The 70,282-nt window shown below is 53.8% G+C and overlaps 1 protein-coding gene across 1 annotated transcript; it reads right to left on the bottom strand.

Annotated features, from left to right (window-relative positions):
* Window positions 1-45,990: 45,990 nt before the first annotated feature.
* RTL1 (retrotransposon-like 1) lies at window positions 45,991-50,153 on the bottom strand. The gene has a single exon (XM_012647071.1). It carries the CDS (start codon window positions 50,099-50,101, stop codon window positions 46,040-46,042), a length of 4,062 nt encoding a protein of 1,353 aa, XP_012502525.1. The 5' UTR covers window positions 50,102-50,153; the 3' UTR covers window positions 45,991-46,039.
* Between the last annotated feature and the right edge of the window lie 20,129 nt (window positions 50,154-70,282).

The following is a 70,282-nucleotide window of genomic DNA, read 5'->3' as shown; positions in this document are numbered from 1 at the left end:
AGAGCACTTTCTCTGTGACATGAATATGTTATTGCCATGTAATATTTGTATGTAAATGAGGCAGCCTCATTTCCAGATGAGGATGACTTTGGTACTGATTTTCACAATTTAAGAAGGTGAGTGGGAAAGAGGACCTGTGAGACGTGAGTGCCCTGTCCCCTGGGATAGGACTTATTTACCTTTACAGTAAGGAAACTGTCTCTGGGGGGATGTGAGTGTTTTGTCACATTGCTGGCAAGAGAGGGGCCAGGGTTAGGCCCTGGATGTCATTGTAGCTTCCCCTAACCCCCTGTCACCCCCAGCCCAGAGTTATACTAAGAGCCCTTTTAGTTTAAATCTAACATTTGACAGTGGGACAGTCTGTTTGAAATCTCAGCTGCCCAGGGTGGTCTTGGGGATCTGGGTGGCCCCAGTGCTGGTACCATGTGCTGGCTTCGCCTCTTAATAACGGTGGGACCTTAAACAAGTCGCTTAACTTCTCAAAGTTTCAGTTCCTTTCATGGTCTAAATGGGGATTAAAAAAAAAACACCCACGTTTATCTACCCCACAGGGTGCTTTTGGAGACCAAAAGATGTAACTACTATGAAAGTGCTCTGTAAATTGCTGCGGAAATTGCAAGATACTTAAATACCCGAGGTTGCCCCTCATTGTTCACATGTCCAGCTCTATTCTCCCTCAGTAATAGCAGTTAGCACCCAGTGGGTGCTATGTTCGAGTGTGCTCAATAAATAAATTGCAGAAGAAATAAAAACCAATTAATTCAACAAACATTTTCTGGAGCACCGACAATGTGCCCAGGGCACCAGGCTAGGTATGTGATACCAAGATAATGAAAACAGTCTCTTGGAAGCTAATTGGGGTCCTCATTGACCAGCACTTTCTTTCGTCCCCTTTCAAGCCAACCAGTTTTGTCCGGACAAGACAAAAACAACTGAGGCCTCTTTAGAGAAGCCCAGCTTGGTGTAGACAATAGCCGCCCAGCATCTGAAAAGGGCTGATTGGATTATGTGGCAAATGGAGGTGCTGGGATGACTTGGAAGGTGACAAATGAAGTGGGCGGAGACCTGCTTTGAGTTAATCCAGGCTATTAGGAGGAGACCTTTTGTCTTCCAGAGACTGACAGGAGCTTTTACCACTGGTTTTTACATCCTTAATGTTAAGGAGGAATAATTTATGGTCAGTAAAAATCCAGGCCCCAGTGAGATTCCTGCTACCAGTGAGTAATGGCAGCGAATGGTTATGTCACCCTTTGCAGTCTGCAGAGCACTTTTTTGCAATCAGCCATTCATTTGATCCTCACAACTCCCTGTCCTGATGCAGGACCGGCCTGCCACCTCCCAGGGAAGCAGAGGTTGTCCAGCGGCTCTGCAGGTCGGGCCCCACCGTCCCGTCCCGTTGCACCCCATTGCGTCTTAAGTTTTAGAAGTGTGCCCATCTCAGTCCCCGGCCTCCCTCTGTGTTTCTGACTTTGCCGTCTCCGCAGCCTGGGGCCCCCGGGTCCTGATGCCATCCTTTGTAGCCACCACAGTCTCTGTCTTTCCTTTCTAGCCCAGCTTCTTGAAAGTCTTCTCTACACTTGCTGTCTTCCTTCCTCACCTCCAATTTCCTCTTCAACCCACTGCCTCCTGACTCGCTCTGCTCCGTGGAAGGGCTCTCACTAAGGTAAAGACTTTTCTCTAGCTTAACTCTTGACGTGTTTCCAGCTCACGGACACACAGACACACAGACGCATTTCCATTCCTTCTCTCTCATGGCCTCGTGGCTCCAGTTCACTTCTGTTTACATGCACTCCCCCAGGCGTGACGGGGACACCTGCTGCTCATTCCTTCTTTCCTGGCACCCCCCAGGAACTCGCATACCCGGGTCTTCCGACCTCTGGAACCTGCCTCTTGCCATCTTGCCACGTTGCCTTAAGTGCTCAGAAGTTGGTTGACCTGGGTTGGAGTCCTGGTTAAACTACCGAGTGCTGAGACCTTGGGGTAGGTCAGCTTTCCCAAGCCACCTTTATCTCAGTTGCAAATTAGGGTTAATAATCTTTACTTGGCAGGTCAGGTGAGATCTCCCACAGGTAAGCACCAGATGCTATTTGAAGGACTTGAAATAAAGTCAATAAAGTAGCCATGAGAAAATGCAACCGGAGTCACTGCTAGATGTTCTTACACGTCCAGTTCCCACGGGAGGACCAAACAGAGAGAAAGAAGTGGAGGGGGAGGGGGACATAGGACCGGAGAAAAGAATAATTTAAAAAAAGGCATTAAAGGTGAGCACAAAAGTGGGAAAGGGAGACTTAGAAAATATTAAAATACACCAAAAACGCATCCAGACAAAAGGTTTCCCCTTACGTTAGGTTGGACTAAAAGACAGCAAACAGGAAGAAGGTTTTAAATTGATTATCCCAATGACAAATCCCAGGAAGCTTTCAAATCAAATCGCCCCATTTTGGGTTTTTAACCGCTTCCATCAAGTTTAACCTGGTAAGCTCTGCCCCCGCCCCGCGCCCCCCTCGCTGGTGATTAAATCCCGAAGGTGCACGAAGTATTTCAGTGAATGAATGGCCAGCAGAAAAGAGCCTCCCCTCCCCCCAGCTGTGTTTTTCAGTTTTATTCCACTTTCCGCCCTTTCCCCTTAATGAACAGAGGGCTAATCTCGGGCCCTGTCGAAGGAAGAGGCTGCAGAGGAGGCCGCGGACGCTAATGAGGTAGCTGCTGGGCTCCAGTGTTCCTCTGCAAGGAGCCTCCTTTGTGTGCGAAGGAAAAACACCCTGATTATCATAACGAGGAGAACTGGCCACCGCGGGGCAGGGGCTCACGGGTGCTTAAGCCACACTTCCAATTTTGGTGTCGAGCTGACGTCCTTTTGCTCCTCGTCTCAGTCTCTGCGTGTCTCCGTGCGGAGTCCATTGAGCGGGGTTGGAAGTTGAAGGCGGCTTTGGGACGTGAGGCGGCAGCCAGGGTTGCATTGTAGGAAGTTTCTTTGTTCGACCCTCCACGCAGATGCAACCGGCCGGGGCATTCATTCTCTCTCTCCAAGGGCCGAGGGCCGGGGGGTCCACTGGTGACCAGTTCCCAGCCCTCGCCCTTCCAGCTGTCTTGTTTCAGGGCCCCCTGAGACCACCCGTAGCCATGGTGAATAGGTCACAGGTGTGGAGCCCGTGGTGGGAATACCTGAGGAGTGTCCCGCCCAGGTCGAGAAGTGGGTGGATGTTGACTCCCCAGCGGTCCCCATGCAAAGGCACGGTTTGGGGTTCATCTGTGGCTCCAGCATACTAATGGGATTGGGACTCGGGGCAGTGACTTGTCAGGATCAATCAGCCAAGAGGGAGATTAAAACTTACATCGGGCATCAGGGCTTGCAGTTCCTCTCTCGGCCCCTTAATTCTGCCTCACCCTCACCCACGTGTCCTGCACCCTGCCTGAATTCTGATCCCTTTGTGTTTTTCTCCTGATCCTTGAACTCCCTGGAGCCCGGTAATGTCTTTAGAGCAGGTGTGCCCTAGTCTGAAACTTGCCCTTATTTCGTCCAAGAGCTGGACGTCTCTCACCCCGAGGCAGATCAATCACGATTAGATCACTCCAATTAAACTTTAGGCTCTAGCCAGACCTTTAGCCAAATGGAAGAAAACTAGGGGAGAAGGGAGGTATTTGGAACAAGAAAATGTTATTAGTTAAAACCTTAAGGGGTCTCCCTCCCTGATGAATCTGCTGGCTAAAGGTTCTCTGGAATCTGGAATCAGAATTGGATGTTCTTTCTGAGTTAGTGAAACCAACTCTACCCCATCCCCTCCATAAAGAGTGCCAGAGGATGTCCCCTGGCATGGAGCTGAGACCGCCAAGGACAGAGATGTCCCACGCCGTCTTGGAGGGTGTTGGGATTAGGGCATGAGAGGACTTCTTTTCGTTAGTAAAGAATGATGCATGGGACCCTCCTCATCCTCAAACACATGTCGATAATTAAAATGCAGGCCCCAAAGCCATGATTAATATTCTAGTAGCCCCTGTGGACATTCGGGAACCTGGGGAGGGTGTGGATGACCTTAGTCAGCCAGGATCTTCCAGGGTCTTTGGGGTTTTGTGCCCAAGGCTCCTGGAACCCTGATGGAGGCTCCCAGTCCCCCCCACCCCCACACCTGCTTGGGTTTCTTAAACTTTTCTAAGGCCACCAGCATAGGGCTGGGAGCCCAGTGCTCCCTTGAGTGCAGGGGTGAGGGACATAGCGGTCCCTGTGCTCAGGGCTCCCTTCCCCCACCTCTGTTTTTCCATCCAGGGTCCTGGCTGCTCCCTTAGTTTGCCCTCTGACCCTCAGAGCCCGCTGGTCTCTTAAACATCCGTCAGGTAGACCCTGGGGGCGCAGGAGAGAATAGGACACAGCATAACCAGATGGGGGAGGATTGCGGCCAGGAAATGTCCCTACCACCCAGTTCTTCCAAGAGTTACTATTCCTTCTGCACTTACTGGCCTCTCCCTGCACCGCTCTGTCCTCTCTCCTCCTCTCCCTCTGTCTCTCCTTTCTTCCCCCCTTCCCAGTTGGGCCCTCTTAGGGTGCCCTAGGTCAGCCCTGCCCCTCCTCTGGGTGTCCCAGTGCCAGCCTGGCACAGAGTGGGGCTCAGTAAGAGTATGTGGGATGTATGTTTGGACAGGTGAGCGAATTGCAGGGACTCGACTGCCACTCCTGAGCAGCCAGGTGGGCAGCGTGGGAGCTCTAGGTTAGGGGTTGGAGGGTGGTTTCGTTCCACTCAAGAAGTGCGTGGGCAGCTTCCCCCAGCCACGTTTGTGTGTGGGCCTTGCGGTTGCGTCCCTGCATTCACCCGCGCGTCCATTCCGTCATCCAACAGTTGATCCTCACTGAGTGTCCCCATCGCCCTGGCTCCGGCCTGGGCACCTGCCACGCTAGCCTGCCCCTTGATGGCCTCTGCTTCCCCAGGGGGGCGGGCCGGGGGGTTGCTTCAGCCAGGGGCAGCCTCCGGTTGTCCCAGGTGCCAGAGCAGGGGACTCCTGCTCTGTAGAGGGCAGGCCAGAGGGTGCGAAGGGCGGGCCTCCCTCTGGGACCTTTTACTCAAACCCTGGAGGAACTAGGGTCCTTGGGGCTCTGCCTCTGGTCGGAGCCAGCCGCTCCTCCCCTCGGCACCTCCCACCCCATTCCCGTAGCTGAGCTGTCCTGGCCCCCTGGCCCTGAAGCTCTCAGGACTGAGGTGGGTGCAGGGGAACAGCAGTGCTATGTGTCCCGAGCTTTGGCCACACGGGTCTCCCTCTTGAGGTGGGGTCTGTGACTCAGACCTTTCCCTCCTGTAATACCTTCCTCCCCCTAGGGCTAAATCCAGCTCCTTTGCCCTTTGGTCACTGGCTGGGGTCTGTCCCATGCAAAGACAGAGGCTGGGAACCTCCAGGGAGCACGTGCAGGCTTTCCCTCTGCCCGGCTGCCTCTCTGCTCCGGTCTGCCTGGTGGCTGGGCCAGTTACCCACCGGGACTCTGCTTGCTTCCTCTCTGCAGTCCTGGCCTGGCCCACCCCCTTCTCTGCTGGGAGCCCTGGGCTCCTGACCCTCTGGGGTCACCTGTCCGGCCCTCTGCCTAGCAGGCGGGTCTTCCTTGCTCAGCTCACACCTGTGTTTCCTGGCCCTGTCTGCTGCCTTCTGCCCTGCCACCGGTCCGAGCTCCCCTCCCAGCCCCAGTAGCCACTCTGCTCAGTGCCCAGTTTCCAACAGGTTCCCCAGGTCCATGGGACGAGCCCTGCTGGTGTCTCTGTCTCCCGCCAACCGTCCTCAAATCCTCCTCCCCATGGCTGTAGCCAGATGAACATCCCGCCCCCCTTGCCCAGGGTGGGTGTTGCCCCCAGCCTGCCCGTACTGCTGCCATGTTCCTGAGAGTCCGGGGCTCTCCCTGGCCAGGTGCCCTGCTGCCTCCTCGGTGTTGGGTTTGGCGCTGCCGCCTGGGCCTGTCGCCCCTCTTGCACCTTTTCCTGTCATTGCACATCCCACGTGAGCCACCCACTCCACCGAAAAGCAGACTGCCGGTGAGACCATGCGCCGTGTCCTTTTTGGGCGTTTGTGACCTTTCCGTGGTGCTTGCCTTGCCGTGATTCTAACTCTGTGGTCCTCCCCAAGGCTGGCTTCGTCCTCCGCACGTGGGCCCTGATCCGGCCGGGTCGGCTGAAGACCTGCGGTTGAAGGTGGCAGAAGAGCCCGGCTGCGAGGACCCCCACCCTGGACCCAGCCCTTCTTCCTGCTGTGCCTCTCGCTCTTTCCTGGTTTGGGGTAAGTTTCTTGCTTTCTTGTGACACCACGATTTCATTAGGGGCAGCTCACGTCTCCTCTCTGTGCAAGAGCATAAACACATTTAGTTTGAGAGGGAGCAGCCTACCAAGGTGACTCCTCTTCCACATCAACCTGGGGGTCTGGGGGCCCGGAAGCGGCCTGGAGTGGAAGCCTTTGCGGCACTGAGCCAGCGTGTGGGGGCCACGGGCCCATGACGGTAAGTGGGGAGCCTCCTGGAACAGCCAGGCACAGAGTAGGCCCTCGGGAGAGCTTTGCCGAACGTGCTAAAAGAAGGGACCCAGGGTGCGTTTGCGCTGCCCACCTGCGCGGAGTGAGCAAGTGGGAACGCTTGTCTGCTCCGCAGCTAGGAAACCACTGCTCCCCGCCAGCCATGGCACGGCGCTCCCTGCGAGAAAAGCGGTTTCTCACACATGCGGCTTTGATAATGTCCTTTAATCAAATAGCGATTTTTGAGTGAGTTCTTCTCTTGGCCTCTTTTCCTCACTCCTGAAATTGCGATGAGATGGGGATGTTTTTGTTTGTTTAAATAAAATAAGTAATGGTAGACAAGAAAGCAGAGGATCGGAGCCACACGATTCACTCGAGGACTCGTCATTTGTTTATTTGTGGGTTTATTTGTGGTTTACTTATTCAGGATGCGCTCACGGAGCCGTCCGGCGCTCAGGGTTGGGGCCGCTCTGGGGTGCCTAACACCAGGCTTTGCATTAAGGATCAGAGGGTCCAGCTGGGTGCCCTGGGACGTTCCGAGCAGCAGTGTGACTTGTACGTTGGCCAGGCCAGCTGGTGCGGAAGGCAGGGGCCCTCCAGTTCTGCCTGGCCCCAGGGGTGACGGCTGGGAGAGCAGGAAGAGACGGGGCTCAGCTGTGGACACCTTCCTTTCTGGGGTCCAGGGGCTAAGCCCATGACTCACGCAGGGGCAATGGGGTGTTTTCAGAGCCACTGGCCCTGTGAGGCCGGGTGCTGGCATTCCTCATATCTGACACTCCGGGGTAGCCATTAGGGTGGATGAGTTAAACTGCCCAGGGGCACAGGTGGGAGATGGGAAAGGCCTGAGAGGTGGGGGGAAGCTGATTCAATCCCCCCAGCCATTTAGGGAGCCTTGAGGGGGCCCCAGCACTGTCCTTGGCCCCAATGCCAACACTGCCCCCTTGACGCCCACACACAGGGTTTCTGGGAGAGGAAAGTTGGTGAACAGAGCTGCATGCCAGGGCCGGACCCCTGCCCTCCCCTCGGAGTCTCTGGTTTCCAGCACAGCCTCCATAATGCTCTTTAATCAAACAGAGGATTTGGAGACAGCTCTTCTGCAGCCCTGCCCTTCTCCCCTGAAATTGAAATGGGATGGGGATATTATTTTTAAACACAATCTGTCAGTGCAGGCAGAGGGGCAGAGGGATCCACACTGGGGGCTGTTGTCTGCTTGTTCTGGCTCTCTGGAGAGCCCGACAGCCTGAGAGAGGTGGGGAGTGTGTGCCCAGGGCTAGCTCCAGGGAGGGGCCCTGGAAGGCTCTGTGCTGTGACATTTACTCCATGCTAGCATTTACTGAGCCACCTGCAAACACAGTGACGTGGAGAAGAGGCCCGGGAGGGGCTTTACACAGGGCAGGATGCTGGACCCCCAGGGGGTATCAGATCCGGAGCTTATGGGAAAGCGTCTGCGTAGCTGGTCTGCCCCAGACGCCCTCGGCTGCTAGACTCCTTCCTCGGGGACGTATGGGCTCTCATAAGGTGGGCTCAGCCCAGGGGCAATGTCAAGGTGAAGGCGAGGTCCAATAGGTGGAGTCCAGGAAGCCACTCTGTCCAGCCACCCCAGACAGCACCAGGCCTTGGCAGCCCCCCACCGTCCCAGGAGTCTGGAATGGGACTGTCAGGTGCTCGTGAGCGCTGGGTCTCAGGCAAACATGGAAGGCAGCCATGCTCACCATTCTACACCAACGCTCAGGCAAACACGTATTTGGGGTTTTGTGTGTCATTAGGTAGAAAGTAGATAAAAACATGACGAGTTCTCCATTAAAGAAGTTAAAACATAACAAGATACATTAGCCTTGCAGATGATCATCTCAGGAATTGCAGAAAGGCCATTATTAAGTGTTGGAAGAAATTACCATTTTCAGGAAAATTCTTTTTTGATGGATTGGCCAATTCCTGAGTGATAAGGGGTGGAAATGAGGCCCTGACTGGCCAGGCAGTGGGGCACAGAGGACCCTGTCACCCCAGTGGCAGGGAAGGGGTCTCTGGACATTTGTCATTGTGCTAAGCAGTTCCCCGGGGGGCTGCCTCTAGCTGGACGCTTCCGGGTGGGCACAGATGTCAGGGGAGGGCGGATGGGCATGTCTGAAAGCCTCTCCTCTCCCATCTGGGTGGGTGGGAGTGGGGACCGAGAGTGTAGGTCAGGCTCTACTCTTGGAGGGGAACAAAGTGGCTCCTCGCTCACCCCTGTGTTCTCCCACCTGCAAGTTCCTCGTTGCAGCTCTCGGGGCCCCTGACCTCTTGCCCTCCTGAGTTGTGATTCAAACCCCAAATGTATTTCCAAGTACATTTCTCCAAATAATGTCAAAACCTGGCGAGACTTAAGGGCAACAGGATGCATGTGTTTCTTATTCATTCATTTACATGAAGTAACTTAAATGTGTTTTTTATGAGCAATCTGACTTCCAGAAAGAATGAAAAAAAAAAATCTTACCCGTCTTTAATGAGCTCGCTAATGAATTTTTCCTTGAAAAGAGGAAGGCAGCTTTACACAGAAGGGGTGCAGAGGGAGACAAATTAAGGTCCCAATGGGTTAAAGGGCGGTGAACAATGTAGAAACCAGCATCGTCGGCTGCACCGGGAAAGCCCTGGTCGCTGGGAGCATTTTCTTTTTAGGAGACGGGAATTTAACGAGTTGTGAATAAGTCCCAAGGACTCGTCCCCCTCCACTCTGCTGCTCGGAGTCCTGTCCCCTCTCCTAAAGGAGGCATAAGGACGTCCAGCCTGGTCTCCCATTCTGGATTTGAGCAGATGGAAAATTCTGGAAAAGAGTTGTACCTTTCCAAATGAGGCCATCTCAAGAGTGGGGTTTCCAGTTTAAAAAGGAGAGGGACATGTGTAGGGTAGGGAGGGGTCTTCCTGTGGTGCCTGGTCCAAACGGGGCAGTCCCCAGCCTTGGCCGCCTGTGGGCTCTGCGGGGAGACTGCGGGAAGGGGTGCTGCAGAGGCAGGCTTGCCTCCCTGGCGCGGCATGGGGCAGTGCTTCGGAGCCAGGAAAGGTGGGAGAGGAGGGAGGCCTTGAAGACCCAAGGGGAGCAAGGAGAATGCCCCGATGACGGCCCTCCCGGGCACCCTGTGGGCACCGCTACGGGACAGGACAGCGCCAGGAGAGGGGTCCCGAGGTTGGCTGGCTCTGGCCGCATGGAGAGACTATTTATCTGTGCCAAGGTGAGCTTCTTGGCACCCAAGGGGCCCATCTTTGGGGTGCCCATAGACCCCAGAAGTTCTAGTGCCCTCTGGATTTGCATTGGGTCCTGAGGCCAGGGCCTGGGCCCAGTCCTCACTGGACAGCTGGGTCACTCTGCCCAGGGGTCTCAGAACTAATGTCGTGAGGTCTCCAGACATTTCTCTATTTGTCTTCCCAGCTCCCTTCCCCACCAGGTCCCTGGTGGTTCGTGGGGGGCCGTGCAGAGCAGGGCTGAGTAACCGAGGCGGGGGTGGGTCTCCCAACATGCAGGGCTTGTGTGTGAGAGACCAATTAATTAGGGGAGAGGACGGTGGTGGAGGGTAGGCATGACTTTCTTAATTGCTCTCCAATTTCTTTGGCTTAAAAAAAAATTCAGATGGAGAGTTCTTAACTGCCCTAGCCTGGGAGAGAGGAGGGCCGCACCTCTTGCTGGCCTTCTCTTTGCGCAGTGAATAGGGCCTTTGGCAGGGGCTTAAGGAGGAGACTCTTAGCCTGGGAGCTCCCAGGGCCATTTCAGATGGAAACAAAGGCGCAGGCAGAAAGGAATGTGGGGAGCCCCCCATGGGGAACAGCCACCTGGGGATAATTGGGAGGGCCGAGTGCAGATGAGTTTTCCCAGGTTCTGTGAATGCAGGCTTTCAATGGAAGGTGCCTTTTCTTCAGATGAAAAGAAGAAAACCTCAATTACCTTCCCCTGAAATGGAGTGTGTGTGTGTTCCCTGCCGGGGCTGCGGCGGGGCCCCTTGCCCTGTGTGTGTGGGGAGCTCCGAGGCCCTGCGGCGGAGGCTGCACAATGACGCGCTTACCCAGCCGCCCTGCTCGCGTGACCCTGGAGGTGCTCACGCTCGTAGGTTCTAGGGCTTGAGTGTGGAAAGTGTCGTAGGAAAGAAGAAGCGGAGTGGCTGTGCCTGTAAACAAAAATCTGATCAACCTGGGCCTCGTGCCCGCAGTTCAGGCAGAGAGTCAGAATGGGGCCGAGGAGACAGAGCTCCAGGACAGAAAGCTGGGGAAGAGGACAGCTAGGGGCCCAAGAGTGACCGCACGCCTGTGATGGCCACCTGGGGCGGTGGCTGGGCCACCCCCTCTGCCCCTCTGGGCCTCACTCTGGGCTGTCCTGCGGATGGACATGCAGTCATCCCCTCCAGGTGGAGAAATTGGGGCCGGGGGCTTGGGAAGCCGTGGGGCTGGTGTTTGCGGCTAGGGAGGATGAGAGGAGGGAGTCAGCATGGTCCCCAGGGTCATGGGCAGCCCCGAGGGAGGGGCCCCGTGTGCTGGAGGGAAGCTGTTGGCACCATCACTGCCCCAAACTGCCGAGGGTCAGGTTCTCTAGGGGAGCTGGCGGAAAGTCCCTGCCATGAGAGGAGGGAGTCCCAGGTCTCGTACTTTGTTACTGCTGGCTTCTGGGCCTCAGTTTCCCCATTTGTAAAATGAGGCAGTAGCCCATCAGTTCTGCGCATTCTTAAGTCAGAAGAAGACTGGGACGTCGGTGCTGGAAAGGCAAGGCCCCTGTTTCACCCCAGCGTCCAGTTCACCCTGTGCCACCTGGAGCTCGTCAGGTGGTCGGAGGAGAGGGTTCTAAATGGTTGCTCTGGGCGTAGGTCTGGCAGGAGCCCTGGAGTGGCCTTCCAGAGACCTGGCAACAGCCCACACTCAGCCCTGCCTATGGGCGTGCCCTCGCCCCTGACGCCACACCCCGGGGCCTCATCCACGAAACGGCCGTCCGGGTGCCTGTGGAGCTGTGCCAGCCTCTGGGTTTCTTCAGGTCTCCTCGGTGGGTCATCTGTAGTTTGCTTGCTTGCTGGGTCTTTAAAGTGGCTGGGACCTTGGAGACCACTGGCCCACTGTCCCCTCTGCGTCAGAGATGAAGAAACCAGAGACGGCAGAGGCCCAGAGCCCCGCCCAGCTCGCACGGTGAGCTGGTGCAGGCCCCAGAGTGAAGCGCACGGCCGCTTGCCAGCTCCTGCTCGGCTGGTGCGCTCAGTGGGGCCACGGTCAGTGGGGTCAGGGTCATTGGTCATCAGTGTGGGTCGGCTCTGGCTCGAAGGAAGCTGCGAGGGCTGCCCCAGGTGCCAGGATGCAGGGACTGTGTTTGATGGAGCATTATTCAAAGCAGGTGGGCCACGCGCCATGTCTGGAGAACCTCTGGGCTGTAGAGCCACTCGTGTGTAATGAGACGGGACCTGTGGCTGTCGTCCAGGAGGGTGTGTCCAGGAGCCCCGCCCCCGGCTCACCATGTGCCTTTTGGTCATGAGACCCTCAGCCACACCTCCACTGGTACCCTGGCACACTCAGCTGAGAACTTGCTGAAAAAGCCGTCAGGATGGCAACTTCTGGAAAGTGATCAGCCGACGCCTGTGCTGGCCGTCCGTCTCAGACCCGGCTTTGAAAACATCTTGTGCCATCTCTTTGTGCTTCGGGGCGCCGTAATAAATAGCTCACAAAGCCCTCAGTCGGGCCTGCGGCCGGTTATTGCCGTGGTGGGCTGGCGCTTTTGTTTTGTGACCTTGGTTGCTACAATACCTGCGAGCTGAAATGAGGAATCGGGAGATTGCCAGCTTCAATTATGCCGGCAGACGGCCTTCCCCAAGGCTGCCTCGGCCACTCTCCCCATTAACGGTGAACATGCGCCAAATAGGCCTTAATTCTCTCTAATTGCCCACTCCTGCAGCGAAAGAGGTGCAATTCCAGGGAGAGGCATATGTAAACATCCTCTGTAACCTGACCAAGGGGAATTAGACGGCCGATGGGGCCTGCGTGAGAGGGGACAGGATTTCAAAAGATGTCCCAATTACCTCTCCCATTTTCATAAATGGGCCCGTAATGTCCAGGGCCTGGCCTCACAAAGGGACAGGAAATTAGCTCTGCAAAGAGCTTGCATTTGTCGGGGAAGTTGTAAGAGGGTGGTATTCACTCAACAGGTAGGAAGTATGAGATCTGAGGCAAGACTGATTATTTGTGTAACTACCGGCTCTATTTCTTGACAACTAGATTTTAAGAAAAATTATCCTTTTATGTCTTTCTCTGTTCAAAACATCCACAAGTCATTTGTACCAAAGACATGCCAGCTCAATTAGGTCCTGTTTGCCTCCAGAAAAGAGTAACTTTTTAAATCTCAGGATGCAGAGCTAGAATTTTCTAATCCTATTAAGCTGTGGAGGATGTTTTCGGTGTGTTCACCAACGCTTTCTACGTGGGTCATGAGCTCAGTGCACCCACTTATGAGGTCTTTGATCAAATGCTTGTGGCAATTGTTCCTCTGGACTCTATAAGGAGGCCTCGTGTTTTCCTTTGGTTCCAGACAGTGACTCATCTCTGCAGCTTTTCTGACATTTGTTAAGATTCCAGCCCAGTGCTGCGTTATTAATACATCATGGCAAAGCCAGGGCTGGTACACGCAGCTTTTAAACCAGAGCACGATTTGCCAGGGCTGTATCTTAGCGCAGCAGCCTGGGGTCTGCACGCAGAGTTAATTAAGGACAGTCAGGGACTCTGAGGGTTCCTGGGGTCCCTGGAGCAGAAGCAGGAAAAAGCCCAGATGCCCTGTGTTGCTTCTGATTTCCATGCTCCTATTAAAAACACAAAAAAGAACAAAACAAAAACAACAAACCAAAGCATCCGAGCTTACTCCTGCGGAAATGGCAGTGCCTTTGGTCTTGCTGTGTGTTCCCGGTCTGCAGCCTCCTTGTCACCCAGGACCATGGGGATGAGGAGGGGCCTCCACAACCACGCTCAGGCGCCCGGGGTGGGGATGGGGGGCAGGAAAGGGTCTCGAGTGGCGGTCAGCACACAGTGGGTGGTCCTGGGGCCTTTAGTCACCCTCCAGCTCATTACTGCTTCATTTACACTTATTTTCAAGACTTCTTATTTCTTGGTTATCAAATCAACCAATTATGGCAAAACAGCATTTGGGAAGCACAAGCCCAGGGAAGGAGTTTTTAGGTGGATTTGAAAGCAAGAGATGTGCCCTGTGCCCATGCCGGGTCTTGGGTGCCGCAGCTAGAGACTGGAGAGGCAGAGGCAGCGGGAGGGTGTCCTAGATGGCAGGGGGAGTGGGAGCGAACCTCTTCCTTTCTTGGGGTCCCTGGAGGGCTGGACAGCAGGCAGCCTGGACAGGTGGTTTGTGCCCCTGACCTACCAGAACCCACATTCCTCTTATTGCCTTTGTCTCCCAGGGGGCTTCAGGGGCGTCCCATAGGCCTCCCTGGGCCTCCTGCCTCCATCTGTGCCCCACCAGGAAACAGTCCCCAGAGAAGGGGTCTCAGATGGACTCTGGGCCACTCCTCTTCTGGACCCGGGCCTGATGCCCTCACTGGCTTGCAGTGCTGGTGGGACCCGGCCAGGGCAGGCCACCTTTCTTCTGCACCTATGTGCCTTTACTGCACTCTCTTAACACATTTTAAAAATCAACTTGTTAAAAACATTTTTTTAATGAATATTTTTCTGAGCTGTTTTCAGTTCACAGAAAAATTGGGGGGGAGTAGAGAGAATTCCTATCCCCCCTGGTTGCTCTCTCGTTAACGTCTCGCCTCCGAGTGGCACATTTGTGACAATCGTCGGGCTGATACGTTATTGTGAACTAAAGTCTGTAGTTAGGGCTCACTCCTCGTGACGGACGTCCTGCGGGTCCTGACAAATGTGTAATGACACGTGTCCACTGTTGCTGAGCTCGGGTTTTTTCTAACTTGAAATTTAAGGCAAATGCTTGACGCCAAAGACGCGAGGTGCCTGGTCCCTATTAAAATGTGTTCCTGCTGGCTAAGGTGAGGGTGTCCAGCCAATGCAGAAATCCTCTTGCATCCCGTGATGTGTGTGCCATGGTTTTAGGAAACGCTGCACATTAGCAGCCCCACGGGCCTCCGCGGGGCCCATAGCCTGCCCCGGTGACACCCGCTGCCCTGGTCTCCTGCAGGGCCAGCAGCCCCACCGACCCCAGCCCACCTCGCCGGGCTGCTGGCTTCTCCCAGGACACAGGCTGGTGTCCTGCGTTCAAGGTGGAGCACCTTCCAGGGCGCGGCCACCACCCTTTACATGTCAGCTCAGTTCTCATCTGTGCAGTGGCCCTGAACTTTGGGTTCCACAAAGCAGCACCTGGTCCCACAGGCAGCCCCGAGCCGTGTTCAACGTCCCCACACCTGCCCACTCCGCTCACAGGCGGCTGGTGGTGAGTGGGTTGAGAAGTGCTTTCACCAATTCCACACTTGCTGGAGGTTGGGGGGGTCCCAGCTTCAGGCCACTCCTGCCCCCGGGGAGCTTTGCCCTCATCCACCCTTCTCTTCCTCCTCCTCCTCCCTGAGCTGGCTGAGGTTCCATTCAGTGACCTGGAGCTTTCTCCTTCCAGCCAAAGCCATCACTGGAATCCTATGTGGGAAGGGACCTCAGCCATGGGACTCCAGCACCCTCCAGCTCTAAACCGTAAGTCACCGGAGTGTGAACAGTGGGGCGAGCCTCGTGGTAGGGACTGGCAGGCAGCGGCCGTGCTCTGCGCATGGGGAGGCGGGTGTCCGTGAGCCCAGCCGAGGGCAGACCTGGAGGCTCGTGTTCTAAGACAGGAGCCCCCAGCCTCCTTGTGTTGTTGTCTGTGTGGCAAAAGAATTCTATAGGAGGCTTCGAGTGTCGGACCCCAAAAGAATTTCTTCTTTTTCACTCCTCCAAATGAATGGCCCTTTCATTATTGAGTCTCCCTTTGGCTCTTGTGCCGCAGGGCAGACTGGGATGCAAGTGCCCTGTGACTTGGAGAGCGCGGGCCGAGGGACCGGCCTCTCAAATGGGCTTGGAGCTCCAATGACCTTCACTCACCCCCTCGAAATGTCTGGAAAACATAATGGGCAGATTTTCTGTCTTCAAAGTTTCCGGCTAAACCTCTTCAAGTTCTTTATTGTTTGGGACTGAGACACTCAGGGATGGTAATGGGTTGTTTCTTTTGTGTTGGCCTTGAAAGGCCAAAATATTTTTATACTACAACAGACAAAGCCACCTATTTAAAAATGAACTCAGTGTCCGTCGTTTCCCACCGGGAGACTATGTACCGTGTGTGTGTTTCTGTGTATTCTGGGGTCTTGAAACAGGTTTCTCATGGGGATGGCCATTCACCAGGGTGCAGAGGGGCAGAGCTCGAAGTGTCTGCCCTGCCAAGGGGGCTTGGGGAGCAGGGCCCTGGTCTTAGGATGCGAGCCGGGGAGGATCTGAGAGGAAACTCACACTTCCTGTGTCTCTGTTCCGCATCTGCCACGTGCATGAGTCTCTGGACTGTGGATTGTCTAAACCTTCCTGGTTAACTCAGTGGGAGGAAGCAGGAAGGTCTAAGATACTGTGAATGTTCTGTTTTTTTGTTATTGGGAGGTCATTTCACTGGTATCTATTACATTATGTAGTAAATGATTGGACGGTTGAACGAATGAAGCATGAAGGAATGAATAAACACATAAATAGATCAAGAAGTAGGCAAGCCAGGGCGGGAGCGTACACTGAGCAAGGCTATGGTCCACTCACTTTGACGCCCAGGCAATCAATATATAAATCCATATCCATAAACTATCAAATCAATAAGTACACAGGGCCACACACAAACCAGTATTAGGTCATCATGGACCAGGGAATCTGTGTAATTCAAATAGATGCCCCTGACACTTGTCAATAAAAAAATAGAGCCCAAATTAAAGAAAGAATGAATGAATGAGAAGTGGAAAAATGCATAATGATGCATAGATTTTGAGGGGGTCTGAAGGATCACAAGGGAGAAGGGAAAGGTAAGAAAGCAAAATGACAAATAAAAGGAAAAAAGATAATGTAAAAATTAGAGGATGAGTAACTATCTAAGGGGGACTGTGTCAGGTGGTTATAAGACAAGCATTAGGATTAATACAAATAACACATGCTCCTGGCATAGAAAAATAAATACACAACGGAGAAAGAGTTCAAAGAACAGCAAAGAAAGAACGAGGACCCAGTGGGCCAAAGATGAGCGTGTACTTTAACCAGAAGTTACCACCCGAAGGTTCCACATAAATAAATAATAAATGCCAAAATAAAAGAAAACAAAAAAACCCAAAGTAACGGATGAATGGATGAATGAATGAGTGAACATAGGAAATGCGGAACCCAGTGCCAGGGGACAGGGTAGCTTGAGGGATTTCGAGTCATCCAGTCCTGGGAACTGAGGTCTGTTAGAGGAAAGGATACGAGAAAGAATAAAATAAAATAACAGTAAAAAGCAAGAAATAAGGAAAAAGGGTAATAAATGTTAAGTAGAGAAATACATTAATGTTCAATAAATATATAAAAGAAGGTAAATGCTAAAGGTAGTGATAAAAGACCATCATGGATCAAGGGTTATGGTTAATCCACTTCTAAGAAACCACAGTTTTATCAATAAAATAATAAGTGTCTAAATGAACAAGTCAATGAGTGCCTAAAGAAACAAAGAAGGGGTGAGGTAAAGGGAGGAGCTGTGGCCCCCAGGCGCTCCTGGTGAGGGTATTGGGGGTGTGATGAGTCCTCTCTGAGCAAGGTAGTAACAACTCTCTGGATAAATGGGTCGGTCCATGAGAGAGAGTTAGGCTAGGACTCGTCATATAAGGAGGGTGTCAAAATCTGAGCCCCTGATTCCACTAATAGAGGAATAAATACTTAATAAAACGAGAAAAGGCAGGAAGGAAGGATGGCATGAATGAATGAAAGAAGTAATTAATGAATGAGTGTGACACGGAGCTGCACGGGCCAAGGATGGGGATTTGCTGGTGGCTTTATGATTCGTCAGTCCCTGGCGACTGAACTCCTCCAAAGACTGAAAGAATGCAAGAAAGAAAGAGTAAGAGAGTGAAAGAGAGAAACAATGAAAATGGAAAGAAATGTTAAAAACTAGCTGAAAAAGAAGAAAGGTAATGCATTAAGAAATGAATAGATAAATACGATACAAGAGAGCCACGCTAGGAGTAAGAATGAAAGCGTGTGTGAACCAAGCACGCTACTTAATTAACGTCTGTGCTTCTGAGATGGACAACCAGCCACCCACCCACCCAAGAAACGGTTCAAAGCCTGAATGCGTCAGGGAGGACTTCAGTGGGGCCCAGGAGGGGAGGGCCGGTTAACTACAGATTATGATGTATCCAATTAGGTGCACCTGCCATCCAGAAGTGCAGAAATAAGTATTTAAATAGAAAGAAAGACTGAATGGATGCATGAATGCATGAATGAGAAAAAAGATTTGCATTGACTGATGAGGAGGGTGATGCAGAGAGGGTTAGGGTCATTGATCCTGGGTACTATTCTCCAAAAGAACGAAAGAAAGAAAGGGTGAGTGAGTGATAAAGAGAAACAATAAGATGGGAAAAAAATGAAAATTGGGAAAAAAAGAAGTGAAAAAGATAATAAGTAATTACGTTTAACAGTGAGGTCTATAAAAGGGGGCTGGTTAAGCACAAGTCATCCACATGAATTCAAATCTGTGGCCCTGAAATTTATAAATAATAATTAAAAAAATACCACAAGTAAAAGACTGAATGAAAGAATAAATGCATGCATTCTATAGGAATGCAAGAAAAGTAGCTGGAAAAATTGACAGAATGAGAGAAGGAAAGATGTAGGAAAAGAAAATAAAATAGACATGGAAAAGAAAAGGCACTTCCTAGATTAGTACCTAAATGTAATGAATGAATATTACTCATTAAATAAATAGGTAGTAAAATTTGAGGTTCATCAATAAAAGGACAAACAGCTAGAAGAAGGAAAGAGTAGAGGGGTGAATGAGTGAATGAATGAGAAATGATGATTTTAATTAAATCACTTCTGCACTCAAGGTCCACCGGAATAAACGAATGCAAAAAAGAGAAAGCCAGAAAGAAGGGAATGTAGAAAATAAAGACAAGATATATATAAGCAATAAAAACATTGAATGAATAAATAAATACATAAATATGTGAGAAAGAGGGCCATGTGAAGACAAAAGAAACAAAAATGAGAAAAGGCAGCAAGAATTATGACTAATTCAAAACCGGGCTCCTCAGATAGTTAAATAAATCCTGAACCAAATCGCCAGTCCGAGGAATCAGGGAACAAAGGACAGCCCCACATGGGCCGGTGTCGAGACGGCTCCGGGAACCGCAGATTACGGTTAATCCAATTCTGTGCACCTGAGGCCCATAAATAAAAGAATAAATATTGAAATAAAAGAGTGACAGGAAGAATGAATGGACACGTGAACGGCTGAATTAGAGACGGAAGGGGCTGGAGCAGCCGCGCCCCGGGGACTGTCACTCATCTCGCTCTGGGCACCTGAGGTCGGTAGGAGTGAAAAGACACAGGAGAGGAAGTGTCAGAGAGTCACAGGAACAGATAAGAAAGGCAAAATGAAACTAAATGAAAGAGAAAGGGGGAAAAAAACAACAAATAAAAGGAAGCAACGCGTGGGCGTGTCTGCAAGAGCAGGCTCTGTTAGGACTTGTAATGAGGTTGTCATTAATCCTGAAGATGGATGAGATAATCCAGATCCAGGTTCCTAGGGGGAGGGGAAATGGAGAAAATGAAAAAAGAAGTGGAAAAGGAAAAAGGAAAGATAATAAACAAACAACCAAAGTGATAAATGGGTAGTTAAGAGAGGCTGTCTGAACAAGGATTATAATTAGTTCACATACGTACTCCTTAAATAGATAAATACATTACACCTTTCAAAGAATAAATGAAAAATAGAAGAACATACCCGGCCCCGAAACAAAATCTTCCACCACTGTAATAAAATATAGGCAATTGAGGTTCATAAATAAAAGAATAAATACTTAAATGTAAAAGGTGAGTAAATGCAGGGAAGAAAGATCGCAGACGCAAATAAATACATGTGCCAATGATATTTGTTTTGCACGTGGAGTTTTGGCTAATACAATTATGTTCACAGGAGACTCATACAAAAAAAAATACCCCAGATAAGCAAGAAAGGAAGGACCAGTGAGTGAGGAGTGAGAGAATGAACGAATGAATGAATGAATGAATGAATGGTGAATGATAAGCGGGGCTTCCTGGGAGGGGGTGTTGCACATGGGTCCTGGTTCATCCAGTTCTGGTGCCTGAGTTTATAAGAATGAGAGAATAAGGGAGAGAAAGATGAAATTGGGGAAGAAATAAAAAAGAAAGGAGTAAGGAATACAAGTAACACCTGAGTAAATAAACAGGCCTGTGAACGGGGCCTTCATGAACCAACGGTTATGGTTAATTTCAAGCTATGCTACTCAAGTCTGTAAACGGAGGCATCAAATCAGAATGAATGAATGAATGGAATAGAGGATGGCAGGAAGGGAGGAAAAGAAGGGAGGAAGGGAGGAAGGAACCTCCTCTCCAGGTTTCTGTGCCTGCTGGTTTTGTGTTCTAGCCAGAGGGATGAGGTGGTTCCCAGAGAAGGGTGGCAGTCGGCATGGCGGGTGCTTGTTCCACGCACTTTCCCTGGCAGGGAGGAGAAGGCTCAGGAAGACTGGCCTTGGAGTGCCATTGCCGTATCTTGGCTGTGTGGGCCATTTCACTTCACCTCCCTCATCCTCAGTTTCCCCATCTGTAAACTTGGAATGGCGTCAGCTCCCTACTTGGGTAGATCTTGGGGGTACATGCTCACCCCTGTTGGCAGTGCGCTATCTATAGCCCCAGATAGGTGGGAAGGGCTCAGGCCTGGGGCCCTGCAGAGGGTTACATGGACAAGTGGTGCTGAGCCCCGGGGTCACTTGGCCCGCCTGGGCATGGGTCACCTGCGGGCTCCGTGTGGGGGAGGCCCCGCCCGCCAGGGGGCAGAAGCGGGTCAGGGAGCAGAAGGCCCTAGGTGTGACGGGCGCCCATCACTGCCGGGGCCTGGTGCAGGGGAAAGCGAGAAGGGGGCCAGGAGCTCCTCACAATGGTGACCCAGGAGCCCAGGGACCCGGGAGCCCTGGGCAAGCCACCAGAGACCTTGTCCTTGTCACTCTCTGGAGTCCGCCCGGGCAGCCCCACCTGGTCTCCCACGGCAGGTGCCTGCCTCTCCAGGCGGGGTCCCAGAGCGGGTGCAGCTCGGCCCGGGCTGCAGAAGTGGTCCCGGGACCCTGGTCCCCTTGACGCGCCATCCCCAGAACCCTGTTCAAGGCCTCTGTCTTCTCGACTGTCGTGCGGTGTGCTCTGTATCGCAGCGGCGGCGGCGGCGCTGCGTGTTGACTTGTCTTCTCCCCGCGACTGGCCCTCCGGGAGCAGTGGGGAGACCCGGAGAGTCGTCCATGCCCACATTCCTCCCCAGCGACTCCCCGGTCCTGGGGAGGCCTGTCTCTCCGTAGTGGACAAAACTCGTGCAGTTACGTGTTGTGTGCCTATGTTTGTCTGTAAAAACAAGGTCCACAGTCCCCCTTGATTTCTCAATTCTCATTTGGGACGTTTAAAAGCAAATTGGATTCTTAACAAGTGCCCGAAGCAGGAGGAGCACAGCTTGGCTGGACCCGGGATGATTGGCGGGGAGCACGTGCAGACCAGGGGGCAGGGGTGGGAGCCGGGCCTGTGGGCACAGGGCGGGTGGGCTGCTGCGGGTGGGGGTCCGGAGGCCGGAGGTCAGAGCTGAGGGCGTCAAAGGCGGGCATCAGAGCTGCAGGGTTTGCAGACAGCATGCGAGGGAGGGAGGGGGAAGAGGGGAGGAAGACGAGGGTGACTCCCATGCTTCTAGTGCAGGCACCGGAGCACGCAACGGCCTTTAGAAGATGGAGGACGACGCAGAATTTGTGTCAGGAGCCACCTTCCGGGCCTCTAGCACCACATGTCTGGGCCACGTGAGCACGGCCACGTGGGCCTGATGTGGCGCTGGGGGCGCAGAGGTCTCCTCTCCTCTTTCAGAATCTAGGGGTTCTCAGCTCTGCCTTGCCTGGCCTGAGGTCTGGGGGTGCACTTGTTATCCCTGGGGACACCTGCTAACGCAAGCCCAGTGTCCTGTTGGATGCGGTTGGGTGGGAGGGGCTCAGGGCAGAGTGAGACCAGGAGGACCTTTTGGAAGAGCCCATGTTGTTTAAAGAGTCAGCCGAGGTTCAGGAAGACTGCAAGTGTGGGGTGTAGACGGTGAGAAGGAGGGGCCACAGGCATGCACTGGGAGGGGCTAGGAAGGAATCGGGGATGTTGGTTGGGACACAAGCAAATCTCCAGAACAGCCTCCTCCCAACATCCGAGGGGCTGTCCCGAGGGGTCGTACTGGGTTGAACTGGGCAAGAGGAGAAGCTCCCTGGAGACCCTGTGGCACTGTGGAGGGTAGGTGGGTTTGGGTGGAATTGCCGAGGCTGTGAGGGACAGAGCAGGGCTCTTGGAGTCTTGGACTCTCAAGAGTTCTGCATCTGGAATCTAAGGGTCTTTAGTTCTGGGACTCTGAGATTCTCTGCACGTGCCCCCCAACCTGTCTCTGTCTGTGCCTCACCCATGAGGTCAAGTGGGGTCCCAGCGCTCCTGTATCATCAGGGCCCATTTTTAAGTGCGCATTTTTTGCTTTCAGCTTTTTAACACAAGAGCAAATCTTGCCTCTTGATTTTGACGTTCGTGTGCGCCCACATCCAACTCCTTCTCCCGGTGACGCCAGAAGCTACAACTCTCCTGGCCTCCCCCTGCGACTCCCGACTCCCTCCTTGCGAAGCTTGGCCTTGGGGCCACCCTTCCTGAGGACGGAGGGCGAAGGCCACGGTTGTGTTCCTGATGTAAATGGGTCCCTTGTGTTCCTGATGTAAACGATGTGGACGGCACGCGACCTAGAGCAGGGGGCGTGCACCCACAGCTCCACGCGCTGACACCCAACCATCTTGTTCTCTCCCTTTCAAATTCTTGTCTACGGGCATCTAATTTTTTTTTTTTTTAATACAGGCATCTATTTTTTAATGAGCACCCCCTTTCTAAACCTAATTGCCATTTTTCACCATGCACACTGTTTTCCATCCCGCCTTTTCCATTTAATAGTCTGTAATCAACATTTGTCTTTGTTCCTTAATCTTCATAACCTCGCTGGCCGCACTGTGTCCCACTGAGTGAGTCTGGCATCATTTGCAAAACCATCCTGCTGTTGTTATGCATAAATCATCTTTTTTTAATACTATAAATTATGCCACAACTAACGGCTTAGCAAATCCACTTTCCTTCATTCTCATGAATTACTTTCTTACACCCGGAGATTATCATCGCTTCGCTGCGTATCGGTTTCCCCTGCTAGACTGTGAGCCCATAAGGGCAGTGAGCTCGTTGAACTGCTCTTTGTATCTCGGTGCCCGACTCGTTGCAGGCTCTAAATAAATGTCTGTCGGGTAAGTGGAAGGGAGAGAGGAGGACGTGAGTGGGCAGGTGGGTGAGCGCTTGGCTGATGGATGAGAGGGCGGAAGGATGGATAAGTGGATGGGCGAGTGAACGAATGAATCTCCTATGGTTGGGCTTCTTGAATGAAAGGTAGGGATTTCGGTATGATATTGATTCGTTTCAGAAGGCTTACAGCACTTCACGATGTTTAGCAATGTATTAGCATTTAATTAAGGTATCGGTAGTTTATCTCTGTTAAAAAGTGCTTTTGCACCATTTTAACTTGCACTGCTTTGATTACTAATGAAGGTTGAACACTCCCACCTCTGTTTGTTAACAAATTGTACTTATCTTCTGTGAACTGTTTGTCCAAGTCCACGGGTCACGGCTTTCTGAAGAGGCTGGTCAAGGGTGTCCTTGAGATGTAATGAGTCCTTCTGTCAGTGGGGGCATTCAAGGAACCAGACAGTGGCTGGGTAGCAGAGAGGGTAGTTTTAAGGAAATTCAGATAGTGGTGTGGGCTTGGCCTAGATGGCCTTTCAGGCCTATTTGGATTTGCTTATCCCTAGGGAATGGGTGATGAGGACAAGGACACCTTCCTTGTGGCAGAGAGGGGACATGTGAGGTTGCATGTCCTGGGTGTGCTTGTGCACTTATGATTTATAAACTCCACAGCCCTTGTGGGACAGCAACATCTCCTTGAGCCCAAGGCCCAGACACCCTGCCCAGCACCTTGCCTAGTTAGTTGGGGGCCTTGCTGGCTCAGTCGCCCACCCCTGTTCTTCCCCAAGGAAGCCAGATTCCAGCCCCCCACCTCTTAGGGGACTTGGGTTCCCAGTTTCCTATGATGTGTCAGCAGATGTCCCCGAGCCCTGGCCTGCACATACTGCCTCCGTGGTGGTCTTTGGGGTTTAATCAACGAACGGGACATTTTGGATCAGGACTGATGGGAGTTTCTTCAGTTGGGACACTTAAATTCCACCGTTGAGGAGCAGAACAAACCCCATGCTCCTCTTGGGCCTCCCCTCAGCCCTACCCTGAAGCTAGCTGGGCTCCAAGGTCAGTCACAGACGTTCAGGGAGGGCATGTTACTCAAGGTGGGCTCGCCCCTGCTCCCCAGAACCCCGTCCTCTCCGGGCGGAGAGCTGCCCCTTAACTTGGCCCCTCTACTATAGCACTGTGCGCTGTTTGCCTGCGTCAGAGCCCCTCACCCCGCGTTTATCTTGACATCGAAGCTTGGGAGGCCCACGGCGATTTTCACCATGACCTTGGTGCGTCTATCCATCCATGCATCCGGCCTACATTTCTTGACCTGGTGCTTTTGGCCTTTACCTTTCCTGGAAGCAAACCTTTTCCGTTTGGGGCGGGCTGTGAGTGCCATGGGCTGCGATCATGAAGCGAACACCCTTCTTCGTAGCTGCCTCCTCGGGGTCACTGCTCTGAGCACGTCCCAGCTGGATCTCATCTGCCACTGTCACCCCCACGGCTTCCCCCCCACGGTGCTTTCCCATACATCACACACCGCAACTGTGGCCCAGGGGCAGGGCCGGGAGTGGCCGGGGCCGCGCCCTCCCTCCCAGGAGTGGAGACGTCCTTCCCCGGGCCTCCCCGAACCGGCGCATGGTCCTTGCCATGAGCTTTGCCTCCAGCCTCGCGGCTTCCCCCACCCCCCATGGCAGTGGTTGTAACTCATCCATTCATTCCTTCATCCCTTCATTCCTTCACAGCCAACACACATTTTTAAAAATTAGCTAGTGCTATACTAGAGCTGGCTCACAAGGACTCATTTCGACATGCCTTTTGAGGGAAAAGATGAACACGTCGGTCAGGGGGCCGTGTTTTTGTGTCGGTAACAAGGCGAGGTCCTTGACTCCGCTCCAACTTCCAGATCCCAGTTCTGTTGCAAGTGTGATTTCCCCTCCCACTTTGTTCCTTGTAAAACTAGGTTGATTAGTAATCAGCAAACTGTGTTCCCTGGGTGCTCACAAATCAGAGCCCATATCCTCAAAAGGCCGCACGAGAGCCGGGGGGGTCCGAGATGAGCGGCCGATTCCGGCTGCGAACAGGCTTTCAAGTCATTAGAACACTCCGACCTTTCCTGGAGGCGATTTTGGAGCCATTCCTGTCCCTTTCAAGGTTAGTTAATGCCCGCCTCTATTTAGAGAAAATTGGGGGAGATGATTGCTCAGGCGGGTGAAAAGAATCACGTCCCACGCAGGCGTCCACGCAGAACAATGCATCAGCAGACCTGGGTGTCCAAGGCACACCGTGCTTTGCAAACTCTGGGCCCAGCCCCCAGCAGTCCTGCGAGTTCGGGCAGGAGAGAACTTCCTCCAGCTCCTTGCTGCCTGGGTGGGATGAGGCATAGGTCTCGGGGGCTCGACTAGAATTCTGAGTTTTATTCATTGCGTTGGGGAGGAAGTGTAGCAGGCAAAGTCAGGACCCTGGAGCTGGACAAACTTGTGTGGTTTAAATTTACTGTGAGAGCGTGAGTCTGTCTTCTGGGGAGGGCCACGGCACCCACCTCGCAGGGCTGTTGTGAGGACAAATGTAACTGTGATTTCCGACTGTGATTCTGAGAGGGTGCTGTGCGTGTCCCTGGGGGTGCGCCAGGAGAGTCCTCGCGCAGGCAGCTTAGTGGGAAATGATTTTCTTCTAAACACAGAGGGGTGTATGGTGGGGCGGAATGCTAAATCCGTGTGGAAGTTTAAGATTAAATAGGAGTAATTTGGCAGAAACTTTCATGCTAGGGTTTGTGGGACTCTTCGTGCAAGGCCCCTGGACCCCCCGGGGGCATGCATTCACGCCCACTCTGGGAAAGGCTGGAGACGCTGTGGGCAGTGCCTACCTCTGAGCCTGGCTGTGGGCGGCACCCATGTCCATCCCTCTTCAAAAGGTCCCTCTTGGTGGTGTCCTTCCCCCCAAAATATTAGGCACCACCTTCAAAGACACTGCATTGTTCCCTTCCCGTGTCCCCTCCCCAACTGACAACATTTGGGCCCAAAGGCCAGTCTGGGTGCCTAACACAGTGCCCGGCAAGCGGCAGGGACTCGATTTCCATTTTTGTCGAATGGATGGATAGCTAATGACGTTGTAACCAGTTGCAAGCACAGATGTTTATAACCTTTACTAAGAGATTGTATTTTGCTCTTAATTAACCTGTTAACAAGTGTCATACTGTACCTTATGGACTTTTGTATGCCATGTGTTGTTTGAAAACCAGGATTCTCGTTTCGGGTGTCATGTGATTGAACTTTAGCTGTGCGACGAGAGTGTGTGTTTTGTGTTAGAAAGAGCCCAGGCTGTGGAATCTGGCAGACCCAGGGGCCACTGAACTAACTGCACAGTGTTGGGCAAGTCACTTGGCCTCTCTGACCCTCGGTCTCCTTTTCTCTAAGCCGTGGGTCACCAGAAAGCCTACCTCACAGGGCTGTTGTGAGGGCCCAGGGCCGGGTACGCGTTAACAGCGCAGGGCAATGCTGGCTTTCGCTGGGCGTGGCCATATGTTGGGGGTTGTCAAAAGCACCAGTGATGCCTTTATTAGTCCTGAGTGAATAAAGAGTCAGCATTGACCTTACGCCGATTGTATTTCCAGCAGTCAATGGGATGCGGAAGATACAGGCGGAGCCGTCTGCGAGCGTTCGGTGATGTGGGCCCAGGGTAAATATTTGTGTGGCTGACGAGTGATGGCATTTTCCTTCTGCAAAGGTTTCCCTCTCGCCTCCCGCATCTGTCACAGGCGGCTGCTTCTCACCGCGGGCCACTGCTTTGGGTTTGCTGTACCTGTCGGTGCCATGAGGGGTCGGTCCGTCTGTTTGGAGGGGCTTCTTCAAACACTTGCATGTGCCCTGCTGTAGATTGTCTGGGCGGAGCAGTGGGGAGTGGTCCAGACAGGACGAGCAGGGGCTTCTGGGGAGTGTCTTCGGGGTGCTAAAACTGTTCACCCTTTTGCGGAAAGGCCTGTGCTCCTAACTGCCTCACGCCCCTGCCTTTCTTTCCCTGGCTGGAAGGTAAAGAAATTAGTATTCAGCACCCTCCACCAGCTGGCACCAAGCCTGGGGCTCACGCACATGTTTGCCTGCTCCAGCTGGGGTGTGGACCCATCTTAGAGATGAACACCTCGAGGACCAGGGACAGCTGGGTGTCAGAGCAGGACTTAACAGCCCAGCAGCACTCTGGTGGGTGGCGAGGGAGTGGGCTGTGTGTGCAGGGGTGAGTAGGAGTCACGCCCCTCCGGGGCTCCCAGTTAGATGTGGGGATCGGGCAGCATTAGAGAAGATGCTTGGCTGGCAGGAGTCCCAGGGGACATCCTGGCATTTCCTGTCTGGCTGTCTTCCCCACACCACTGAATTCCTCTCTGAGCCTCTTGCAAGTGGGGGAGCAATATTCTGCTTTCACATCCCCGAATTCCATCTGGGGGGGATTTGAGTTGGGTATTCCTTTTGCTTCCCCGACCCCTGCCCCGCAGAAGCCTCCGTGTCCCTCTTGTGGTTTCCGGCTTTCACAGCCTCAGTGGTCAGGCCCTTGGCCCGCCCTTATGGCCTCTCCTCGCTGCAGCCCGAGCTTTGACGGTCCCCTCCCCTCTGCTGAGGGGCCCTCTCAGTGTAGCCTTTGGTGTCCACACCGTGTCCATCCCCTGTCCTTGATAACTTGTTGGGAGCAGAGGGCGAGGCCTTGCCTCGGTACTCCCGAGGGGCCCCGTAGTGGGGACAGGTGTGTAGGGACCTCCTCCCAGGGCATGTTGAGTCTGTGTTTAGGTGTCTGCTCCCGGGTGGATCTTGGGCTCCTAGCAGGCCAGGCCTGTGTATGACCCAGGGATGGGGGACTCTCTCAGGTGCCTAGTGTCCCCCTGAGGTGGGCGGGGCTGGGTCCCCACCTCTTGCAGGCGGGCGAGAAAGCAGGGGTTCCAGGAGGCATCGGCTGACCTGCACTTGAAGCCCCCACTTTGAGGCCTCTGCTGCTCTGACCCTTTACTGTCCTGCTTCCTGCACTAGTAGGCGCCTAATAGATGCTCACTGACTGAGGAGGGCAGGCTTCAATGGGTGTGAAGAGCCGAATGCATTATTTGGCTGATGCACGTGTGTTTCTTTAGGAGGAAAGGGTGTGCTTTCTTGGCAGACCCTGTGGAGGAAACTCTCGGGGGTCTCTGCCTGTGCCGAGGCCTCAGCCCAGGGGAAATGGGCAGCCTCTAGAGGGTCCCTCCTGGTGGAAACACAATTTTGGAAATAGGTATATCTAGAGTAAGACTTCCCCTGGGCTAAAATGTCCTCGCTGGTGTTGCAGCCCAGGTGATTTTGATAATTCGGCATTTGGCAATTTCCAGATGGAGGGACGTCCTGGCCATGCCCATACCCTCCCTTCTGAGCCCTGGGCTCAGGGCTCAGAAGCCTCTGCCCTGGGGGAAGGGAGGTTGTTCCGCCTGAAAGGCCTTTGTGCCCACCACTGGTGACAATCAGCATTGCCTTGTGAGGCACACGCAAAGTTTAGGGGTGCAGCCTTGGGCGTCCAGCGGAACGAGGTTGAGGACTTGGGGGTATCGACCCCAGACCTTGATTCCTTTTATCTGCCCCTGCCCCCCAAAGAATGGTGCACGGGCACAAGGCCAGGGGTGCGGCCCGGAGGTCTGGCCCATGTGGGTTCTGGTCCTGGCATTCTCTAGCCTTCGCAGGCTTGGTGGCTGCGGGCAGGTCACTGGAACTGCCCTGAGCCTGGCTTCTCCCGCCTGTAGAGATGGGCGTGGTTAATGGCAGCTTCTGCCGGAGGTTGGGTGGCTGCGAGCTCTGGAATGTCTGCACTCCTGGAAATCAAGGTCTGGGTTCGAGGCCTCCCCAGCCCCTCACTGATTGTGTGGACTGGTCGAGTTTGCTCACCTGAAACCTGGAAATTGTCGCACCTACCTGGCATGGTTATCGTGGGATTCAATGAGATTGTTTATGTGAAAATAAATGCTAAGTTACCCGGCGTGCAGGTGTCCTCCCCCCTGCCGTCCTGGTGGGCTCTTGTGGGTCTGCTGCAGCGCCTGCCGCCTGTGGGCGCTGGTCACAGTGCCCTGTGCTCCCTGTCTGTGCAGGTCCAAGGACTCGTGCGCAGAGTGAAGGGCATGGGGGGTGGGCACATGGCCCGCTCTAGGGAGGCAGGGATGAGGGAAGGGCTTGCTTTTTTAAACACAGAGGTTCTATAGGTCCCGAGGGTAGTGGATTGAGGCAGAAGTAGGAGGGTCAGGGAGAATGTTTAGAACCCCCCAGAGGAGGATGAGGCTGATTTTAAGAAAAACACCCAAGTTTAATATTCGTAATGGGTTTGGCAGAAGAGCTGGGCATGGTGTTTAGAAAGGCCAGGAGTTCTAGATTCTGGGTCAGTGAGGTGAGAAAAACCAGGGGTTGCCAGCTGCAGGAGGGTGTCAGGCCTAGATATGATTCTGGAAGTCTCTGCAGGTGGGAGAATTGGGGGTAAGGTATGGGGCACCAGTGGTCCAGGGGCACCAGGTAGGTGACAGGAGCCGGGGCTGGCCCTCCCCTTGCCCTCCAGGGCTGACCAGAGCCAGGGCTTCTTCCCATGTTGTCCAGGTCTCCTAAGCAAAGAGGACTTTGCCCCCCTCCCTCTCGGGCCTGTCTGCATGTGAACTCTTGTCAGCCGGCGGGACCAGGAGCAGGTGACCTTCATCTGCAACTGTGTCTCTCTCAGCCTCCGCAGCCACGGGGATACCCTGCACGTGTTCCCACGGGACAGGCCGGACCCAAAGACTCTGCACCTGGGGCCTCCCCTTGAGTAGAGCCCCACCTCTGACTGATGGACTTCGCTGGCCTGGGCCTCAGACACCCCTCAAGAACCCTGAGACTTGGGGGAGCTGCTGAGCCTTCATTGTTTGCATCTGCGAAATGGGCGCGGACACCTACCTCACAGGGCTGTTGTGAGGGGCTTGTGATGTGGTTCAAAAGCACAGGGCATGGCACACCCCATTGTGCTCTCAATAAATGTGTTTCCTGTCTTAACTAAAACAGTGATGGATGTGCTACTAATATGAGGAGGGGTGAATGTTGGGTGTCCTGTCTTGCTGGGCTCCCCTTACTTCTGGCAATGTGATGGGGGAGGGGCAGGGGAGCTGCTCAGACCCCCAAAATCCACCTGCAACCCGACGGGCTCTCGAGGGCCAGGGGGCCCTGAAGCAAAGCTGCTTGTGGGCATCCTGAGATTGAGGGTGTGCTCGGATGAGCTAACCCCGGCCCGGTCCCCCTTCTTCCAGTGGTCTTCGGATGCCAGGTCTTTCCAGAAAGGAATGTAGAGGAGGCGGGAGGAAGTCTGGCTTTGGAGGCTGGGCCCCAGAGGGGACACTCCAACTCCTCTTCCTCCTCCTCCTGACACACACCCAGGGCCATGTCAGGGGCCTGGCTGAGCAGTGCTCGTGCTCGAACTGATGTTGAGTGGATGGCCGAGGTGGTTCCGCCTGGCTGGGAGCCAGGGGCCCACTCTCATTCCTCAAAATGGTTCCTGTGCAGGCCCCGACGTGGGCCGCGAAGGCAGAGCCTCAGACTCAGGCCTGCCCGGCGGCGGGCGTGCTGGCCGAGCTTGGGGAGGTGAGCCGTGCACCCCTGCCAGAGAAGGTCTGGCTGTCTGTGCGCAGCATTCGGCTGGAGCCGAGTGAGGGCAGCAAGGGCACAAGAGGAGCTGGCCCTGGGTCTGGATGGATCCTGCAGTCTGCACACCTGGCTTTGCAGGAACAGATGACGTAGACACCGAGGCAAGAGGCTGCTAGTGCCACCACTGCCACCACTGCCACCACTGCCACCACTGCCAACACCGCTGCTACCATCACCACCACATCCATGGCTGCCACTGTCACCTCCTCCCTCTTCTCCTTCTTCCTTCTCCTCCTCCTCCTTCCTGCTTCCTTCTCTTCTGCCTTCTCCTCCTCCCTCCCTTTCTCCTTTCTTCTCCTTCCCCTCCTCTTCCTCTTCCCCCTTCTTCTTCCCTCCCCTCCTCCCTCCTCTTCCTCTTCCCTCTTTGTCTTCTCCTTCTCCTTCCTTCTCCTCCTTCTGCTCCTCCTCTTCCTTCCTGTCACAGGGAGATGCCTCAAGAGAACTTCAGGCAAGTCCAGCTGTAAGTGCCCTGGCCCCTTTGCTGAGAGAAAGAACCACCTTGGGGACCGCAGCCATGACTCAGCCAGGAAGACCTGACCCCAGCCCTGATGGAGGTGGCAACATGGATGGTGCTGAGTGACTGTCCAGGTAGCACTGAGAAGAGGAGGAGATGGCCTCTAGAGTGTGCCCCACTTAGATGAGTCCAGACTCCATGCACAGCCAAGAGAGGGCTGAGAGTCCAGGGAGAGTCTTGCATGTGGTGAGCAGAGTGCCAGCCTCAGGTGTGAAGCTCAGGCATCCAGAATGAACCACTCCTCCATTTTGATGTTCCAGAGCTGGGATCCATCTCCAGCCTCCAGTGAATCTCAGTTGCCCAGAAAAAGGGACCTCCTTGATGTTCTGGAACTGGGACCTGAGCTTCAGCCTCTCACGAGGCTTAGACATCCAGAATGAGGGACTCACTTGAAGTTTCAAAGCTTGGACTCCAGCTCCAACCTCTGATAAACCTTGGGCCTCCAGAATGAGCCATTCCTCCCTTTTGACGTTCTAGAGCTGGGACCTAGCTCCAGCTTCTAATAAAGCTCAGATGCCCAGAAAGAGGGACCTTCGTGATGTTCCAGAACTGGGACCCAGCTCCAGCATCTGGTGAAGCTCAGATGTTCAGAAAGAGGGACTTCCTTGATGTTCTAGAGCCTGGACTCCAGCTCCAACCTCCAGTGAGGCTCAGATGTCCAGAAAGAGGGACTTCCTTGATGTTCTGGAGCCAGGACTCCAGATTCAGCCTTCGATGAAGCTCTGATGTCCAGAAAGAGGGACCTCCTTGATGTTCTAGGGCCTGGACTTCAGCTCTAACCTCTGATGAAGCTCAGATGTTCAGAAAGAGGGACTTCCTTGATGTTCTAGAGCCAGACCCAGCTCCAGCCTCTGATGCAGCTCAGATGTCCACAAAGAGGGACTGCCTTGATGTTCTAGAGCCTGGATTCCAGCTCCAACTTCCACTGGGGCTCAGATGTTCAGAAAGAGGGACCTCCTTGATGTTCTAGAAGCTGGACTCCAGATTCAGCCTTCAATGAAGCTCAGATGTCCAGAAAGAGGGACATCCTTGATGTTCTAGAGCCTGGACTTCAGCTCTAACCTCTGATGAAGCTCAGATGTTCAGAAAGAGGGACTTCCTTGATGTTTTAGAGCCAAGACTCCAGATTCGGCCTTTGATGAAGCTCAGATGTCCAGAAAGAGGGACCTCCTTGATGTTCTAGAGCCTGGACTTCAGCTCTAACCTCTGATGAAGCTCAGATGTTCAGAAAGAGGGACTTCCTTGATGTTCTAGAGCCAGGACCCAGCTCCAGCCTCTGATGCAGCTCAGATGTCCACCAAGAGAGACTTCCTTGATGTTCCAGAGCCAGGACCCAGCTCCAGCCTTTGATGAAGCTCAGGTGTCCAGAAAGAGGGACCTCCTTGATGTTTTAGAGCCTGGACTCCAGCTCCAACCTCTGACAAAGCTCTCATGTCCAGAACTGATGAGAAAGTCTCAAGGTCGTGGGCTTGCCTGGGCAGGGCTGGATGTGGCCCAGGTTTGACCTGAGACTGGAGAGAACAGACAATGCTCTGCTGTCCACCTGTGGTCCTGCAGCATTTCTCACTAGCACCACTAGCGTGAAAGATGGGTTCAAATTGCATAACGAGAGATGTGGAGAGGGGACTCCAGGTAGGAGGGAGAGTATTAGGAAGAACATGCCAGCAGAAATTATGTATTGTGCATGGGGCGTCTTCTATGAAGCATGCCCAAGAGTATGTAGCGCTACAGTGAAGCGCTGTTTTATGCCTTTTAGTTATGCTGGACTCATGGCTGGCTGCACACCAGTCTTGACCCATGGGGCTGCCAAATTGGCAGGACCCTGGAATGTAACCCAAGCTAGTTTGTGCGGCTTAGCTCCTCTCCCAGTGGAAGGTGCTAACCGCCTACTCGCCAGCCCGGAGTGAAGCTGCGACCTTGGAGCTGGTCAGATCTGGTTGCCTCCTTCTGGCAATGGATGTTCATCAAGGTTAGGACTGGGACAGGGCCAGGCCATCGTGGTGGGCGTGAAGGCAGCATCAAAGGCAAAGGAAGCCCCCAAATACATAGGGTTGTGTATGCTAATGTCCCAGATGGAGCTGTGTTTGGGACTAGAGCTCTGCCCTGAACACCCTGATGGTACCGCTTGTCCTCCAGGAACTCAGTTGACACCGCATCATCCACTAAGCTGGAGAGAGAATGACAGTGAAAGAAATAAGGCCCAAAATATTGACTTGCTCAGAAACGATAAGCATGTCATGGGTAGATAGAATCAAAGTGATGAAAAATGTAGACTTTGGGAGGAGAGAGTGCTGATTGTTATTTCTGGATGTGTGAACTCTGAAATCTTCAGATTGAGGGGTTCTGATCTCTGAAATATCCAGATTGGGGGGTAATTTCCTCTGAAATCTCCAGATGCCAGAGAATCCAGTCTCATCAGTTATGCCACTCAGATACAGCTACACTAATATGTCCCAGAAAATGACTTATTTTATTCAGCTGAAGTCTGGAGGAAAAGGGAGCAGCTAGCAAGAATTCTTGAAAAACACACCCTAACGATGCCAACATCATTTTGGTGATATTTCCTAGAAATTCGTTAGAATTTGAAGCTGTGCACACAAGAACTTCTTTTATGAGTAACTGGAACTCGAGACCTGGTTTGGAATGAAGGAGAAATGTCGTCTTAGAGGACTGCCCCGCCCCAGCCCCACCCTCATTTGGCCAAGTTATTTTAGATTTCCAAGAACAAGCGATTATTAGAATCACTCATTGCCGATTTCCTAGAAGTCCCCACAACAGATTCTGAAGCCAAAGGCAAAACGGGTGAGCTCAGCTTGGGAGGCTTGTGAAGAGAATGTGAAACCTGCTCCATAAACTCATCGGCCTCAGGGAGCAAGACGCAGAAGTGGATCCGCAGTAGGGGAAACGAGGGCAGGATGGACGGTCTAGATCAGCCGGCAGAGCCCCCGACCTAGGATAGGGTGGAGATCCCTGGGCAGCCCCTCCCCATCTGGAAGCTCAGGCTGCGTGTGGCTCTGACGCTCCCTCAGAGCCTCCCATTTTCCATCCTCCTGTTGTCCTTCTCCAGCAGGCGTGGAGTCACCTCTCTGTCCTGCTCACCTGGCCTCCGTGGGCCACAGGCGGTAGGCGCCGGGTGGCTAGCCTGGTGTGTGGGGAGCTTCCTGAGTGGCTCCACTGGGCACGATGGATCGATGGTGGGGAAGTGGGCGATGATGACCAAGGGAGAGGAAATCACGGCCTTCCTTCTCAGGAGGGGCTGAGCGAGGCCTCACGTTTCCCTGACACTCCCAGCTCAGCTTGCAGAAGAATCAGGGAGTGGAGATGCCCCGGGCTGCAATTTTCCATCAGATGACTGTAATTTTCCCCGTGAATCCTGCCAGCGGCTGCCATTGTGGAGCTGGGGCTGCAGGAGACAGGGCAGGTGTGCACTCTGAAAGCTTTTCCTCCCGCTCCCGCGAAACGGAGGGCCGTTCTCATATGCCCGCCAGCCGGTAGGAGGTGACGCTTATAATCGTGACCCCTACTTCTCAGAAGATACTTCGGACTCTGCCTGCCTCCGCACCCAAGGATCTCGTAGAGCATTTTATGTGACTGAGATGGAATTCCAGCCCAGGCCTCGAGGCCGGTAGGAAAGGCAGTGTGGACAGCAGCAGATGCCCTCTGCAGAGGCCAGGCTTATGGACGCCCGGGGTGGGGGGAGGTGGGTCAGGAAGACAGGATGGGCAGGGCAGTGGAGGGCAGGACAGTGACCAGTTGGCCTGGAGAGTCGGGCAAATTCAAGCCAGATGTTATGCAATTCACTAGCAAAGAAGGGGGAGTCCCCATCCCCACCCTTTGGGGAAATGGATTAAGCTATTTTATGGCTGTGGCTTCCCAGACGGCCCACAGCTGCCTTCCTGTAGCCCAGGGGCCTCTCTGGGCAGAGCCCCTTGGACGACGAATTGCCCTGGCGGGTGGGTTCTTAGTGTCAGCTTAGTTCAGCTCACCAGGCATTCATTGAGCACCTATGGTGTGCTGGAACACTGGGGTGACGCTGTCGTGGGGTAGACGGGCAGCAGGGCAGGTGCACGGAGTAGAGTGCAGGCTGCACTCTGCAGGGGTGCATGGGGCCCTTGCCTTTCAAGCGGAGGAGAACCAATGGCTGGGCTTGCCAAGGGGGGCGGGGTGGGAGCTGGCAGGGTATTTTGGAGCATTACCTATATACCTGCACTTTACAAAGCACTTTATCTGTGTGCTTGGTGTTGGCTGATGGTGGAAGGAGTGAATGGAGGTGCCTGTCTGTGGTCTGGGTGCTGGTTAGTACCCCTGAGTCAGAGGTGTAGACTCCAGGCTCAAGACAGGGACAAAGGCCATTCTGGGGATTCTCAAGTGTCGATGGAGGGACTGGGATTCCCTTTCCTGAGATGCCATGGCTGGGGCCCTCTGTCCCTAGGGATCAGGGGCAACCCTGCTGGGAGGGAAGGCCCCTGGTACACCCCAGACCTGACCTCCTGGAGGCTGGGGTTAACTACCTAGGCTGGGACTTGCCCCCCTTCACTTAGAATTGACTGTGACCCCCAAGTGGCCAGGCCTTAGCCAAAAGCCCCCAACACACCTCTGTGCTCATGCCACCTGCAAAAGTGCTGTTACCAGAGGGTTTCTGCAACTTGGGACCACTGGTTGGGGGATTAGTGCCCCCTTTATTTACCCCAGCTCCTGCACAGCCCCAGCACTAGGCAGGGCGCCCACCTTGTATGGGGCGAACAGGCTCCCGTGCCCACTTGCCCCAGATTAGGTTCAGGTATGTGTGTTGGCTCCTGTTCAGGGAGGGCTGAGCACGCGGGGGCCCCTGGCCGGGGGCGTAGATGTGTGCCTTTGAGTGCCTAGTCATGGGTGCATGTGCCTGCCTGTGTGTGCGCCTGCATGGGCGTGCCTGCGTGTGCCTGCATGCGTGTGGTTGTGTGTACCAATGTGTGCATGTGTGTTCAGGTCTGTGTGTGTGAGAGAGACATAGATGGTGTGCAGTGACTGGCAGTGAGAAACAGAATGTGTCTGTCCCTAACCCCAGATGTCCTGAGTGCAGATCCATATCCACTTCTCCCTGCCAGTCCCACTTCAAGGAGTCACCCATCCCCCTGCCCCCCCCCCCCCGTAGCTTTGCCCGCTAGCTCAGCTGTGCTGGCAGAAGAGTGGGAGTCTTAGCCCCGATTCCAAACCCTTCACCGTCCCACCTCGCCTCCCCCATTGCCTCTTCTCAGCAAAGCAGCTGCAGTCAGACCTGGGCTGCTGCCAAGGTGGGCGTGCCTCGCCTCCGTGAGCTGCTGGCACCCCTCACCAGCTCTGCCCAGCCAGCTTCTCCCTCCTGTGTCCTAGAGTGCACCCCACCCCCACAGCCCACCCCGACTCCTACCCTCTTGCCTGGGGTTCTGACCTGCCTCCCCCAGCCCCCCGCAAGCTTCCAAGGCAGCTCCCAAGATAAGAATGGGTCAAGCGGGGTGCAGGCTGTATCCTGTGCCCAGGCTCCCCAGCCTCCCTAGATGCTGCCTAGGGTATCTGGTGCCCCGTGGTGCTGGCTGGGGAGCCTCAGGACCAGATGGGGCCTCCCAGACCTCGGCTGCTACACCACGCCCTTGACCGGGCCTCCGACCTGGACGACGGCTGTGCCCACTATGCACCCTGCCAGGATGCTGCACCACCCACCCAGCCTCCAGGTCAGTTCCCGCCACACCCCACGGCACCTCACCCCCCACCCTCCGTCATCCAGGTGATGCATCTACCTGAGATTGCAATTCCAGAGGTGAAATGTTTGTCTTTGCAACGCGTATGTACACGTTGATTTGCATTGAGGAGTGCCAAAAATGATATTGGGCTCTTTTTGAAAAAGTCTATTCTGCCTGATTGGTTTGCCAGTGAAGTTTAGAGTGGACAAATCAAATGAGCTTATTCTGTGATTCTGAGGTCTTGATAAATACTCAAGAGAGAGCGCATTCATCACATATGTATCATAGGACACACTGGAGGCTACATCACTGCAACTCTTTAAACTTCATATGGAAGTTTTGCTGTCAATTTAAAAATGGGTAGAGTGAGGTGGAGATACGTGGCTTTCCAAAATTCCTTTATGGGGTCTGCAAGCAAAAATGTTTGCCGACCCCTGCTCTAGGGTAGCCACTGCCCTTCACTGGCAAGGTTCTCAGGCTCAGTAATTGTTCTCCCAGCATCACACACGGCCGATTTTCTGTCAATGCTAGCGAGAGCTGGGGGCGGGGTGGGAAGAGGGTGGGGGTGTCCAGCTGAATGCTGGGCCGGACTGTAGAGGCTCCTGCTTCATGTCTTACCTTGACCTTCGGAGGTTTCTGGGCCCAGCTCCTGGGCCCTGGCTTCCTCTTCCTCCTGTTCATCTTTGGGGGATCCATCTCATGCATGTCTGTACCATGGACTCCATCACCACGGCTCCTCTCACCTCCATCTGGCCTCTCGTCCTGGGCACAGCATCTCATCTCTGGTCCTCCATCACCCGCCTCACCTCCATCATCCACGCTTCGAGGCTCATTCTGGCCTCCAGGGCTTTGTACATGGTAGGCTTTCATTCATTCGTTTGCACATTCGGTGAAGGTCTACTGTGTGCCAGGCCCTGTGCCAGGCATCGTGTAGATGGACATTGCCCTTGGGAAAGCACACCTCAGGGAGACGTATGCACACCAGTGGATGCAGGAGAGCCTAGGCTAGGGCTGCCTGGGGACGTGGGTGCAGGTGCCAGGGAGCTGAGCCTAGGAGCAGGGGTGGGTGCAGGGGTGGGGTGGAGCTGCTGGCTTAGCTGAGGTCAACAATGGCACTGGGGGGGGGTGTTGAGGGTCCTTGATTGCTCCCAGGGTCCTCACTCCTAGGTCCTTGGCAAGATTCCTGTCCCTCCAGGGGCCTTGCCCCCTTGGACTCTGCACCCAGGTTTCCTGGCTGGCCTCCTAGCTGTCCACCTTTTTGGGTGTCACTGGGCTGTTAACAGTGTACTTTTGTGCTCTAAAATGTTGATCATGGATGGGAATTTTTTTGCCTGTTGATTTTAATGTCTTTTTTGGCCAAGTGTTGATTGTCAAGTATCTGTTTTGGAAGTTTCAAGGTCTTGGAGAGCCGGAGTCTGGGACTCTTGGGTGTCTGTGAAGATCCGGTGGACGTTGTGGGGGGAAGGGATGTGGGTTCAGATGTCTCAGGGTCACTTCCCTTTAGGATTGGAGTGTACTCAGTATTAGAGGACCTTGGTGGCCTTCAAAAGATGTTCCAAGTTTGCTAAGGAAATGCTACTTTGGGTGGATGAATGTCTGTAAACTGTTACTATTGTTTAGTTGCATGCTTTATTTCATTCTGAATCAGAGTTGGGAGGCATATGGATATACCTTGGGGTCTACTGGGGCGTGGTGGACCCCTGGGTCTCCCACCTTCAACCAGGACACCCAAAATTTCCCCCTTATATGTTCATTAAAGTGAAAGCTGTTCCTAAGCTCATGTGTCCCCTTGAGCCCCTCCTACTCTCCTGTGTCATACTGAGCCTCTCCCCGTCCTGTGTCACACTGAGCCCCTCCTCCTCTTGCATCACAATGAGTCCCTTCCCCTCCTGTGTCACACCAAGCCCCTCCTGCTCTTGTGTCACATTGAGCCTCTCCCTTTCCTGTGTCAAATGGAACCCCTCTCCCTCCTGTGTCCCACTGAGCACCTCCCCCTCCTGCATCACATTGAGCCCCTCCTCCTCTTGCATCACACTAAGCCCCTCCTCCTCCTGTGTCACACCGAGCCCCTCCTCCTCCTGTGTCACACCGAGCCCCTCCTCCTCCTGTGTCACACTGAGCCCTTCCCCTCCTGTGTCACACTGAGACCTTCCTCTCCTGTGTCACACTTTGTCTCTTCCCCTCCTGTATCACACTGGGCCCTTCCCCTTCTCTGTCACACTAAGTCCCTTCTCTTATGTGTCACACTGAGCCCCTCCCCCTCCCATGTGTCACACTGAGCCCCTCCACACACATGTGTTACATGGAATGCTTCCCTCATCCAGGGGACATACAGAGTGTCTCTCCACTTTGTCACACTGAGCTCCTCATCCTCTCCAACGTCATATGTGGCCCCTCTTTCCCCAAGAGGCCCTAATGTGTCAAAAAGAACCACTCCCCTTACCCATCTATCACCCTGAGCCCCTCCTCACCTATGTGTCACTTAGTGCCCCTTCTACCCATGTGTCACACTGAGTCCCCTGAATGTGTCACATGCAGCCCTCTCCCCACCCATGTAAAACTGAGCCCCAGCCATGTGTCACCCCAAGCCCCCTCTCTTGTGTTACTCCAAGTCCCACTCCTCCCATTTGTCCCATAGAGACCCTCCCCCCACCCAAGAGTTACGTGGAGCCCCTTTCCGCCTTATGTGACGTGGAGCCCCTCCCCACGCGCGTGCCACCCTGAGCCCACGCGTTGTAAACACCGAGCCCCTCTCGTGTTACACCGAGCCCTTTCTCCACTCATGCGTCATGCCTGGCCCCCATTCCAGTGTCACACTGTGTCTTTCCTCCACACCTATGTCACACAGATCCTCTCTCCCCTTCCACGTGCCATACTGAGCTCCTCCCCCACTCATGTGTCTCATGGAGCCCCTCCCTCCTCCCATGTGTCACACTGTACCACACCCTCTCCACTCACAATTCATATTGACCCATCCCTAACCCAGTGTCACATGGAGACCCCATGTTTCACATCCAGCCCCTCATCATGTGTCACACTGAGCCCCTTCTCTTTGTTCGTGTCACATGAAGCACATCCTTCTACCCATGTGTCATATCAAGCTACTCCCCAGCTCATGTGTGACACTGGATCCCACTCATTTGTCACACAGAGCCCCTCCTGTACTCATGGGTCACATGGAGCCCTCCCCTCGTGTCCCTGAGCCCCTCCTCCACTTGTGTGTCACTCTGAGCCCCTTTTCCATCCTTGTACCCTCCCCCCTCCCACCTCTGCTTCTCCTTAAGGCCTAATGCCGTACCCAGGAGGACTCCCTCCATCTGGTTTTCCAGGGAATTTTATATTATGAAGTCGTCATTCACAAATATTGCCAGGCTGTGCATCTGTGTGAACGCATGTTGGTGGTGTGGATGGCTGGGGAGTGTAAGCAGGGCTGGCAGAGGGGCAAAGGCAATGTGTTGCTTGAGAAAGATGTGCAAGAACAAGGGAAAGTCTTTTTTTTTTTTGCACAATTTTATTGAGATATAACCCACATACACACAATCTATCCATTAAAGTGCACAATTCAACAGTTTTTAGTTTATTCACAGATATGTTCAGCCGTCACTACAGTCAATTTTAGAACATTGTCATCACCCCCAAAGAAACCCCATGGCCTTTAGCTATTGCCCTCATCCTACATGCTCCCCCTAACCCTAAGCAACCAAAAATTGACTTTCTGTCTCTGGGAAACTCTTTAAGTTCCTGCAGGACTCCATGAGTCCTCACTAGGCTCCCGGAGGTGCCTGCAGCGGTGGCACTGCTTGGGCTGGCTGTCCCTTGCTGTCGCTGCTCTAACCAGCTGGCATCCCACCTGCCATTCAGGCGCTTGCACTATGCTTCCGGGAGGAGGGTCACGGCCCATAGTCAGTAGTTGGGGGGTGGGAACGGCTTCATACAGGAGTTGATTGCACAGTTATTCAGCTCCTATATGATGCCTTTCTTCATCCCCTTCAACCACGCGCAGCCTCCGGACCCTCCTCTACATCCTTGGCTGCGTGGGGACGTGTCCTCATGCTTGCTGCTGTCCCACCAGCCTCTTCCTGGCATGCTCTGTGGGCTCTTCTCTCTCTCTCTTCCACAGCTCTCCGAGTTCCTGGAGGGGAGGGTCTGGGGCTGGGCCATCTCTGAGGCCCTGTCTTTGGCGGGGAAGGCTACGCCCCTGGTGGGACACTCCCTGGTGCTGGGCCCAGGGTCACCCTCTGCCTCGGCAGCCAAGGACAGCCAGGCCAGAGTTGTCGTCCAGCCCACCCTGGGGCTTCTCCCACTGAGGGGCTGGGGCTATGCTCCCACAAAGAGCCCTCCGAGGGGACCTGGCTCACAGGCCGGACTTGCAGACGTGGAGAGATGGTGCTCTTTGTTCCAGGAAAGAGGGGGCAGGGCTTGGACAGAGGAGGGCTGACCCTTCCCAGTGTCCCAGGAGGAGGGTCTCCTTGAGGGGTCTCTGCCTCTATCCAGGACATTTTCATGACCAGGAGGCTGAGGCCCCTCACAGGCGGCTTCTTACTCTCTCCTTAAGCATTTCCCATCTTCCCAAAGATTTCTAACTTTGGGTTCCTCTGGAAGCTTGCAGCAGGCACCCCTGTTCTTCCCCTGTGCCAGTCCTGCCTAGGCTTGGTGCCCGAGGGCACTAGAACAGCAACACGAGCAGCTGGCATAGAGGTGGCCCCTGGGCCATGGACCTCTGTCTTTTGCACCCCATACTAACTCGGGTCCCGTGCATGGCATGGCAGAGGTGACCTGCACCAAACCCTTTTGACACTGGCATGATTAACCGCATTAATAAGCCATGACAGCCAGCCCGGGCACATGCATCAGGGTGGCAGGGCCAGGGGGAGGCCTTGCCGGTAGCATGAAACCATCAGAGAGGACAGAAGGGAGACTGTCTCCCCTGCCCTTCCCACGCCCTCCTCCTTCCTCACCGCTGCTCCCTCAAGCCCCCTCCCTCTCCCTGCCTTTCCTTCGTGCACCTTTCATGGTGTCAGGGTGGACATGCTCATCTTTGTTGAGCTCGGGAGGTGGACGGGGTCTGGATGAAGGTCACTGTTTGGGTCTGGGATCGCCTCTGATGGGTTTGGGGTGTGACGAGAGTGCCAGCTGGCCCAGCAGAGGGGCTCTGGGCAGGTGGGTGTGGTTTGAGGGTGAAGGTGATGGTTTCTGCCTGTTGTTTTTCTCTTTCTCACTTTGGGAGCAGACTGTGGCCACCCAGGTAGGCAGAGAGGGGACCTCATGCCTCTTCTCTGGCCACATTGTTAGGAGCTAGCAAAGCTCTTAGCACAGGGGCCTCTGTCAGGGCCCCATAATCGGACCTCGGCCACTGCAGGAGGGCTGAGCAAATCTGGACCTGAGTGGTGAGTAGCCCCTGCTGCCTGGGGAGTGTGCGCCATTGCATGTTCCAGAAACAGGCCCAGTGTGTGCCAGGCCTGGAGACTGGAGTGCTGGGTGTCTTGTAGGGGTGGGAGGGAGGAGCGGTGGTGAGGCAGGTTGACAGGCAGGCCTCACCTGGCCAGAACTCAGGGTTCTCCTTCGGAGCTCGCTGGCTACCAATGACCTGGGCGTGGGGAAGTGGGAAGTGAGCATCTGGTCGCGGCCTGTGTGCTGGGAGGGTCCAGGCTGGGCAGCCCGTTGTTCAGAGCAACCAGATACTTATCTTGAGTTTTCACCTTTTCTTGTGGTGGCCATGATGTCATACTCAGCATGTCATTTATTGCTAACCTTAACCTTTTTTTTCTTTTTTCCCCAGGAGAATAAAGGTTTGTATTGTGTTTTTGAAACTCTTTGTCAGTAATTCCCCTCTGGGCCAGGGGGCTGGCCTCTTTCTCTGTAAATGGGACTAAAGCCCTTCTGTCTGGATTGGAGTGGGAGATGCAATGAGGTGAGGACACCGTTGTCTGCTGCTGCAGGAAGCAGGGGCCACTACTGTGCTGGCAGCCCCACTGGTGTGTGTGTGTGCGTGCGTGTGTGTCCGAATGCACGTGTGTGTCTGAATGCATGTTGTGTGCGTGTGTGTGTGTATGTGCACTGGGGACAAACGGGCTCACCTTAGTGTGCGTCCGGATCCCCACTGCAGGGTAGGCTGTTCGGTGGCAAATTCCGTTTGGCCTTAGCCCGTGAGCTCGTCCCATTTGCTCCTTCGCCTTCCATGGCTCAGGGGGAAAGGGTGGCAGTCCTTGGAAGTCCTGGGCTACAGGGACACGGGGCCATTTGTCCATCCCACTTCCACCCAGAGGGAGTCCCTACCAAACAGGGACAGCGATTTGCCCTTGAAGTCCTGCCTTTGGGCCCCCAAGGGCGGCCCCCAGGTCACCTTGCCAGGGCCCCCCCCAACACAACCCAGGCTCCATCCCAGGGTTGCCCATTTCAGGGGGCTTGGGAGCCCCAGGAAGGATGTCATCTGGGAACAGAGGGGATTTTAGGGACCAAGGGCCACTGGAGATTGTGTCTTGTTGTTCTGGAAACTCCCCATTTGATGATGGGAAGATGGACAGCCATGACCTTGGGTCACCCAGCCACACCCAGTTCACTAAGGGGGACACTGGAGTTCTTGCAGTGGTGGCCCTGGCCTTGAACCCAGCACCCTTTCTTGGGGCTGCTCTCAGAGTCAGAGTACTGGGTGGACAGACAGACAGACATGGAGGCGTGAGTGGGGTAGCCCTGGATGAGAGGGCGAAGACCACCAGGGAGGGGCCTCAGTCCTGGTTCGGTTCCCGACTCCTCTGCAGCCCTTTCTGGGCCTTAACTTCCCAAGTTTATCCTGAATAGGTGACATAGGAAGTCCGCAGATGGGCAGTGGAGGATGGGGACTCTGGGCGGGCTGTGCCCAGCACTTTCTTTGTAACTCACAGCAGCCTTGATGGGTTTGAGTGACAGATGAGGAAACTAAGGCTGGGAGGGGTCTTCCTGCAGCCAGTTGGTAGGGTGGGGCCATCTGTAACTTCCTTAAGAGACAGGGAGAAGCCAGAGGTGAGGCCAAGCCCCTGCCTGCGAACCTGGGATCCTGACCATGATCTCTCGGTGCAGACAGCAGGGGTAGATCCTCAGACAGCCGGTGGTGGGCAACAGTCAGGCGCCCCTGGACTGTGAGGCATCATGAGCCTGGTTTGGGACTGGGGAGGGCGTGGAGGGCACATGGCCTTGGGCTCCTGGGGGGTGTGGCTCTGGGCGGGGATCCCTGTCTGTGTCCAGTGGTCCCAGTGCTCGCAGGGTGGGGAGCGGGAGTGGTCAGGCTGTCCGAGCGCGGCCCTCCTGCCTTCCACATGGAAGGTGAGATACGGGCCACCTGGGAGGGGTGGGCTTGTGAGGGAGATGGGGTCTCTCCAGTCCAGGGTAGTCAGGCCCTGGCAGAGCCCCTGACCTTTGAACCTGAGATCTGCTGGGTGGTCTCATGGTGTTGCCTTCAGGGGCAGATTCCCAGGCAGGGCAGAAAGGGCAGGCCTAGGGTCCCTGGTACGTGAGGGCCATGTGCACCGAGGCTCGGTATGACCCCTCTCCCAGCTGAGGTTCAAGGTCACGGCCAGAGCTGTCTACACTCTGCCTCTTTGCAGAGTTCCCGTGTGTGGAGGGGCATTGGGCGAGTGTGCCCCGGGAGGGCAGAGGCCGCTCCAGGATGGGCGTGAGCCGTGGCCAGGCAGAGGGGTCAGTGTGTGCTGACTGTGGAGGGCCTGAACCCAGAGCGAGCGGGGCCACCTCCCCTGCTTCCCTGACTCCCATGGGCCCCGGGCCCTCCTGCCTCCTCGGGACAGCCATTTTGCCACTTTTAGGACAGTATGACCCTCTGAAGTGGGGCCCCGGCCTTTTCCACTGGGGGTGGGATAGGGACTGCTAGAGGCCAGGGCTTGCAGACCCTCCAGACGAGGGACACAGACCACACCTGTGCACCCCTCATTTCTCAGGTGACAAGAAGGCCCAGGCCAGAGGCGGGATTTGGATTTCTGGGCTCCCTTTTCTGGAACCCTCAGGAAGAGGAAGCTCCCAGTCCGCTCCTCCTGCCTCATGTACCCATGTGCACCTGCACCCCTTTTGAGCAGAAAGAAGGGCCAGAGTCCTGAAGGGGACCCCTCCAAGAAGGAGGGCGAGAGGCCTGCTGCCTGTGTACCCTCCCCCACGATTCCCGCCCACCCCACACGCCCCTCCCCCACCTTGTCCCTCCCTCCTGCCCCCACCCTGCCTGTTCCCACCCCTGTCCACCCAGCCCCACGTTTTAGAACAAACCGCAAAGTCAGATAATCTTTTATTTTGCTTTATTTTGGGGTGGAAAAAGGTTAGGGGTTGAGAAAGTCCTTGGGGAGGGGAAGGGTCTCCTCCCTGTGCAAAGCGGTGGTCTGGTCGGAGCCCTCTCGGTGGCTGGCACAGTCAGCTCTCTCGGGCCCTCCCTTATGGCCTCTGGGCTCTGCCCATCCAGCAGGCAGTGTTGGGGGGGCGGGACCCCACTGAGTGCAGCTGCCCCCTCCCGTGTCCTCTGAGTCTCGGGAGCCATCAAGGTGTGCAAGTCCGGTAAGTGGCTGTGGTACGTCGGATGCTCCGTGGAGCAGCTTCGTCCAGGTGAGACCAGAGCTCAGGGACAGATGAAGTCAGCGTCCATAGAGTGGACCAGACAGTGGGGGAGGCTTGCTTGCGGCGGGGAGGGCTGAGGGAGGCACCGCATGTGGAGGGTGGGGGTGGAGGTGGAGGTGGGGCCTGGGGTGGGGGTGGGGGGCCCGGGGAGCAGGAGCACCGGTGCTGGAGGTAGAAGTCAGTGGAACACCCGAGGTCAGTGTCCCAGGATGGCACAGGGGCCGTGCCCCACTCCAGGGAGGGGGGTCTCTGGCACCCGCTTGCTTGGCTGCGTCCACTGTGCCTGCTTTTCCATCTGGCCTTGGGTCATGGGGTCATTTCCCACTCGTCACTGCCCTCTCCTCTCATTGATCTCACTCCCGGCCTCGGGCCTGGGCCTTGGAGGATTAAGATGGGATTGTGTAGCCCTGAGCTGGCTCTGGGCCTCTGATGACTGGGTAGTCCGTTAGTTAGCACAGATGACATTGCTGGCTGATGAGCCGAAGAAACTTTGGCCCTTCCCAAGTGGGTTCTCCTTGAGTCGGGAGCAGCAGGATGGGGCGCTGGGTCTGAGCGAAGCAGGCTAAGGCACAGGGAGGGCAGGAGGCTTTGAGAGGTGCTGGGGCCAGAGAAGGAGGGGCCTCCTGGCCGGAGAGGAGGAGGTGTTTTTAGTCAAGGTCGTATTCGGCATCTTCGTCCACCTCCTCCAGCTGTGCCTCTTCCCTGGGCTGTTCCCAGGCGGGCAGGGGCAGGGCCTGTGTGCAGATCAGGGTCAGGAACCGGCTCAGGGCCCTGGTCGCCTGCTCCCGGCTGAGCAGGTGCAGCTGGCCGTCAGCGCTGCGGATGTAGAGCAGGCGGCTGTTGAGGAAGTCGAGGACTTCAGGGTCCATCAGGTTGCGTGGGCGGGATGGAAGGGCAATGGCTGCATTACTGGGCGGGGCCTCCTGCACGTCGTTGTCCTGCTCGTCCTGCGAGGTGTCTTGCAGGCCGTCATGCAGGCCACACTGACGGTAACGTTGCAGGTCGTCTTGCAGGGCTTCTCGCAAGACGACATCCTCATCACCAACGACGTGCAGCTCCAAGTACCGGTTCTCACGTGGGGCAGCATGGCTGCCCCCTTGAGGGGTGACTCTGACACCAAAAAACTCACATAGTGTCAGCCAGAAGCCGGGGGTGAACTGCAGGGCTCGCTGGGTGTCGGGGAGCAGTGCATTTCGCTGCCGGCGGCTAGGGCCCAGAAACAGCTCGGCCAGCTCCCGGGCCGGGACAGCGTTCGCGCCCACGACAGGGGGCATCCGGGTGAGCAGCTGAGCGATGGCTGTCGTGATGCCACTGCCCGAGAGGAGGGACGAGTCCAGGAAGAGTCGCAGGGAACGCCGTGGTTGGGGCCGAGCCACCTGCATGGTGGGTGCTGGCGGCAGGGACAGGCGCTGCCGCGCCCTCAGCAGCACGAGGAGTGCCGCCAGGGCTAGCACGTTCTTCCAGTATAGGAGGCCGCGGAAGAAATGCAGGATGACGGCCCTGATCTGGGCCATGCTGAAGTGGGCGAGGAAGCTGTTGAGGATTTGGTCGATGGGTACCATAGCCAGTAGCTCCTGCAGGAGGGTCTGCTCACTTGGCTCGTCCTCATTCTCCTCCTCCTCCCCGGATTCTGTTGACTGGCCCCCCCGGGAGCCCCTCATGGCCAAGAGCAGGCGTGGTCTAGTGCTCCTCTGGAAGGCTCTCCGCCTGCAGTGTCCCACTGGTGGCAGAGGTCGGCCACCGTCTTGCTCCGGCAGCTCCATGACGTCAAAGTTGAAGTGGGAGAAGAAGAAGACCCAATGCCCGGGGAGAAGTACGGTGAGCCTGTCATTATTCAGAGAGGCAAGATCCTCTGTGTTGAGAAGGATCATGATGGGCTCCTCGGTGTTCTCCAGGTAGCGGCACCACACCATGAAGGCAGCCCGGATTGGAAGAATCTTCATCTCCATCTGAGAGTATTCCATCTCAGTCTGGGAGATGGCTCGGGAGTAGAAGGCGCAGGAGACTCTCTTGCCCGTCTGGTCGTCTATCTGGATCAGGGAGGCATACAGAGCCGTCCTGGAGATGCCTGCTTCCAAGTAGAAGGGGTTCTGGGGCTTGGGGTGGTAGAGAAGGGGTGCCTTGCGGAAAGCCCGCTTCAGGCATTCGAAGGCCTCCTGCTCCTCGTCTCCCCAGTAGAACTCCTGGCTGCCCAGCAGCTGCCGCACCAGGGGCTCTGTGATGATGGCGAAGCGCTCCACGAAGTGCCGGTAGGGGAAGACGAGCTCGATTAGGGTTTGCAGGGTCTTCTTAGAGCCAGGGATGGGGTACCCTGTTATGACATCTATGATGCTCTTGTTTATTTTCACCCCTTTGGGGGTCATGACGAACCCCAGGAATTCCACGGTCTGCCGGTGGAACTGGCTCTTGTCCAGGGAGCAGTAGACCTTGTGGTGCCGGAAGCGGATCAGGACCTGGCGGACATGTCGGAGGTGTTCCTCTTGACACATTGAGTAGACCAGGACTTCCTGACCGTACGAGAGCACACAGAAACCTAGTATGTCCTTGAGGATAAAGTGAATCACGCTCTGAGGGATGATAGGCTCTGGGGATAGTGAAAAGGGCTGGTAATTCTTCGTATCTTCAAGCTCCAAACCAAACGCTGCTTTCCATACATCTTCTGTTGGGTTTGCACTTGGGGTTTCCTCCACGATGCTCCCACGCAGCTCTAGTCTTGTGAACCATGCAGCTCCATGTAACTGGTCAAACAGTTCGGGAATCATCTGTATGTAGTCCTGTTTGTTGGTCAGCATGTCCTGCAGATCCCAGTAGTTGTCTTCTGGCCTGGCGCTTTCTTGCACCCTGGCACCCATAGGTTCCCAAGGCGCAGTGGAGGAACATTCGTAGAAGGTCTCGCTGTGATCACTGTCTCCAGCCTGCTGAAGCTCAGAGGGCTCTGATTCAGAAAGATCATCGGATCCGTCTGAGCTTGGCTGGTCGGAAGTCTCCTCATCTGCTTCCTTCGGGTTAAACACGTCGGCCAGGTCTGAGTATGGGTGTGGCAGTCCGGGTAGCAGGCTCATGCCGTGTCTCTCCAGAGCAATGCATGGGGGCGGTGGGCGGAAGCAGTTCTTCAGGCAGTAGGGAGAGTGGAAGGTGCAGCGGCCTTTGATCCAGTCGACTTCAGGGGCATGGACTCGGAGCCAGCGGATGCCTAGGACCACGGAGAAGTTAGGTGAAGGTACGATGTCAAATTCAATGGACTCCTGGTGGTTCTGGTGAATGCACACCAGGGGTTCGGTGTAGAGCCAGACGGGCTCGTCGCCAATTAGCGAGCCATCCACAGACTGGATTGACTGTGGGTAGGGCTTCTCATAGAGCTCGACGTAGTGCTCTTGGGCAAACTTCTCATCCATGAAGTTGCCATCTGCTCCTGAGTCGACCAGGGCCTGGACTGCGACGCTGTGGTAGGGGTTCACCCTCACCATGAGCAGCAGGAAGAGATGGGCACGATTGATAGCTGGGTGGACTTCGCTGGGCAGCCAGCTACTGACCATCCACCTCTCTGGAGCAGGTGAGTCGATCCACGTCAGATTCCGTGGGCGGGCCTCCAGGGGCAGCCTGAGTATTGCTCTTCTCTCTGCCACTTTTTCTTCTATTTGCAGGACGAGCACAATCAGACTCTCCAGGGAATCCGGCTGAGGGACCCGAAATAGATAGTGCCTGATCTCCTCCTTGAGCCCCTGGCACAGGTGGGCCTGCAGGACTTCATCTGGCCAGCCCAGGGTGGGTACCAGGCTCTGAAACTCATTGATGTACTCGGTGGCGGAGCGATCCCCCTGCCTGATATTGAACATGGCCTCTTCTGCCACACGCAGTGTCTGCCGGTACTCGAATACCTCTGACATGGCCTCCAGGAAGGCCGGGAAGTCTCCCATCAGGGGGCTGTTCTCCCGCAGCAGAGCTTTGGCCCACTCTAAGGCCAAGCCAGAGAGGTGGCTGATGACATACCCAACTCTTAGGTGGTCGCTATAGAACATTCTTGGGTAGCTTTGTAAGGTCAGTTGGCAGAGCACGATGAACTCGTGGAATTCTCTGCGATCGCCAGAGAAATTTTGGGGGGTGGGCAGTCGGCCTGCGTCGATCCCTCTTACCAAGATCTCTTCCGCCACCCTCTGTTGCTCCTGGAGGTCTTGCATGCGCAAGTACAGCGAGATGATGGACCTCATCATGGCCATGATTTCCGCGGGGGAGCACTCGGTCTGGTTGTGATCTTCTTCGGGATTCTCCTCCCTTCTTGGTTTGTTCAGGTCGGTGTCAGCCTCCTGCACCTGCTGGGCTCCAGATGGGTTTACTGACGCTTCTTTCATCCCATCAGATGCTTCACTGAGTGGATCCTCCACTGCCTGGTGTGAACCATTGCATGACTCCTCCATGTCTTGGAGTAGGTCATTGGGTGGATCCTCTATTTCCTTACGTGGGCCACTGGATGGCTCCTCCATGTCTTGGAGTAGATCAGTGGGCAGCTCTTCCCCCTCCTGCAGTGAGCCCCTGGGCGGCTCCTCTCTTCCTGGGGCTGGGTGCCCGCCTGGCCCCGCCGCTTCCTGCAGTCCGCTGCCAGATGTCTGCACGGTGGTGTTGGATGAGCCCTCGGAGGACTCCATTTGTTTTGATGATGGATTCTTATGCTCCATCATCGTCTCAAATGAGTCTTCAGAGGGTTCTATCATTTCGTCGGTTGGAAGGGAGTGTTTTCTGAAGACTGGTAAGGTTGTGATGCGTCCAGTCAACAACTGGGACGGTGGCGATCAGAACCTGCTGGGGGCAGGGAGGGGCAGGGAGTAAAGGCAGCAGTTTAGGGTCTCAAGAGGTGTCAGAGTCAAATTCTCAAGGAACTCCAAGCCAGATGCCCAACTAAGCAGGACAGAGAGAAACTGGGGAAAGCCTTCTTGTGTCCAACCTAGCCTCCTCAGTGGGTCACTTGGGGGACTCCCAGGAAGGGAGTATCTGTCCACCCCCAACCTGCCTCCCAGGCTTAGTCTGTCTGCCTGGCTTGTCTACTCCCTCTGTGGATGTGAGAAATTCACAGCCCATAAATTTGTGGAGTGACCGTCCCAGAGCGGCTGCCGTGGCAGCAGGCACCTGGCAGGATGTGCAGGCTGCCCCATTTTGCCCTGGCAGTCGCGCCTGCTCAATCCTTCTTCCCTGCTTCGGTCACTCGAAAATCACAGAGGTCACGTCCCAGTGCCATCCAAAGCCACCCCTGGCAGGCTTGGCGCTCTGGAGCCAGCCCAGGCTCCGTGGTTGTGGAGGTGGGAATCTCCAGCAAACATGCCCACTGTTTCAGAAGGTCAGTGGGAGAGGAGAAATGGGGCATGTGGCCACTATCCTGCCAGTCGGGTCAGCAACCCTAAATAGCTCTTATTTCCTTCCCCAGGGTCAAAGCTCAGATTTCAGGGGTGTGTGTAGAGGTCTGAGTTCTGGTATCTATTTTGTATTTTTTCCCATCTAATTTATAGAATACCTACTATGTGCCGGATACTTGCACATTTGTTACTTGATTCCAACTCAGACTTTTTGTGGATTTCTCTTTCTCGATTTGATCTCCTTCCAGTGACTGCTGTGTTCTCCCCAGCTCTGAGCTATTGAGGAGATTGTCACACAACCTCCCTCTCCTCCTAAAACCTTCCCTGTCCCAGGATTGGCCCTTTGTGAGGTGTCCCGAACGTCACACCTCTGGCCTCAATTCCCACCTGCGCAAACGTGTTTGCACGTCTGTGTAATCTCGTCTTCCCGAGACCCCTTCTCTACTCACATGGGGCTGGTCTCCTCATTCTGGCAACTGTCCCTTCTCTCTGTGGTAGGTTGGTTCCCCCCAACACAGAGGTATATCTATCTAGTAGAGTTGGGACCTTGGGGGGAAGGTGGGGTGGGAGGAGGGCCTGAGATATCTTTGAAATCTGATTGTCCTGGAGTGGATTTTTGAAAACCTAGTGATTGGTGGTTTTAGTGGACTGAGACTGAATTTAAAGAAATGTCTTCAATGGAGTTATTTCCACATTTCTTCTCTGCTGGGCCAGAGAAAATTGAACTTTGATTATCCAATAGATCAGGTATATAGTTACTGCTCTTTATAAATTTAACACCTCTTTTGTTACTTCTCAGTTTTCTTCTTAGCCACTGGGCCGATCTATTACAAAAACATGCATTCCCTCATTCTCTTCATTGGCTAAAGTCCAGACTTTCCAACAGGATACAAAATTCAGATCTGCTGTTTCTCAAAATTAAGCACATTCTTGTTAGTGTGACACTTAAATTTGATCATGTAGTTCGTCTGATTAAAGCCTTTCACTGTTTATTTACTGTCTGCAATATAAAATCCAAACCTTTTAGCATAAACATACCTGACATGTAAACTCACTAAAACCATTCTCTGGCTAAAATATAAAGGCTTGACCATAATATAAAATTCTTATTATGTCATTCCTGAAGGTAGAGGAATAATTTTAGCATGGTATACAAATTAGGTAAAATTATCATCATCATCACAGCAACATATACATAGTACATTGCATAAATTAACTCATTTCTTCTTCATAAAAGTCCTCTAGGGTATGTATTATTATTGCAAAATTACAAATCTCTAATATAAAATTCTAATTGAAATACAAAATCTAACTAAGTAATTCATCTGAAGACTCATTTATCAGAAATAAAAATCTCAGCAGGTCTCTCCCAACCCTTTATTGGCTAAAATTTAAATTTTTTAGTAAGATGATTTAAAAACTAGATTATGTACCTTCTTAATATAAAGTCTATACTTCTTAATGTATTTATAAATTTGATCACGTAAATGATTAAATCCTTTAACTTTCCTGCCTTCAACCTAAAATCTAATATCCTTGTCATATTACAAAAACCTTAATTCTCCTTAATATCAAAGTTTAAATTTTTAGCAAGGTGAATAAAAGCTATCACATAATTTCTCTATTTAAAGTGCACAGAGTTTTCTTTTTATTGCTTGTAATATAAAGTCCCAACCACTTTGCATAAGATAAAAATTTTCACCATGTAATTTGTTTGCCAAGCTGATCGATACAAAACCCAAAATCTCACCAGGCCACTCCTAAAACCCTTTATTGGCTTAATTCCAAACCTTTTAGCACGATATAAGAATTTTGACCATGTCACTCCTCAAAATAAAAGGTCACATTTCCTTGCAAGACTTTGCTCTTATAAATTCTTATAAGTTCTGCTTAAAGCTTTATAATATTTCCTGGCCACCTATGAGAGAAGGTCTAAACTTTTAGCATAAAATAATACATTTCACCGTACAATTTCTCTGCCGACTGCTCTACCCAATGCAAAAATTCCACCATGTCACTCTCTTAAAATCTCTTAATGGCTGAAATCCAAATTCCTTAACATGGCATAAAAATGCGATCCTGTCATTCCTCAAAATAGTGTCCAAACTTCTTAGCATGCCGTGTAAATTTAATCATATAACTGCTCTTTGTAAGACCTGCCCCATCTATAAATGGTCCAGCTCCTTAGCATCAAGTGAGACTGGGGGCCCTGATGCCAAAGGGGCACCCTGCTGAGACAAGGTCAACACTTACTCATTATCTGGTGCATCAAATCCAGACACTTTAACATAAAATGTATTTTACCATCTAATTCGTCTAGAGACAAAACTCTCATCAATTCGCTCCTTAAAACCCTTTACTGGCTAAAATCCAAACGCCTCTGCATGAAGATTCAAACATGAGATCATCCCCCTCCTCTATGCGGGACATTCTAGAATACTCGAATGCCTTCACTTCTCACATAAAATCACATCTCCTTAGCATGTTATAAAAATCTGATCATATATCTTTTCCATAAAGACCCACTTTTTAAACTATGCCAAAATGCATAAGTTTGAACATGTAACTTCTCAACTTGAAACTTTTCAAAGTTTCTTCATTGCCTGTAACATCTTTTCTCAACTACTTAATATAAAGTACCAGTATTTTACCGTGTAATTTATCACCCTGTCACTGCTTTAAGTCCTCTGTTGGCTTAAATCCAAACTTATTAGCATGACATAAAAATTTGATCATGTCATCCCTTAAAATAAAATTCACACTTTCTGGCACAATATATAAAATTTGATCTTGTAACTCCGCCTTAAAATCTTACGATGTCTCTTAATTGGGTATGGAATAAAAGTCCAAATTCTTGGCACAAAATGTGAATTTTATTTTGTAATCTCACTGCATACTATTTATCAAACATGCAAAAAACCTTACCAGGTCACTCTGTTAGAACTTTTTATTGGCTAAATCAAATTCCCAGGCATGTGCAAAAATTTAACTATGTGAGAGCCTCAAAATAAACCCCAAATTTCTTTGCATATTCACAGTGTTGATCCTGTAACTTCTCCGATTAAAATCTTTCAACTTTGGTGTCAACATTAATCAAATCTCCTTGCAATGCTCTGCAAGTTGGACTCTGGCACTCCCTCAACATAGGAAGTCAAAACGTTTGAGTATCACCCTTCAATTTGTGGCTGTTACTTTCCTATTTACAATTGTCAATGTTTCCGTTGCTTGTAATATGAATCCAAAGCTGTTAGCCATAAAATATATTTTATCATGTTTTTCTGCAGATTTATCTCTCACAAGCAAAAATCTCTCCATTACATTTCTTAAAACCCTTTGGCAAAAATCCAAACTCCTTAGCATGATATAAAATTTCGATCCTGTCACCCTTCAAAATAAAGTCCAGATTTCTTCCCATGAAACCCAAATCTAGTCATGAAATTCCTGCTTACAATCTTTTAACGTAGTTTCATCACTAAGTCTCGACATCTTAGCACAGCACCCAGATGGAATCACGGCATTCTCAGCTTCAAGCCTTTCAAATTTCGTGTCCATAACATAAAATCCAAATGCCTGAGCATGAAATGAAATTTAGACCAAGTATTTCTCATGTCAAACATCTTTAGTTTGCTCTTCGTTAGGAAAGAAAAGGATGTAAAACTTAAGTTCTTTTGCATAAAACCGAAATTCTTAACCATCTGCATTTCCAGCTTCAGTTCCTCCTTCCTCCTTGGGCTTCCCTTTAGAAAGACTGAGTTTCTCATTCCCTGACCCCAAATACGTCTCAATTTTATTGTCCCTAGATCTTTGTGTGTTTTTAAATCAAGTCTCTCTGCCCGTAATTCATTAATTCCTACAGCAGTATGTCCTGATTTCTTTTTCCGGGCCAGGCACCGTGCTAGGTCCCCGATGGAAAGAAAAGAGTCAGCGCTGCCTCGTGGGCTGTTACCAGAAAGGGGACGAGGCCCCCGCCCCGCAAGGTGAGTGAGGGGTCTCGGGGTCAGCTGAGGGGATTCCCTCTGCACCTGGGGAGCATCTTGTGGAGGCTCAGCTCAGATGTGGGCCCCTCTGGGAGGGCCCGGGCATTGCTGGAGCCTCTGCGGGTCCTCGCTCCTTGCTTTAGGTGGTCACTATGGTCCCTCCTGGCCCCAGCCCTCTGCCAGCCTGCACGCTGCAGCCTGGGCCCTGCCTCTTCTCTGGTCTCTGCAGAAGTAATATTCTCAGTCCTTCAAATGTTGTTCTCAAACCTCATGATAATTTAAGAAATATCTACTGCTTTGGAAAGTCCTACCTTATCAAAAAAAGAAAGAAAGAATAAATAAACCAGGATTTAGTGCACCTGGTTTGGGGTCAGAACTGCCCTTGAGGCCTTTGAGAGGGACCCTCTTTCCCCCAACACCCAGAGACAGACACCCCGGCCTCACCGCCTTCCGTGCCCAGAGCCTCGGCCGGGTCAGCTCCTTGCTTGCCTCTGAGCAAGTGGCCCATTGGGTCGGGGCTGCCAACGTGTGTCTATGAAGGGTTGGGTGTGGGGGGCGGGGGGGCAAATCCCCCAGCGAATACCTCTCCCTGTCAGCTCGCCTGTACAGTAAAGGAAATCTGATTTTAAAAATAGAGCCTGGAAGAGGAGATGAGAGGATATTTAGGAGCGGAGTTGAGCCCAGGGCGGGGGGCGGGGGGTGGAAGAATTCGGGGAGAGGTGAGGTCAGGGGAGGGGGTGAGAGGCGCGAGGAGCTGAGGAGGAAGGTGAAGACATGCCAGAGGGGGACTGAGGACGGAGAGGGCTGCCGGGGTGGGTGTCAGAGGAAGACCCCTGTCCATCTTGGCCTTCCCGCGGGCGATACTCAGAGCCCCTTGGGACTGAGGGACACAGCACCAGGTCTTAGGGGCTAAGAGGCCTGGAGATGGATCAGCCCTCATGGGCTCCCTCCGCCACCTGGCCTGCGGGGACGGGGCTGGGAGTGAAGGCAGCACTGTGGGGTGGGCACGCAGGGACCCTGGGAGGCCCACAGGTTGTGGTTATTTACTTATTTTGTTGGACTCAGGTCAAAGTCAGGACATGTCCTTGGCAGCCTAAGTCTTGGGACCCTTCTTGGCTTCCCTGGGATGGACAAGTGGTATGGACGGGCTGCTCTTCTCTGCTTGCTAGTGGGCAGAGGGGGAGGGGGGGTGGGCCTCTCAGGGGTTTCCTGAGGGCCCCACAAGGAGCTTGGGTTGGGTCTCAGGGTCCCAGTGGGCCATGGAGTCTGCAGGGGCTGCTGGCCTGGCATGGCTCATGTTGGGCTTCCTGCCCCTAGTGTCTTGCCTTGTCCACTCGGTCCCTGACTTGTGGCTAAGGACGACCTGGGCCACACTGGTGGGGGACCCTTTGCGTCTTGGCCCGGAGCAGCCCAGTCTCAGTCACTTCCCTCTCCTCCCCTGTGGCCCAGACAGAGGTCCTAGATTGTCATTATAGTGATGGGGAAACTGAGCGCAGCAAGTTATGGTAGAGCTGGGCTGTCCCCAGGGCTTCTTCTCTAATCCCAAACCACCCGGCAAGGCGGGGGTGCCTCCTGGAGAGGGACCCCCATCCCCTCACCTCCCCAAGCCATGGAGGTGAAGGACAGTGCCCTGCCCACAGTGTTCCCTGCTGCGTCCCTGGCCTCTCCGCACTTGACTGGTAGCTCTAGGGGGCAGCTGGCCCACTCTGCTCTGCCCAGAATAACCCTGGGAGGGGAGCGTGCTGCCTGCGGGAGGGGCTGCGAGGGGGTCATGGCCAGCATGTCCTGCTTCTCTGGATTGCCCAAATCAGCGGAGCCAATCAGCTGCTCCCAAGGCTGCTCTTGCCTTTTAAGGCAAGTGGGCAGGGACGGAGCCTGCGCCAGCTTCTCCTCCTGGATGGGCATGAACCTTCCATGTGACCGTCCTCTCCTGGGCCCTCAGTTTCCCCATGTCTGCCAGGAGGGCTTGGGTGGTGGTCTTCTTGCTTTGTTCCTAGAGCTCTGGGGTTCCTGAGAGGTGTCAGAGGGATGCCCCTGGAGAATAGAGGTGAGGGGAGGGGCTGGCCACCCCTGCCTTAGTTCCACCAGCTGCTCCTATAAATTGGGGTCCTCATATTATTTTGTTTAAACAGAGGTCCCCACATCTAAGCAATGGTTGAAAGCTAGACGATGTGGCTTCTTCTGGGTGTGTCTTGATTTTGCAGTCTGGGCTGGGAGGGGTCTCAGCAGGGACTCCCTCCCCTCTTGCCTGGAGTTCTCTTGGCTGCAGGGACAAGCCCAGGAGGCCACAGGCCTAGGACTGTGGCAATTCTTGGAGCAGGAAGGTGGGGGCTTCAAGGCCCTTGGGGCTGGTGGAGTGAGGGCCGGAGTGGGAGGCAGAGGCTGGCTAACCCCACAGAGCCTCAGTTTCCCCACTTACCAAATGGAAGGAGCACCTCCTTTTCAGGGGAGATGGGTGCGTCAAGCCCTTTGGAAACTGTGAAATGCTACGAACAAGTAAGGGATTGTTCCTGTCATTAGGACTGTGATTATTACTTCCAGAACACCCACTATAATTGTAGCGGTCAGGATCCAGACAGCATTTCACGCATGGTGTCAACTTTAATTTTCCCATTAACCCTGTGCGGGGACAGTGCCCTGCTTTGAAAGTGAGTTAACTGGAGTCCAGAGGGGTGAGGCAGCCGTAATTATCAGTGGCCGCCGGACCGCCCTGGGGGGAGCGGCTGGTGACTGGACCCAGCGAGGGGTGGGTGTGCACGTGGCGAGGCCCCCCCGGGGGAGAGGCAGAGGCAGGTTTCCAAACCAGGTTTCTCCTCCCTCCCCTGCTAGACGTCCAGGGTGTGGTGGGCAGTTGCCATTTGGGGACCTGGAGGGGCCTTCATTCCATAGTGTTGATGTGGTCAGCCTCATGGCCCGACAGGCGGCCAGACCACAGGAGTGGGGGCCTCCGTGTCTGCCTCCATCTCCCCAAAAGGCTCGTGCTGTCATTCCCAACTCACTTTGGCTTATTTGGTGCCAGCGAAGGGACAGGACAGCTGGCCCAGGACCTACTAATTACAGCTGCTCAAGTATTCGGACTGGGGGATTGAGTACCCCCGCCATGTCACGGTTTGCTCTCACAGACAAACTAGCCCTAAAACCTTTCTCGCAGACCACCGGCCCAGACACCCCGCACCCCCTAGGCGAGGCCAGCATGGGACCCCTTCCCCACGTCTTACCTTGGCCGCAGGCGTCCAAGTAGATCTCCTCCTGTCCCGTTCGACGTGGACCTCGCTTCTTCCTAAAAAGTTACGGACTACATTTATTTCCCTCATTGTGAAGGTTCCATCTTTTTGACACGCGTGTATTTTCTCCAGGAGCAAGCACAGCACACGCACAGTCTTCCAGCCTGCTCTGCTCGCCGCCTCTGCCACGCGCTTCCATTGTCCACGCCGCTACCTCGCGTACCTCCGTGGTGTGGCTTGAGCACTTTCTACGTGCCAGGCACTCTTTTAAGCATGTTACATGTTTTAATTCTTTCAATCGTTACAACAGGCTGTGAGGGTGTTACTTTTAGTTATGCCCATTTCTCAGAAGAGGCTCTGAGGCCCTAACTGTGGGCCACGCTCACTTTGACACCTGGGACTGAGCAAGGCCTAGAGTCCCGCCGGCCTCGGCCAGATGCCAACCTCTGTGACCTCTGCACAGGGGCTTGCACCCTGCCCTGCCTTGAGCCCTGCTCCCGGGCTCTTGGTAACTCCCATTTTGCTCTCCAGCAAATGCATGTGAGTTGGTGTGAGTCTGGAGCCCGACCTCTGTTGGACCCTGAGGAAATAAGTCTCTTAGCTCCCTGAGCCTCAACCTCGACCCCAGCTCTGCTGCCTCCACCGGCAATCCCCTGTCTACAGGGCCCTGTGGTGTTTCGTCCTGCCCCTTGTGTCAGTCTGTGCTTCCGACCCCTCTGTCCTGGCCTCCCTTGGCACACAGTAGGGCTCCTGGCACACAGTAGGGCTGCTGGCAGAAGGTGAGGCCTGGGGCAAGGGAGGCAAAATGCACCTTGGCCGTTAGACCCAGTGAGTGGTTCTCGTCTTCTCCCAGGTGGTGTGGAAGTGAGATGGCAGCTTTCTCCCGGAAAGGAGGCCGATGCCTGGGCCAGGATCAAATCAAAAGGTCTGAAAAATTATATTTTTCTTCTTAATGTATAAATTTAGACAATTTGCAAATTTGTAGATTCCTTAGAATGGAACTAACGAGAGCCCTTCTTTCCGCAGCTGAGGCTCACTGCCCCTTGGTTGGGCAGTGAGTCTGTGGGTTCCCGAGGCCAGGGCCTGGCCAGTTCCCCAGGGTGGCACCCGGGCTGCGGAGGTAAGGAACCCTCTTAGGCTGACCTGGAAGAAGACCAGCATCCCAGACTCACCTGGGGCCCCGCCAGGTAGGTATGCCTTTCTCTCTTACACCTGATAGCCTCTTTTGGGAGGTAGGGCCCTAGAGGAGTGGGGGCCTTATACAACCTTAATATGGTAATATAATTTTAAAATCCAGAATAACCCTGTTACTCTTATCTGCTATATGTAACCAAGGGAGGTGTTAAAATCTATCATGGGGACATCTGTGATGGGGCTCAGGGACTGTACTTCGGGGGCAGAGAGGGCACGCTCCCCTTGGAGGAGATGCTCACACGCCTGAACTCCGCCTCCCCTCTTCCATAGGATGCGGACAGCATTTTTCAAGTGTTGTGTTGTTGCCTTAAATGAAATAAGATATAAAATGGCACATGATGGGTACTCACCACATGTACAGATGGCTCTCGTTTTAGGTGGGTCTGTCTCCCAAACATCCTTTTGAAAGCCTTTCTCATTTTTTAGAATCCAGAGGGAAGACCAAGGGAACAGGGTTGGGCGAGGAAGTAGGGCAGCGTTCAGGTCCAGAGGGCTTTTTTGAGGCAACTATATATCTTTAATTGGCATTGCCTGGGTTTACGTAGGCTTCCAGAGGAGAGGGCTATGTGTCTCCACGTGGAATTACCCCGGCCTGGAGGTAACCTCAGTCTGGGTACTCCATTTTATTTTTATTTATCATAAAAATATTCTGTATTTGCAAAACTATGACAGTCACCGCAAGGTATTCACAAGGACCAAAGCCAGTCCAAAATAAAATGCTATGTAATAAACAGCAGGGCCTCGCGTGCGGGAAAGGCGATTAATTGCTGGGCACGCGGGCCGGGGACTGGCTAACCTGTCTCACATTTCTTCCGCGCAAAGTCATGGTTGAAAATAGGTCTCCCCTGGCAGCGGGGAGAGAAGGCCTCGCCTGCCTCAGCTCAGTGAGAGGAGAGGCAGTGAACCAGTTAACCACTTAGTGGTCTGTGCCGAGGGAGGCTGGCGCAGAGCGGGATGAGGGTGCAGACCCACTGGGGTTCACAGTTGATTTAATTTTGTGTTCTTGGTGTCTCTGAGCATTGGTATCTTTTCTCCATAGATGGGAGTGTGATCATCACATCCTCGTCACATGCTTAGCCCCGTGTCTGTTCCAGGATTCTGACAGCCTGTGACAGCTGCAGGGGGTCTGAAGCTTAATGCACAAGCAGGGGTTGGGGTACCTTGGGGAGAGAGGGGCTTCTGATGGGGAGTCCTGGTGCAACGCGCTGCCCTGGACCTGGGGGTGGGCCCGGAAGGGCAGAGACTGGCAGGGCTGCTCCCCGTTGTCGTGGAGCTTACAGGTTAGAGACACCAGCGCCATTAGCCACAGCCCCTCCGGGTTAGAATCGGGGAGGAAGCGCGGCAGCTGGGCGTGTCGCACAGGATCGAGCTGTCAGGGGACGCAGCAAGGCCCCCGCCCTTTGCCAGCAAGCCTGCCCGGCTGTTACCGCATGCGAGCTGCCAGGGCCATGGCTCTAGAGGCCTGTGTCCCCTTCGCCTGACCTATCCCACGTCACATTCCCCCTGAGTTCTCATTCCAGTCGGCTAATCCCCAAGAACAGGGCCCACGGTGTTAGCTTTCGGGTCCTCTTAAAGACCAAAAAGGAAAGCGCTCCCCCATGGGTGCTTTGCAGACACCCGCTGGGCGGGAGGGATTTGGGGCTGCGGGTGGTGAAATCACAGCCCCAGGCGCACACCTGCTGGCCCCATGTTACCGACAGGCGGCTTGGAGGCCTGGGCTCCTGCTTTAGAGCATATAATATGTATATATATATATATATATGTATATATGTATAAAAGATCTTTGCCATAAAACACATCCCCTGTGTCTGCAGAACTCGATTTGGGCATATGTGCCTACTCTCAATCCGTCAGCTAACATGCTTTTTTCTTTGTATTTGTAAAAACAGAAACAAAAACAAAAACGAAACCTTACAAGCAAACAAAACCCCACACAAAACGTTTATTTTAAGAATGTGAGAAATGCATTGATAATTAATATACTCATTAGTAAAAGTCATACGCTGCAGATAAAGCTGAAGCCATCTCCAGCTTTCCTCAGTCCCAGCCTCCCCTCGCCCCCCGGATTAACTGCTGTTCCAAGTTCCAGGTGTGTGGTTCTCAGTATTCTGTGCATTTGCATGTGCATTTAAATATATCTCTAAAATATATCACTCTGTTTACTTTTTACATAAACTACATCACAGTGTACATTTCCTTTTGCAGCAGCTTGTTTTTCTTCCCTCAAGAATCTGCTCGGAGATAATAAAGATCAGCGCTATTCTTCGTAACAACACTTCAGCATCCTGTAATCTGCACAGCCCGGCTTTTCATTTAACCACCTCAGTGTGTCATGAAAGCCCCAGGTCCTCTGCCCCACTGGGGGCGGATAGTGGAGGCAGGTGTAAGTAATTGCTGAGATCTGGATTTGGGGAGTGGGCTCACGAGTGTTTATGACAATATTACAAATGAATATATGAGTGCATAAATTAGCAAAATAAAAGGGGACATTTCTGGACCAATGATGAGACAGTGTTTATGAACAAAGGCTCATGATTAATCCAGTTCTGCACAAAATACCGAGGTCCATTAAAAGACAATAGGTCTCGGCTGTTTCATTCTTTTTAAGAGCTGTTTAATATTCCGGCGTATGTATGCACCAGTGTTGATTGTACCCTCCTCTGTTGCTAAAAATCCCAGCTGAAAGTGCTCTGAGGAGGGAGCGTGTGTGCAGACATGAGCTTTAAGTCGTACTTGTCAGGGCGGGTCATAGGTTCATGAGTGCTCATTATGTTATTTAAAAACATAAATAAAAATGAACACATAAAATCAAAGTGGTCCTTGCATAGGTCAATGAAGAGGGCATGTCACAAATCAAGGTTTTAATTAATACGACTCTGTTCAACCGATGCCCGATGCCGGATAAAAAAGATCTAAGCTGTTTCCATTTTTTGTTACTGCTAACAACACTGCAGTGAGCATTCCCGTAGCTAAATCTGTAAACAAGCACCTGACTATTCGTGTTGCGCAGCTTCATGGAGGTGGGGGAGTGGGTTAAATGGTTTGTAAAAGTTTATTTTCATTGAGTGATCTTTCGAAAATGGCATTTTGATTTTGTTACTGTCTTGCTTAAAATCCTTCATCTGACTTCCTGGAGCTTCAGGGGCATGGTCCGAAAAATGAAAAGCCTTAGCCTAGCATGTAAGACCCTTTGGGGTCTGGCTCGACACTCGCCAACCTTCTGCCACCCCCACTGCCCCCGGCTGCCTCTCCTCTCCGCGGGGCTCCCTGCTTTTTACACTTTGGTGTCTGGCTGTGCCTTTTTGGCAGCTTCTCTTTGGCCTTCAAAAGCAGGCTTGAAATATTCCTGATGGGGAACCCCAAGTTAGATGTGCCCCCACAAACACCTCGTTCAAAAGTCCACCAAAGCCCTGTGCCTGGAACTGTGACGCTCACTGCCCATTTTGCCTAGTTTAAGAGAATGTTTTGCATTTTCGTAGAACTGATAAAACTGGCCAAATGTTAATCGCCACCTTTCTTTTGTCCCTTTCCAGAAGCCCCCGGCTTCTTTGTAGCCTGGATCCGACTCCCCCTAACTGACAACCTCCTCGTGTTATTTCCTGCACCGATGGATGGTGTCAGAGGATCATGTCTGCTCTGTGGCGCTGGGTGAGTCGGCAGAGCGCCATGAAACTGCAAACACCCGTCTGGGTGGGGCTGGGCTAGCACCCCCCTGCCCTAAACTGCTCTTAGGGTCTCCCTGTCGGAGTTTTCGTGATGAATTCGGGCATAATTACAGCCTGGAAATGGCTGATTGCGTCGTTCACGGCTCACTCCTTGCCAGAGGCAAACGCAGGAAGAGGCACGTGATGGCTGGAGTGATGTGAGGGGCTCTGGGGAGAGGACAGGGCTGAGAGGGGGTGCTTCCCCCTTTGGGACAGAGTCATGTTCTAGAAGGAGCGCAGCCTTTGGGATAGAGGGGCTACGAGACCAAGTCAGGATCACCCTGGGGAGCAGACTTTATCTGCCTGTCAGGGGGAACAGGAGTCACCAGCAGTGTTTGGGGTCCTAGTCCTTGCCCCCCTCTCCCCACGGGGGATGGGAAGGCGGCTTTCCAAGAAGCTAGCTACAGAGCAGGCATAGAGCTGTGTGTCCTTGGCAAATCCTCAAGTATTTCTGTGCCTTGGTTTCCTGATATTAAAAAGAAAAAAATCATAATCTCTCTCATACAGGGCTATTGAGATCTCAATGAGAAAATAACGCAAATAAATCAGCCAGCACAGTAGCCAGCACATGGAACCCACAGAAATCGGTAGCTTCCCCATCTCATCCCCACCAAATGCTGAACCCCCCCCCCACCTTGAGACGGCGGGCGGCGGCAGCTCCTTTCAGAGCAGGGAGACCAGAGGAAAACAACAAGGCCAGAGATAATGTGAGGGGCAGGGGATGAAGGCCGCAGCTGGGCTCCCTGCTCCCCCCCAGACACCCCCCAGGGGACATGTGTGCCTCCTGCGACACCTGGGGGCTGGGGAAAGGGCTGTCCCCACTGGTATTAATTGGGTTCTCCTGAAAAGTTTGGTGAGAGTTTATTTTATTTTTATATAAATATATATAAAAAGTCAGACTGCTCTTCAGGCAGATTTGTTAGGCTCATATTTTATAGGCTTTGGCAAGGGTGGCTCGGAAGGAACAGTGGTTACAGTCTCCAGAGGTTAATAATTCCTGGAAAAACTTCTGGCTAAACCCGACTTCTCCTACATTTCACGAAAAAATTCTCCCTGGGCCGGGCCCAGTCTAAATGAGCTTTTTGTGTGTAGCACAGTCTTACCTAGTGAAAGTATGACTTGCATGTTGCCTTTTACACAAAAGTGAACCTCCTCGGCTGCCACGCACAAAGGCTCCTCTCTCCTAAATTTTTGATTTATTTACTCTGGCGCACGAGCCGGGTCGGGCACATGTCTCACACCGGGATACTTCTCTGAGGCTATTTGCAGAGCTGCCCAGGTCTGTGCAATTTAACCCCGTGCTTCATGCCGAAAGCCCCTCTGCTGACTTCCTTGTGCACGGGCTCTATTTGTGCCTGGAGCCAAAGGAACTACTAGTGGGAGGCGGAGAGAGCTCCCTCTCTGCCATTTGGGGCTAAAGGGTTTGCTGCCCTATGGCCTCTGCCTCTGGTTAGGGATTTGAGGAGGTGAGTTTTCACATCTGCACCATAGCTCCTCGGAGCCTGTTCTGCACCGCCAGCTACCCCCAGCCAGAAATCTGTATTCACAAAATTTCACACGTGGGTGCCTTCTCGTTCTGCATCCTGCATAGCTCCCCCTTCCCCTCCAAGCACTGCTACGGGGAGAGTAAGACGCATGTAAATGTCACTTTACCAAACATTTTCACATCAACAATTTCAAATCAATTCTTTAATAGGTTAAAACAACAGCAACAACAAAAACCAGCAAAACCCAATGCTCCGAGAAAGCAAACAGTTTTCCCCAAAAGGCTCTCAGTGCCTAATTGCGCAGCTGGCAGTCTGTCTGTCTGTCAGCCGGGCAGCCGACAAGCCAGCCTGTGCTCTCCACCTGCAACACGATGCTGCCCCCGCTCGGCGGGTCACAGCAGCTGTGGCGACCCCAGGCTGACAGATGGGCTTGTCAGGGGCAGGGCAATTAGGCAGCAGCAGCCAAGGCTCTGTCCCAGAGAATGGCTGCCCTTCCTGAAACCTTTCTGCCCCACCGAGGTGCATCTCTGCCCCTGAGGATTAGCCAGGAACCCCAGCCAGCCTCGCAGCCCACCCGTGCTTGCGTGTGCATGCATGCGCACATACACACACACACACCACACACACACACATGCTGAGTGCCTGCACTGGGAACAAAGACGAGAAAACTCCTTTAGAAACTGCAGAGCAGAGGCTTGTCTAGCAGAGGCCCCTGATAAAGGCCTGTGCACCCACAGTCCCTGGGAACTGAGCCCCCATCAATGGGCCAGGAGAGGCAGCACCTGCCTCTAGTGTGGGCTGCATTCATCATCATCCAGGCCCCCAGCCCCGTCACTGGGCAAGGGGGCCTTCACCAGTCCCTAGAGCGTCCAAGTCCAGCAGCTGGCCGAGTCCATGGCTGCTACCCAGAACAGGGCACTCCTCTTCCCATGCCCGGTCAGCCCCTTGACTTGCCAGAGCCCCTCCCTCCACTACTTCCACCATTTTGCCAGACTATTGCCCCAGAGAGGGCACAGGCTAGCCTTTCTGGGCCTGGGAGCTGGAGCAGGCACTTGGCCACTCCAGTCGGCCCAGCCCTTGAGAGGGGAGTTGGCTGCAGGACAGCCCCCACCTCCTTGCACCTGCCCCAGGCGCTCACCCCCATTCTCCACTCCTCTCCCTTGTTGCCCCACTGGGACAGAGGTGCCCCGCCAACCATCCCTGTGCCTTTGCCATTTAGCCCAGGGCAAGCTACTTGGGAAAGGTCACGCATCCTTGCCCTGACCCTGGCCTGCTCCTCTCCGACCAGCCCCACTTGCTTGCTTGGGACTTAGCACTGTAGGAGCTTCTTAAAGGCCTAGACGTGGGCTGCCAGCCTGGTAAGGCAGCTGTGCTGTACCCTCCTCAGCCAAGTACCAGCCTGCCTCCCTCTGCTTGGATGCCTCCTGTGACAGGGAGCTCCCTCTCTCCCCAAGCATCCTGCTCGAGGTTCGCACACTGAGCTGCTTTTCTGAGCTGTCCCCTGCCTTCTGCATCTGCCTGCGTGGCTCTGTGGCAGCCCCCTACCCCCCTCTGCCCTCAGATCTTTGCAGGCTGCAAAGCTCATTCTCTTTTCAGTCCTCTCTTTTCTGTGCTCAAGAGTAAAACCCCCATTGTCCATGGGAACAGGTTTGGGGGCCCTCTACACCTGTCCTTTGGGCCTGGGTCTGGGCCTTCGCTCTGCTGTTCTGCCAGAAGCCCAGGGGAGGGCGTGGTGTTTCCCTCCAGAGGCCAGCTGCTCTGTGTGTATGTGTTAAGCAGCTTCCAAGCCCTCTTGGGTTTTTACGGCCCCTTTTCCAGTTGCCAGGGAGAATGGTCTCTAAGCAAACCCCCCTGCCTCTCTATAGGAGCTGCTGGCCTCCCAGCCAGCCTCATCAGCCCCACAGCAGAGCAGGCAGCCACAGCGGGGCTGGGGACTGGGGGCTTCCCGAGCCAGACAGACTGGCTCGACTCCCCGCTCTCCTGCGAGACCACGGCAATTCCCTTTACTTTTCAGTCTCAGCTTCTCCCCTGTGAAATGGAGATGAGAGTTTCTCCTCCGTCACTGGCTTGAAGTGAGGACTAAATGAGATAAGAGTAGCCCAGCACACATCAGACACTTCATAAATGCTTGTGGAGTACACGGTGGGACCCAGGGAGGGAGGGACGAATGTAACAAGTGTCTCAAGAGAGAAAACAGTCTGGCCTTTCAAGACCCTGCTCCGAATACAAACGGGAACCTCTCCTGGCAGAGTCCCCTCTGCCGGCTTAATCGCGCAAATCAAGTCAGCCGGAGGCAGCCCCTGGCCTACGGAACTCGCAGTAGATGCAGCAGGCGGCAGAAATGACACGCAGAGCCCACATCTGCATTTAATAGACCAAGAATTTGCATTGTATATAACAGCACGAGGGGTACAGCATAAAGGCATAAAGGAACATTTTTCCCTGTCACTTCCTTGAAGGCCAGCTTAGATAGGGAGGGGTCTGGGGAAGAGAGACCCATCTGGGTCCAGGCATCCCATAGACCATGGGGCACAGACATCCATCCATGCACTCATTATCCACACCACCGCAGTGCACCTACCTTCCCCGGGCCCAGGCCCAAGTGAGAGGCTGGGGATGAAGGGATGCCGGCCGGCTGCCTGACTGTCCTCGAGGCTCAGTCAGTCTGGTGGGGGAAACAAACAGGGAACAAGTCACTATAAATAAAGGTGATCAAGGGGGGATGAAGACAGTTGAGATTTATGGAGCCCCATCTAGGAGCCAACTCCTGAGCTGGGCTGTCTGCACAGGACTCACCCGAGCAGTAAACCCGAGTACGAGTCTCATGATCCCCATTTGATTGATGCAGAAACTGAGGCACAGGAAGGTGAAGTCCCACACTCACCGTCTCTCAGCCGGTGTGAGGTCAGGCCAGGATGGAACCCCAGGCTCTCCGAGGCTCCCCACCACACCCTGCTGCTGAAGACTGCTCAGCGAGGCTGTGCTGAGTGCTGGGGGGTGTGGGTGGGCAGGGGATGGATTGATTAGTTATAAGCACCTCCCAGCAGTGCTTGAGATCCCAGCTCCTCTGTGGCCCAATCCGTTTGAAGGGCAGATTCAAAATTAGGTGGTAGCACCTATGGGCAGAGACTTATGAAAATGGCATTATTAACCTGATGTGGAGAGGGCTCTGCCTGTCTGCAAGCAGATTGCAGAGAGAGACAGAGGGGGCTGGGGTTTGTTTGTGTGGACAGTGAGTTAGAGAGGATGGACAACATCCAGGGGCCCTCCAGGGCTTCCGAATGGAGAAAACCAGATCTGGAGGGGTTGGGACTTGACAACCGGGAGGGGAAAAGGGGACACGTTTTCAGGGGAGTCCCCTCACTCAGGGAAATGCCCCAAGCTGGACCCCCTGGGGGAGGGTCCCCAGCCCTTGCTCTGACACAGATGGGGACTGTGCGCCTGCCTGCACCTCAGTTTCCCACCTGCGAGCTAGAGATGGAAACCAAACGTCAGGGCAAGAAAAGCCCTTGTTTCCAAGACCCTTCCCGCTGCCCGACTCTCCCCCACCACCGCTATTATGGTTGCCAGACACCTGTCTGCTTGTCAGAGCAATATTCAACAGGAGAGCTCCCATCCCGTTCCTTCGGGGAGGGAGAAGGGGAAGCTATGGGTGGGGACAGGGGAAAGGAGAGGTGCCCCCCACCCCAGAGCCAGCTGAGCAGAGTTCTGCATCGGGCAGGACTTGGGCCACTGAAGATTTGTGCCAACTCACGGTGCGGTGGAATCAGACAGTCTGAATTCTTCAGACACCAGCCAAGAGTCTGTGGCGCCCCCACGTGCCACAAGGGGGCTGCCTGGGCCATATTTTGGAGGCCGTAAAGTGAGGAGGGGGACAGCCAAGAGGGACGGGCGCTTTTGCTTTTGCGGCGGCGCTTTTCGTTGCGAGCGGCGGGGTGGGCGACCCCGGCGGGCGCGGGCAGGGCAGGGCAGGGCGGCGAGGGGGCCCGGGCGCCCCTCCCGCGGGCGCCCCTGCAATGCAGCAGGCTGCGGCTGTCCGGCTCTGTCCTGTCCGGCGCCGCTTTCCAAAGTGGGACGGAGCGAGGGAGCGAGCCTCGCGGGCGGCGCGGTGGCCCGGCGCCCGGGAAGCCGAGGGGCCGAGCGCAAAAGTGGGGGAGGTGGCGGCGTGGGTGTGGTGGCCGGGCCGGGCGGTGGCGTGGGGTAGACGGGGACCTGGGCCGGCGGGGTCGGGTCGCGGAGGGAAAGAGGCGGGCAGACATATGGGGGCAGAGGGGCTGAGGCGGCTTGGCGCACAGTTTTAAAAGCACCAACTCTCGTCCTTCTAAAAAACAAAACAAAAACAGCCAAATTAAAAAGAAAAAAGTGTTTGAAAGCTAGACAGCTGAGTGCTTCCCAGCTCTGGGGTCTTCCTTCAGCCTAGCTGACGACAGCGCTGTCCCGGGAACCAAACAGGGGCCAGGGTGGGAAGGACTCCTCAGGTGGCCCACTCTGCCTTGAAGACAGGTACTCTCCGGCCCTTCTAGAGCCCGGACGGCCTCGGGTCGGTCCTGGAGAGCCTGCGGGGGACAGGAGGGTCCGGTTTTGCAGCACCCAGTGCCTGAACATTCTCCTCAGTCCCCTGATTTGGATGATTTGCTCCCCCTGCATCCGGTCCCCCCGCCCCCGGCGTTGGTCCCCTGTGAATCAGCTCCCTGATACTCCCCGAGATTCAGCTGGTATCCTAGGCCCCTTTGCTCTTCTAAATGGCTCCCCACGCCCCCTCTTATCCTACAGTTTATTTTTACTTGTTGATTTAAAAAACCTTTTATTATGGGAAATTTCAAACAACACAAAAGTAGAGAAAATAGTATGTTCTTTTTTTACCACAATTAACACAGTTTTCATATTGCCATCCCCCAGAAACAGTCCCCATCAAATCCTGGCCCCTCTTGTTCTCTCTAAACCCCAAACACTCCCCCTACTCCCACTCCCCATCCCTTACCCCCGGAAATATTTTGAAGCAGATTCCAAGCACCATATTGTTTCCCCTTGAGCATTTTTCAGTTCGTATCTTTAAAAAAGAAGCTTTTCTTTCTTAAAAATATAACCACAACACCATTATCACAGTTAAAAAATTAGCAGCATTTCCTTAATGTCATCCAGCATCAATTCAGCGTTCAAATATCCCTGATTGACTCATAAATTTCTTTTCCAGTTGGCTTGTTCAAGTCAGTGTTCAAACTGTCTCCTGCGCTTTCAGGGGCGCTGGGGTTCTCGGAGGTAAGCACAGCTACGGATTCAGGAGTTTGATTGTCTGTGCTGGCCTTAAATGAGAAACCTAACCCCAGTGAACCTTAAGTCTTTTCACTGAAAATGGGACAAGTTCTGGGTCTTTCCTGGGGTCATTGAGACGGTTAGAGCATTAGCCCGTGAAGCCCCTCGCCCCATGTCTAATACATCATAGTCACTCAGCAAACAGTAGCTGCTAGAATTTTTCTTTTTCTGGGAAACCTCTAAAGGAGGGTTGGGCAGGGGTAGGCAAAACAGAGCTGGCTGTCATCCACAAAACAAAAGGCTCCTGGCAGTGCAGGCCCCCCTGAGTGATTAAGACAGTACGTGCGCCACATCCCAATAAGGGCAGCCTGCAGTCTGGGGGGCTGGGTCTGCTTGGACCTCCTGGCTCACAACTCAGCTGCCTGACAGCGGGTCCGTTGTGACCTGGGACCAACAGGGGACCCCCACCAAGTGCCTATCCACTAGATGGCACTCTGCTGTGAGTCCAGGAGGGACCACTACCCTAAGGAGCTCTGGCCACAACCCAGCTCTGGGTGCCACAGAGGGATGCACATCACTGAAACAGCGTAGATAATTTCTAAAAAGCATTTCTCAATATGTCATGCAAGATGTAGCATTTTTTTCTCTGCATAAATCCTAACCAGATTGTAGAAGCAGAGGGAGGGAACATTTAATGACCGTTTGC

The sequence above is a fragment of the Propithecus coquereli genome, unplaced genomic scaffold (assembly GCF_000956105.1).
Source record: "Propithecus coquereli isolate 6110/MARCELLA unplaced genomic scaffold, Pcoq_1.0 Scaffold256, whole genome shotgun sequence".
NCBI lineage: Eukaryota > Metazoa > Chordata > Mammalia > Primates > Indriidae > Propithecus > Propithecus coquereli.
The sequence above is the reverse complement of the archived record's forward strand: the minus strand, read 5'-3'. Positions and strand labels throughout refer to the sequence as shown.

What these genes read in the sequence shown, in the direction of transcription:
- RTL1 (XM_012647071.1), bottom strand. Translation starts at nt 50,101, where the DNA reads ATGATAGAACCCTCTGAAGACTCATTTGAGACGATGATGGAGCATAAG.